We start from the raw sequence: 72,089 nt of genomic DNA on the forward strand, positions 1-72,089 counted from the left end.
CCCTGTAACTCCCACTCAGTGTCCCTGCGCTCACCCTCCCTGTAACTCTCCCTCAGCATCCCTGCCCTCACCCTCCCTGTAACTCCCACTCAGTGTCCCTGCGCTCACCCTCCCTGTAACTTCCACTCAGTGTCCCTTCCCTCACCCTCCCTGTAACTCCCACTCAGTATCCCTGCCCTCACCCTCCCTGTAACTCCCACTCAGTGTCCCTGCGCTCTCCCTCCCTGTAACTCTCCCTCAGCATCCCTGCCCTCCCCCTCCCTGTAACTCCCACTCAGTGTCCCTGCGCTCACCCTCCCAGTAACTTCCACTCAGTGTCCCTGCCCTCACCCTTCCTGTAACTCCCACTCAGTATCCCTGCCTTCACCCTTCCTGTAACTCCCACTCAGTATCGCTGCCCTCACCCTCCCTGTAACTCCCACTCAGTATCCCTGCCCTCACCCTCCCTGTAAATCCCACTCAGTGTCCCTGCGCTCACCCTCCCTGTAACTCCCACTCAGCGTCCCTGCGCTCACCCTCCCTGTAACTCCCACTCAGCGTCCCTGCCCTCACCCTCCCTGTAACTCCCACTCAGTGTCCCTGCGCTCACCCTCCCTGTAACTCTCCCTCAGCATCCCTGCGCTCACCCTCCCTGTAACTCCCACTCAGTGTCCCTGCGCTCATCCTCCCTGTAACTCTCCCTCAGCGTCCCTGCCTTCACCCTCCCTGTAACTCCCACTCAGTATCCCTGCCCTCACCCTCCCTGTAACTACCACTCAGTATCCCTGCCCTCACCCTCCCTGTAACTCCCACTCAGTACACCTGCCCTCACCCTCCCTGTAACTCTCCCTCAGCGTCCCTGCCCTCACCCTCCCTGTAACTCCCACTCAGTATCCCTGCCCTCACCCTCCCTGTAACTCCCACTCAGTATCCCTGCCCTCACCCTCCCTGTAACTCTCCCTCAGCGTCCCTGCCCTCACCCTCCCTGTAACTCCCACTCAGTGTCCCTGCACTCACCCTCCCTGTAACTCCCACTCAGTATCCCTGCCTTCACCCTCCCTGTAACTCCCATTCAGTATCCCTGCCCTCACCCTCCCTGTAACTCCCACTCAGTATCCCTGCGCTCACCCTCCCTGTAACTCCCACTCAGCGTCCCTGCCCTCACCCTCCCTGTAACTCCCACTCAGTATCCCTGCCCTCACCCTCCCTGTAACTCTCCCTCAGCGTCCCTGCCCTCACCCTCCCTGTAACTCCCACTTAGTGTCCCTGCCTTCACCCTCCCTGTAACTCCCATTCAGTATCCCTGCGCTCACCCTCCCTGTAACTCCCACTCAGTATACCTGCCCTCACCCTCCCTGTAACTCTCCCTCAGCATCCCTGCCCTCACCCTCCCTGTAACTCCCACTCAGTATCCCTGCCCTCACCCTCCCTGTAACTCCCACTCAGTGTCCCTGTGCTCACCCTCCCTGTAACTCCCACTCAGTGTCCCTGCCCTCACCCTCCCTGTAACTCCCACTCAGTATCCCTGCCCTCATCCTCTCTGTTACTCCCACTCAGTGTCCCTGCGCTCACCCTCCCTGTAACTCTCCCTCAGCGTCCCTGCCCTCACCCTCCCTGTAACTCCAACTCAGCGTCCCTGCGCTCACTCTCCCTGTAACTCCCACTCAGTGTCCCTGCGCTCACACTACCTGTAACTCCCACTCAGTATCCCTGCCTTCACCCTCCCTGTAACTCCCACTCAGCATCCCTGCCCTCACCCTCCCTGTAACTCCCACTCAGTGTCCCTGCGCTCACCCTCCCTGTAACTCTCCCTCAGCATCCCTGCCCTCACCCTCCCTGTAACTCCCACTCAGTGTCCCTGCGCTCACCCTCCCTGTAACTCTCCCTCAGCGTCCCTGCCCTCACCCTCCCTGTAACTCCAACTCAGCGTCCCTGCGCTCACTCTCCCTGTAACTCCCACTCAGTGTCCCTGCGGTCACCCTCCCTGTAACTCCCACTCAGTGTCCCTGCGCTCACCCTCCCTGTAACTCTCCCTCAGCATCCCTGCCCTCGCCCTCCCTGTAACTCCCACTCAGTGTCCCTGCGCTCACCCTCCCTGTAACTTCCACTCAGTGTCCCTTCCCTCACCCTCCCTGTAACTCCCACTCAGTATCCCTGCCTTCACCCTCCCTGTAACTCCCACTCAGTATCCCTGCCCTCACCCTCCCTGTAACTCCCATGCAGTATCCCTGCGCTCACCCTCCCTGTAACTCTCCCTCAGCATCCCTGCCCTCGCCCTCCCTGTAACTCCCACTCAGTATCCCTGCGCTCACCCTCCCTGTAACTCCCACTCAGCGTCCCTGCCCTCACCCTCCCTGTAACTCCCACTCAGTATCCCTGCCCTCACCCTCCCTGTAACTCTCCCTCAGCGTCCCTGCCCTCACCCTCCCTGTAACTCCCACTTAGTGTCCCTGCCTTCACCCTCCCTGTAACTCCCATTCAGTATCCCTGCGCTCACCCTCCCTGTAACTCCCACTCAGTATCCCTGCCTTCACCCTCCCTGTAACTCCCATTCAGTATCCCTGCGCTCACCCTCCCTGTAACTCCCACTCAGTATACCTGCCCTCACCCTCCCTGTAACTCTCCCTCAGCATCCCTGCCCTCACCCTCCCTGTAACTCCCACTCAGTATCCCTGCGCTCACCCTCCCTGTAACTCTCCCTCAGCATCCCTGCCCTCACCCTCCCTGTAACTCCCACTCAGTGTCCCTGCGCTCACCCTCCCTGTAACTCTCCCTCAGCGTCCCTGCCCTCACCCTCCCTGTAACTCCAACTCAGCGTCCCTGCGCTCACTCTCCCTGTAACTCCCACTCAGTGTCCCTGCGCTCACACTCCCTGTAACTCCCACTCAGTATCCCTGCCTTCACCCTCCCTGTAACTCCCACTCAGCATCCCTGCCCTCACCCTCCCTGTAACTCCCACTTAGTGTCCCTGCGCTCACCCTCCCTGTAACTCTCCCTCAGCATCCCTGCCCTCACCCTCCCTGTAACTCCCACTCAGTGTCCCTGCGCTCACCCTCCCTGTAACTCTCCCTCAGCGTCCCTGCCCTCACCCTCCCTGTAACTCCAACTCAGCGTCCCTGCGCTCACTCTCCCTGTAACTCCCACTCAGTGTCCCTGCGCTCACCCTCCCTGTAACTCCCACTCAGTGTCCCTGCGCTCACCCTCCCTGTAACTCTCCCTCAGCATCCCTGCCCTCGCCCTCCCTGTAACTCCCACTCAGTGTCCCTGCGCTCACCCTCCCTGTAACTTCCACTCAGTGTCCCTTCCCTCACCCTCCCTGTAACTCCCACTCAGTATCCCTGCCTTCACCCTCCCTGTAACTCCCACTCAGTATCCCTGCCCTCACCCTCCCTGTAACTCCCACTCAGTATCCCTGCCCTCACCCTCCCTGTAACTCCCACTCAGTATCCCTGCCCTCACCCTCCCTGTAACTCTCCCTCAGCGTCCCTGCCCTCACCCTCCCTGTAACTCCCACTCAGTATCCCTGCCCTCACCCTCCCTGTAACTCTCCCTCAGCGTCCCTGCCCTCACCCTCCCTGTAACTCCCACTCAGTGTCCCTGCACTCACCCTCCCTGTAACTCCCACTCAGTATCCCTGCCTTCACCCTCCCTGTAACTCCCATTCAGTATCCCTGCCCTCACCCTCCCTGTAACTCCCACTCAGTGTCCCTGCCCTCACCCTCCCTGTAACTCCCACTCAGTATCCCTGCCCTCACCCTCCCTGTAACTCTCCCTCAGCGTCCCTGCCCTCACCCTCCCTGTAACTCCCACTCAGTGTCCCTGTGCTCACCCTCCCTGTAACACCCACTCAGTGTCCCTGCACTCACCCTCCCTGTAACTCCCACTCAGTGTCCCTGCCCTCACCCTCCCTGTAACTCCCACTCAGTGTCCCTGCCCTCACCCTCGTTGTAACTTCCCTCTCAGTATCCATGCCCTCAACCCCCCTGTGACCACCCTCAGTGTCCCTGCCCTCACCTTCCCTATAATTCCCCCTTGGTGTCACATCCCCCTCAGTGTCCCTGCATACACCCTCTCCTTTAACTACCCCTCAGGTTCCCTACTCTCACCCTCCGTGCTACTCCCCCTCACTGTTCCCACCATCACCCTCCCTATAACTCCCCCTCAGTGTCCCTGCCCTCACCCACTCCTGTGACTCCCCCTCTGTGTCCCAAGGGGGGTGGGCACCGGTCCCTTACTTTGCCAGGGGCGCTCAGGCCCCTAGATACACCCCTGGTCCCAAGTAGGGTATCATTAGTAGATTCACAATATGGGAAATGTATAGGGATACAAATTTCAAGAGATAAAACGACATATTACAAGCGAAGTGCAACATTGCAATAAACATAATATAGCAAACAGTGCTAAAAATTAGTCATATCCACTAAAATGGGGTGTACCCTTATAAGTACCTCTATATTATACCAAGTAGATTGTACAGCATTCTGTACAGACTCCTTGGTGAAAGACGGTAAAGTGAGCAAGTATGGTAACCATATATCAAATAATTTTTGCGCTTTAGATTCCACATCAAAGGAACATTCAGTCCAATCCATCTGATATAGGTACATGAAACGTGGAATCATAAGCGAGAAATAAGTTCTGACTCAATCCATTGAGATAAGATTGTCTTTTTTGATACAACAGCTACTCTAGCCAGTAAGAGACGGTTACTTTTAGATATTGGGGAAGGAGTAGTAAAAGGATATTGGCTCCATAAAGCCATATGTATTGTGAAAGGAATATGTAGTTTGTCGGTGTGTCCACATACAGTGGATTATATCCACGTCAGGAGTAGAAAGCAGTTGGAATTGTCTGATATACCAGTCAAACAGCGAAGTCTAGGGGTATAATATGCCATAGGCAGAAATTTGAAGTGCATTTCTGCACAAGAAGCAGAAACTAGTTGTTTATTCAGTACAGTGCTGGACATAATAATAGTTTTCAAGGGGAGATCTGGAAAAGTGTCTTTCCATTTAGCCATGCCAATAGTAAGGGTGGAAAGATCTAATGTCCTTCTGGTATGGTTATATATTAAAGAAGTAGGGTACAGAGAGCCATGCCTATGTCTCACTATGGAGTCTAGTATATTAGACTTATCAACAGTATTAAGATGAGGTAATAACTGATATAACTACGGATCTGAAAAAAATATAAATAACGGAAAATGTTTATGTGAAAAACATTCTTTAAGTTGGGATTAAGTCAAGACAGGAGAGCAATCATCACCAACAAATTGGTATATTATACTCAATCCCTGGAGATGCCATTACTGAATCACCCCATCCGAATCACCATGTTGAAAGTCAGGATTACGAAGTAGTGGTAGAAATAAGGATCCTCAATATACGCCATGCCAGTCTTGGTGTGGTAAGTGGGGGATTATTCCTAAACGCAGGAGAGATATGAGTGGGAGACTTATGTAATAAGGCAACTAAGTTACTATTGGGGTTGAATTCTCGATCAAAGGCCATATTAACAAAAGTATTGCCGTCTCCTATCCAATCCAGAGTGTATTGATAGTTTGCCGCTAAGGCATAGTCTTGCATACAAGGTAAGTTAATTCCACTGAGAGATAATAGCTGTTGTAAATTGAACAACGGGATTCTTGGGTGCTTTCCTGCTGAAATAAATTTAGATAGAGCAGTATCAATAATTTTGATATCTCTCTTCAGTAAGGAAACATCTGTAGGATATCGCAAGCGAGGGAAGGAGATCATTTTATATAAATGACATCGTCCTAAGTATGAAAGTGGAAGTGTTTACATTTTTCAAAGTCTGTCAACATTTGTTGAATAAAATATGGTAAATTAGCAGAGTATAAATCATCAGTTGAATATAGAATTCGTAGACCTAAATAAGTAATACAATTTTGAGCCCAGCAAAAGGGAAACCTATATCTATAGATTGTAAGCTTGCGAGCAGGGCCTTCCTACCTCTGTCTGTCTGTTTTTACCTAGTTTTGTTCTATTACTGTTGTTCTAATTGTAAAGTGCAACGGAATATGCTGCGCTATATAAGAAACTGTTAATAAATAAATAAACAAATATATCTCTACCCCATTCTAGCCTCCGCATGTAATGCCAGAGCTTCAGTTTTTACAAAATTTATTAAAAAACCAGAAATGTCATTGCAATTTTTAAATATGTGCAATAGTGAAGGAAAATCTGCCCGCGGATCGCCAAATACAGAAGGAGATCATCTGCAAAAGCTGACACCTTACTCTCGAGTCCAAACATTAATTCTCTTCCATGAAACATCCTTAATAAAAGTTTGTATCAAAGGATCTAGAGCAAAATTAAACAGCAGCAGGGATAAAGGGCAGCCCTGTCGAGTGCCTCCTTGTAATGCAAAAGAAGGAGAATTAAATCCATTAATTGTTAAATAAGCAATGAGGAGAGTAAAGAGCATTCGAAATATACCGGTAAATTTTGTGCCAAATTGCTGAATATTTAACAAACGTAAAATATGTGACCAGGAAACGCGGTCAAACGCCTTATCACAGCTGACTATACTAGCCTCTTTGTTACCGACCTGCCAATTACTAACCATAGTGGCAATCAGTGTACGTACACTGGGGGTCATTCAGACCCGATTGCTGCTGTGCGTTTTCGCTCAGCAGCGATCATGTATGAACTGCACATGGACAGCATGAGGATGGCCGAAGAAAGTGATCGCACCAGCGATCGCAAGAAGATTGACAGGTAGAGGCCATTTGTGGGTGTCAACTGACCGTTTCCTAGGAGTGTCTGTCCGGAGAAACGCAGGCGTGTCCAGCTGTCAGCTCTGGTCCGAATCATCGCACTGGAAGAGTAAGTCCTGAGCTGTGCAGAGACTACAAAAACTTTTGTTTGTGCAGCTCTCTACACATGCATTCGCACCCCTGCACAGCAATTACCTCCTCCCCTTGTAGGCAGCGACTACCTGGTCGCAGCAGTGCAAAAGACACCTGCTTGCGACCAGGTCTGAATTAGGCCCATTGTGCACAGATGTACGGATATGTACAAACCCAGTTTTGGCAGGATGAAGTAGCCTAGGTAGTATACTTTGGAGACGGTGTGCTATCAATTTAGTAAATAGTTTCAGGTCCAGGTTCAAAGTGAAATGGGTCTATAGGATTGAACTAACGTGGGATCTTTACCTGGCTTCAGGAAAACTACTATCCTGGCTTCATTAAAACCACATGGAGGTGAATGGCCTGTTAGTAAAGAGTTAAACAATGTCATTAAATGGGGCATAAGATGAGATGAAAGACGTTTATAATATTCTGCTCCAAAACCATCAGGGCCAGGAGATTTACTTTTCGGAAGTGATTTTATTAGGGACTGAAGTTCAAGCTCCATTACTGGTTCTACTAAAGAAACTCTCTCAGATCACAGGTGAGGATGGTTACCTTTAGTAGCCATTCAAACCCGTTTGTGTTAACTTGTGTGCATGTTATCAGGCCAAAATCTCCAGGGTATGTAAACTTTTGATCAGGGTCATTTGGGTAGTTTCTGTTGTCATTAGGATTTAAAAAGAGTAAACACAGTTGTTTGACAATAAATGGCTTCACCCAACCACTAACCATGAGTGAAAGAAAAGTTTGTGAGTTATCATTCATATTCTCTGACAAATGGCCAGAAAATCACAAATTCTACTAGGGTATGTAAACTTATGAGCACAACTGTACATGACGATTCAGTAAGGAGTGTAGAGGAGCTTGAATTTAGCTGTAAAACATAAGGTGGGGAATATGTACATACTAGGTTGGTCAGTAGCCTACAGGGTTTATTATAGCCATGAAAATATTATGAGAGTATTGGGCACACTTCGTGCACAACGCATCATACGCATGTTTTGCAACAAGATAAGCCTGGCAGGTGTCTGGGATCTCATTCAGTATAAGTGAATTGCAAGCCCCATCCAAAGCATGGCTGAGGTCATCCAATTTAGAGGTCAATAATTTGCGTTTCCTGTTCACATATTCCATGACCGTGAATCACTGGTTTGGACGCTGTCGAAAACGAATGAATATCATGTAAATGCTCTATATTGTCATCCACATAATTACCGAAGACAAAAAAATGTACAGATGGCGCTTCAAATCAAAGGTGCTGCAGTCCTCCAACCGGGATGGTCACCACTATCCCAAGAAAGTTCAATAAAAGTTCTAAAGGTTTGTTGGGGTGCGCTCCCTGGGTCACTAAGGGCAAAATCCTCCGTCCAGACAGAAAATTGAAGAGCTCTCTATTCAGCAACACTTCCCCGCTCCAATTTCAACGGTGTTCCCAAAATAGAAAGAGAGCAATATATAGTGAAGTACAGTAGGATTAAAATCCCTTCACATAAGGTGATGAATCCACTCACACAGGGTTAATAGGTGAAGAGGGAAAGGGGTTCAAGAACTGGAATCCACCATACAGATGCGAGCCTACGTACCGGAATTTGTGGGGTGTCTATAGCGCCCACCCGTATACACTTGTTTTATCACTTTCTTTCATCTACGATGGTACCCGGCTCGTCACCTTCCAATTGCTCCACCACTTCACCACTCCACTTGGGAGTATAATACCCCAAAAATTAGGAGGAAATGACGATATATAGTGAAGTATTGTTTTTCAATGTGCAAGATTAATTTATTTAAAGTGCAGCACAAGACATATACATTTTAAAAGCACAACCTGGATGTGCAAGTTCATTGAATAAAATTCATAATCAAACACTAAAATCCACCACAATCTGGTGAGCCCACGTACCAGAAATGTTGGGGTGTCAAACAAATGTCCACCCAAAAGCGCTATAAATGCTGTTCCCCGGGATTCTGCAGTCACAGTCAAACGCTTCCTTCTCGCTCCTGTGGGTCCCTCCAACTAATCACCCATAATCCACATAATTAGCAAATGCACTCTCTACATGATTATGGAAATCGGTTGATTTATATAAGTAATCATGTAATCTCCAATTGTAGGAGGTTGGCAGAGTGGTATCTAACAACAGAGTGAACCAGACAGGGGCATGACCAGATATATCTATAAGTGCGAATCCTGTGTCTACTACTCGTTGATACAATGAAAGAGATAACAACCAAAAATCAATCCATGAGGATGTATGGTGAGGATGGGAGTAGACAGTATACTCTTGTGAAATCGGTTGTTGGTATCTCCAGGGATAACAAAGTTGTAGGGAATCAAGTAACAAAAGCAAAGAAGATGGAGGTGCTCCCCTGCCTCCACCCATGGCTGAGGACCTGTCCATCACTTGGGAAAGTACATTATTAAAATCTCCTCCCAATATAAGTTCTCCCTCCACCCAACTCTGTAGCTTTACATATAAATCAGATAAAAAGGGTCCATTAGAGTTAGGAGGATCGTAAATAGTATACAAGGCAGCATACATTGGTATTTGTATTGCAGGTGCTTACGAAACAGGATCAGCTCTCCGCTATGTTTAGCCGTGAAGGATGAGGCTCTATATTCACCTAACCAACTGTCTCTAAGGATGTAAGGATCCCTCAAGTCCCAATGAGTCTCTTGTAAGAATGTCACATCAGCTTTTATCCATTTAAGATGAGTTAATACCTTACGTCTCTTAATCTGGGAATTTAAGCCTTCTACATTCCACAATACAAATTTAAGGGACTTTTGTATCCTAGTAAAGCTAGTGAAGGAAGTAGTCATGTCAGCCTATACCTACCCTATGCCAAGAAAAACAAATAAATGTATACCATAAGTGGCCCTTATCCGCTTCAGTGAGTGGGAATAGGGAAATTGGTAAATGACTAAGGTGCCATGTCATTAATTAAAAGCGTACAACCATAGACACCTGTGAAGAACCAAATATATATAAGAATCAACATTTTCAAAATTTCTAGAACCAAAAGGAGCAATCGGTAGGATTGCCAGCTGAGCAAGAATACATATAGCAGCTAAAAAAAAGGGAATTTTTTAGATGTTTCAATATCATTACTTAATAGCATAGTAAACACTAATTTATATGCCAAGAACACTGATAGGAATAATCTCCTTAAGTTTGACAGTTGCCATCCTGAACCATTGATTCAGTGCTTACCGTACTCACAACTATTAAGAATTAAACGTATAACATCTGATCATATTCTGGCTGGAAGCCAGATGCAGAAAGTGATACAATTATTTGTAGATAGGGGCTATCAACACATGCACCATAAGAATGTTATGCAACAACTAATGCCATTAGATAGAGAATCATTACCTTGCAAACAGAAATTGAAAGAGAAAACCCCATTCATCCTATGGTTAAACAGGTATACACATGTGAGTGATATAAAATAATAAGAGCTCTAAAAAACCTATAGACAATTATTAGATCTAACCCTGATCTCAAATTGAACAACACCAGAATCATGTCCTGTTATACTAGGGGACGTAATTCACATGACATCATTGTTAAAACAGATATTTCTAACATTGGTCCCACTGTAGGGTTGTCTAATCCTGGTAAATTGCGGTGCCATAGATGTACATGTATGAAATGCAGATTATTAATCCCCAGTTGTAGTGGCCATGCTTATATCGGACTGGGCATGATTAAACATTTGTATTATTTGCATTGCCTGATGTATCAATGTATTTTGTAATGAGAAGCATGTCTGTGCATGTCAAATCGTAGAAAGTTAATTGATCTGCTGGAATGTGCTCATATCCACCAGAAGTCCAGGCACAGATGCTAATCAGCACTAAAATCCTGTGTATGGGACAGGAATTTGTGAATAACACACAGCAGCAATCCATATTACAGACCTCTCAGATACACTTGGGCAGCAGAGTGTGGAGCATCCGGTCCTGGCCTGGTGTGTACCAGAACCACAGTTTGTTTACTGAGGAACTAGGTCTCACGCGTCAAACAAAGCTGTAAAGATAAGGCAATCTGCCCCGTCAGAAGGGCTCAGAACCCGGAAAGGGTAAACTGAGACTCAATCCACTCTGGTTTTGGGAGGGTTAAAGGTATCCCAAGAGGAGGGGAGGCTGTGGTGTGGGGGGAGCTGCAGCATGGCTTTTAAATATAAGAAGCTCAGACAAAAAGTTTGTCATTATCTTTGAGGTGGTATCCAGGGAGAAACTGGAGCGTATAATGTCCAGGATAGGAAGAGAGCCCTCACTCTACAGCGTTCTGTACTGCAGGTGACTAGAACGTTGTTTTCTCCCTATTTTATTTCTTGAAATTTTAATTACTTGTGTGACTATTAAAACTATTATATTCTTGTAACCTTTCTTTTTTGTAATGATAAACTTTGAAGTTTTGACTTGGATTAAAAATCTTAATCTTGGTTCTGGATTCTGTGTTTTTATACCTAAACCCTGGGAGGCTCATGTTACCTAATTTCTACGTATTGATAATTGTGTTTGGGCTTGACCCAAAAGGTACTTCTGCTGGTGACAGTTACCATGTTGATTTACCATAGGCACTGAGGTAATCAGTAAGGTGTTATGGGCTGTGTTCTCAGATTGGCGTTTCTGGAGAATGGCCATGCCTGGAGTCGTGACACCAGTGATACCTTCTACCACCTGCTGTCTCGCAGGAAATACCATATTTGCTTTAAATTCACTTGTAATTCACGGTATGTTTGTATACCAAATTATTTGCCCTTGTAGACTTACTTACATAGGTAAGACAGAAACTGCATTTAAGACATGCATGACGGCACACAGATCTGCCATCAGAGCCTCACTTGACTCTGGCACCAGTGAGTAGCTGAAGGCAAGGCATTTTGCAACAATGTCACACCCAGTTTCAACATTGAAATAACATATGAAAGACCATATACCTGAGTCTACCTGGGGTGGTAATAGGCCACTTAACTACTTGTCTGGAATGGTCCCATTAGATGCAACCACACCATGCTGGGCTTTCCCTAACATGGTTGCATCTGATGCGACCAGTCAGAAACTCCCCCTCAGAGGGACCTGCCAGCCCTCCTGCAACTGCCACACCTCTGCCCCCAGTGCATCCAGATCACTACTAGCTACAGTGATCGGGCAGTCCTGGGGCACCCCACACACACACATGACAGAAACCCTCCCTCCTTCCCTCCCTCTGTCCCAATCACTGTGTGCATTCATCGGGCATCAGTGGCAGCCAGCAGTGATCGGGCAGGCAGCCCAGAGTCACCCCTCCTGCCGGCATAAATAAACAAAAAACACAGCTGTGGCTCTGCACCCCCTTCCCTGTCCCAATCACTGTGGCCAGCTGTGACAGGGCAGCCCAGCATCAACCCCCCTCTCACCCCATATCTCTCTGCCCCTTAATGGCATCAGGAGCGATGGTCGCGATATTGAAAAAAAATAGGATTTTAATTACCTACCGGTAAATCTTTTTCTCGTCGTCCGTAGAGGATACTGGGGTCCACATTAGTACCATGGGGTATGAGCTGGGGTAGTGTGACTAACCATCGCACCTGGGGAAAATACAGATACACCAAGATCTCCAACAAATTCAGAGGTGGGGAGTGATACTGAAAAGGCTGCATTCTCTTAACAGGTGATAATACACCTTTCAGTCTCTGTTCGCCTTCAAGTGGTCAAGTCAATTAAAGATGAAGTGCCCTTGCAACACAACCTTCACTTCACCTAAATCATAAATTCTAGTTTGCAGCGCCATATAGTGCATATAAAAATGTGATTTAAGAAGTACCATACATGAAGCTGATGTGCGCCCTGCATTGTAGGCATCGCCCTTAATACTGTGATCCTTTAGGTACTAATTAAGTAATGTCTACTATATTAAAGGGGAAAATAGGATTTTTCTCGTAGTCCGTAGAGGATACTGGGGTCCATTTAGTACCATGGGGTATAGACGAGTCCACTAGGAGCCACTGCCACTTTAAGAATTTGATAGTGTGGGCTGGCTACTCCCTCTATGCCCCTCCTACCAGACTCAGTCTGGGAAACTGTGCCAGAGGAGATGGACATACTTTGAGAGAAGGATATAAATGGATAGTGGTGAGATTCCGAACCAGCACACACAAACTAGAGGAAAGCCAAGCTAACCAAGCTTTAAACCAAGAAAATCAACCACTGAACCAACAATACTTAACCAAGTAACAGTGCAGGGAGAAACAAAGCACTGGGCGGGCGCCCAATATCCTCTACGGACTACGAGAAAAGGATTTACTGGTAGGTAATTAAAATCTTATTTTCTCTTACGTCCTAGAGGATACTGGGGTCCACATTAGTACCATGGGGATGAACCAAAGCTCCCAAACTGGGTGGGAGAGTGCTGAGGTTCCTGCAGAACTGATTGACCAAACTGAAGGTCCTCAGAGGCCAAAGTATCAAACTTGTAGAACTTAGCAAAGGTGTTCGAACCTGACCACGTAGCTGCTCGGCAGAGCTGTAAAGCCGAGACAACCTGGGCAGTCACCCAGGAAGAATCCACCAACCTAGTAGAGTGGGCCTGTACAGATTTTGGACATGGCAGACCTGCCGTGGAATAAGCATGCTGGATAGTAAGCCTGATCCAGCGTGCAATTGTCTGCTTTGAAGTAGGACACTCAATTTTATTGGGATCATAGAGAACAAACAGCGAGTTTGTGACAAGCTGTCCGCTTCACATAAATGTTCAAAGCCCTCACCATATCCAAGTACTTTGAAGTAGCAGAGGTGTCAGTAACCACTGGAACCACAATAGGTTGGTTGATATGAAACGCAGACACCACCTTTGGAAGAAATTGCTGATGAGTTCTGAGTTCAGCCCTATCTTCATGAAAAATCAAATAGGGGCTTTTGTGAGACAACACCCCCAGCTCCAACACACGCCTCGCAGAAGCCAAGGCCAACAGTGTGATGGCCTTCCACGTAAGAAACTTCCACGTAAGAAACTTGATGTCTACGTCCTGTAAAGGCTCAAACCATTCCAATTGCAGGAACTGCAACACCACATTGAGATCCCAAGGTGCCATAGGAGGCACAAAGGGTGGTTGGATGTGCAAAACCCCCTTTAAAAATGTCTGAACCTCAGGAAAAAATGTCTGTCATCTCTGGAATTTACCAAACTGAAATCTTGGCAGTGTTGGGGCTATTCATATTGTTTTTCCCGGCAGAGTTTACAAATACAAATTAATAGACCATTGGTCAAACACAGCTGTTTAGGTATACAACAGAGTAATTTACCAAACTTTCGTATTTTTAATGTCGTCCGTGTAAGGTCAATTGCGGCCTGAAAAAATGTGAATCGTTAAAAAACACTGGAAAAAATAGACCTGCTTTTGGCTGGCGTGTTTACATGTGTTTCTACTTCAACATTAATCACACCTGAGTTTTAGAGCCTTTAAAAGGGGCCTAAGCACATTATTCACATCCCTTACTCTGAAATGGCTGATGGCCTGTGTAACAGTGAAGTATTGTGTGCTGTGGGATTCCTGAGATTGCTTCATCAGGCTGGAAGAAACCAGGGGCATGAAACTGAACATGGTCAGCAGGTTGTACAGGTGCCGCGGGGGCTGCGCTGGCCTCTTTTTTTTAGGGGGCATTTAAACTTAAATGCATTGGCCGATGACCAGGTCATACAGATGTTCCGGCTATATAGAAACAACATTTTCCGTCTGTATGACCTTGTCAAACTGGACCTAGACCCTGAGACAGCACGCTCTCGCTCTGTCTCAGGCCTGCACAAACTCCTGGCTGTGTTGCACTTTCTGGCTACTGGCAGCTTTCAGGCTGTGTGTGGTGATGTCATTGGGATCAGCCCACCTTTTATAAATGCTTAAATCAGGTGATGTATACCATACATACTCATCTATGCCAAAGTAGTTTAGGCGGAATGTTTCATTACACAGTGTTGTTGTTAGTTGTACTCATCTCACTCTCCTCATTTGATCCAATGTACACACAGGTGTTGGATGCATTGCAACCCCACATAGATGCCTCTATCTGCTTCCATACCCAGGCATATCAGTGGCATGCAGTCAGGGTAGCTTTCTATGGCCTTGCTGGCATGCCCAATGTGCTGGGTGCCATAGATTGCACACATGTTTAGCTGAGACCACCTAGGGGCAGGCAGTATATTTATACTAATCGACATCTGGACCACTCTACTAATGTCCAGGTGGTTTGTGATGCAAAACTAAAAATAATGAGTGTTGTTGCTGGTTACCCTGGCAGCTGCCATGACTCCTCCATCCTCAGTCAGTCATCCCTCTTTGATAAATTTGAGGCCAGACAAATGCCCGATGGATGGCTGCTGGGTATGTTACTAGATATGTGTTTAAATGTATATGCAAAAAAAAAAAGCACAATATTCAGCAATGTGTTGTTGTATACCTACTTTAAACTCTATACTATTTATGTCTTTCAGGTGATGGGGGATATGGCTGTTTCTCTTGGCTTCTGACTCCATTGTTCCATCCTGATTCCCCTGCTGAACACAATTACAATTATGCACATAAGGTCACTCAGAATGTGATAGAAAGATGTTTTGGTGTACTGAAATCTAGATTTCGGTGTCTTGAGAAGTCTGGTGGCCTTTTGTTGTATAGTCCCTTAAAGGTGACTTGGATTGTATTCTGCTGCTGTTTTCTTCATAACATGTGTTTGCAACAACATCTGCCACATGTTGATGAGGAGGAGGATGAAGAAAACAGTCAGCAAGTAGAGGAGTTAAAATCATCTTGCGACACTTGGAGTACAGATGTAGGGAGGCAGGTAAGGCAAGAACTAATCCACTATAATTTTTGCGGTAACTATATGTTTTTGTTTTTCCCTTTTTTATATTATTTTGTGCTCAACCAAATATATTGTCAAACAACTGTGTTTACTCTTTTTAAATCCTAATGACAACAGAAACTACCCAAATGACCCTGATCAAAAGTTTACATGCCCCAGTTCTTAATACCGTGTATTGCCCCCTTTAACATCAATGACAGCTTAAAGTCTTTTGTTGTAGTTGTGGATGAGGCTCTTTATTTTCTCCGATGGTAAAGCTGCCCATTCTTCTTGGCAAAAAGCCTCCAGTTCCTGTAAATTCTTGGTCTGTCTTGCATGAACTGCACATTTAAGATCTCCCCAGAGTGGCTCAATGATATTGAGGTCAGGAGACTGAGATGGCCCTCCAGAACCTTCACTTTATTCTGCTGTAGCCAATGACAGGTCGACATGGCCTTGTGTTTTGGATCATTGTCATGTTGGAACGTCCAAGTACGTCCCATGTGCAGCTTCCGGGCTGATGAGTGCAAATTTTCCTCCAGTATTTTCTGATAACATGCTGCATTCATCTTGCCATAAATTTTGACCAAGTTTCCAGTGCCTTTGTAGCTCACACATCCCCAAAACATCAGCGATCCACCTCCGTGTTTCACAGTAGGAATGGTGTACCTTTCATCATAGGCCTTGTTGACTCCTCTCCAAATGTAACGTTTATGGTTGTGGCCAAAAAGTTCAATTTTGGTCTCATCACTCCAAATGACTTTGTTCCAGAAGTTTTGAGGCTTGTCTCTGTGCTGTTTGGAGTATTGTAAGCGGGATGCTTTGTGGCATTTGCGTAGTAATGGCTTTCTTCTGGCGACTCAACCATGCAGCCCATTTTTCTTCAAATGCCTCCTTATTGTGCATCTTGAAACAACCACACCACTTTTTTTCAGAGAGTCCTGTATTTCAGCTGAAGTTATTTGTGGATTTTTCTGTGCATCCCGAACAATTTTCCTGGCAGTTGTGGCTGAAATTTTTGTTGGTCTACCTGACCGTGATTTGGTTTCCACAGACTCCCTCATTTTCCACTTCTTAATTAGAGTTTGAACACTGCTGATTGGCATTGCTTGGATATCTTTCTATATCCCTTTCCTGTTTTATACAATTCAATTACCTTTTCCCGCAGATCCTTTGACAATTCTTTTGTTTTCCCCATGACTCAGAATCCAGACACGTCAGTGCAGCACTGTATGAAAGATGCAAGGGACTTTCAGGAGTCCAGAAACTCACTGACCTTTTATACACACACACTGATTACAAGCAAACAGATCACAGATGAGGATGGTTACCTTTAGTAGCCATTCAAACCCGTTTGTGTCAACTTGTGTGCATGTTATCAGGCCAAAAGCTCCAGGGTATGTAAACTTTTGATCAGGGTCATTTGGGTAGTTTCTGTTGTCATTATGATATAAAAAGAGTAAACACAGTTGTTTGACAATAAATGGCTTCACCCAACCTCTAACCATGAGTGAAAGAATAGTTTGTGAGTTATCATTCATATTCTCTGACAAATGGCCAGAAAATCACAAATTATGCTAGGGAATGTGAGCACAACTGTGTGTATATATATATATATATATATATATATATATATATACATATACACAATGCATTACTGACATATTAAAGATGCATGTGTTGTAATATATTTGTTGTATCTGTGTGTTTATAATATTATGTGTGGTGCTCATGGGTTGCTCAAGAAGCCAAGCATGTGTTTAGTTGCTCAAAATTTTATTGTGCAGTTTTCCTTGTTTAAGGTCGCATGATTGTGTGGCCAAACCACAGAGTACCAATAAGAGGCATTAACTTAGACATTACTTGTTTTTTGAATGATGAAACTGCATGATCCTTTTTGACAAATACAGAATGTTTACAATTAACATCTTCATAATGTGGATACATGCCATTTTAATTGTTTTTAAACATGGCGTACTCACACCTCAACCAAAATACAAAGTCTAAAATAGGACTAAAGGCTCATTTAACAGAATGGTTCATGACATTGTCATAATGAAAATACATGACAACATAACAATGAGTTTGGTTTTGGTACGAGTTAAAACACATAATGCTCAGATATTACTGATTATGTTTGTTGAGTTAAACAATATTGATACTGACCAAGGACTAGTGATTGTTGATTATGACTGCAAAGAGTCTGGATACTGACCAAGGAATAGTGATTGTGATTATGACTGCAAAATATATTGTTACTGACCAAGAAATAGTGATTGTTGATTATGACTGCAAAATATACTGTTACTGACCAAGGAATAGTGATTGCTGATTATGACTGCAAAATGTACTGTTACTGACGAAGGAATAGTGATTGTTGATTATGACTGCAAAATATACTGTTACTGACCAAGGAATAGTGATTGTTGATTATGACTGCAAAATATACTGTTACTGACCAAGGAATAGTGATTGCTGATTATGACTGCAAAATATACTGTTACTGACCAAGGAATAGTGATTGTTGATTATGACTGCAAAATATACTGTTACTGACCAAGGAATAGTGATTGCTGATTATGACTGCAAAATATATTGTTACTGACCAAGGAATAGTGATTGCTGATTATTACTGCCAAGAATCTGGATACTGGACTAGGCATACTGATTTCTGATTATGGACTGCAAAGAATATGGTTACTGACCAAGGACTACTTTTTCATTATATTATTGGTAAGAAGTGTATTAATGGTCATGTAAGACTGGCAGTGATTCTGCCTACCAAAACAGCACATGATGGGTGAGCTTAATAATGACAAATGTACAATTTCAGTGTCCTTCATACACTAAAACTGACACAGTTTCGCCTCCAAAACAGAATGAACACCAACACCTGATGGCTATTTTTTGGGTGGAACTTTCGATGCTGAGGTGCCTTTCCCAGTGACGTTTGTCCGTGTCCGGCTGGATCACCTTGGTGGGGAGGTAACTGGGAAAATGATAGGAGTGGTGGTTCCTGAGCTGGTGCTTGGTTGTATCGCTTGTTGGGAAGTGAGGTTTTGGCTCAGGTTAGTGAGAGTAGCAATGAGTTCTCTGGTAGCTGCAGTGTGACTTTCCATAATTCGGCTGATGCTTTCTATTAGCATTTGGTTGGTTTCCAAAATGTTGATGTAGTCTTGGTGCTGTCTGTGTTGTTCATCCATTATACTCTGGAATGTGGTCATCATATGTTTGTTGTCGGCACGCATTAATTCCATTGTGTTTGCGATTCTAGTGACTTGCACATTTAGCCGACTACTATTCCGACTAATTCGGGGAAGATGATGGGGCAAACTAGCTAAAAATTGCGTTTGATTCCACAGACATTCCAGATTATTGGCCTGCTGGGTTTACCAAGTATTCCAAAAAGCCTGATCCTGTGTTGTCATTTGTGGTGATGGAGGACTGGTTTGTGTTGGAGGCATACTCACAGGTGGTGTTGTTGGTATTGTTGGCTGGAGATGTAGTACAAAGGTTTCCTCCATTTGTGTCATGCTGGGTGTCCGGGGGAATGTTGCCATCATCAGCATGGCCTGTAATGGGACATTTTAGTTACTGTAGACATATATGGTTGTAATATTTTTAGAATATTTTTTGTTGCCAAAACATGATAAAGATGAGTCCAAATGGTGTTGTTGTCAAAAACATCAATACTCCACTTACATTAAGGCCAGGCCTCTCTACTATATTATATGTGTATTTTTTGAATTTAAGATTATTCTCAATCCGAATCACAAATACATAACATACTGTGCAAACAGTGTTTATGGCTTGTTTCTACGTGTGTAAAATTTGCCTTGGTTGCTATAAATTTATGAAGGGTATGCAAGATCTCCACACTATATCCAAATACATCACCGCACACCATTTTTTAAGGATGTTCACCTTGTGAAGCTTGCCCTTCTGCTTTTGGTGCAGCATCTTCATCTTAATATGCTACTCTATGGCTGAAGTATACACACATATATTTAGTGTTGAGGTGTAAACTCCTAACATTTGTTGGGGTTCATCCGTATGTAGGTTATTGTGTGGTCTTCAACCACGCGAATTATGTGTAAAGTGCCCTGTGTAAGTATGTGTCCTAATGTTAGGTTTTTTCTACTCACCAGGCAGCTGAGGGGATTCTGGTTCCCATGTTGGCGGACTCTCCAAAAGTTGTAATGGTGGCCTTGAGGACACATTTGATAAGCGTCGTTGAGGTGGTGACTCGTGTTGTCTGGTGTGCACATCCGGCCGGTGTCTCTTGTGGGCCATATGTTTTTGAATGGCCGATTCTTCTGGACGCTTGCTTCTGAGATTCTGGTGTTGTGTGGATGGTCTTATAGAAAAAAAACATTACTATTTGGCCCAAAACATTTGCCCTCATAATATGTCCATAATTTGTTACATTACCTGCTTCACCATCATCATCATCTTGGGCCTGAGTGGTGGGAGGCCGGCCTGTTGTTGTTTTTTTGGACACTATGAAGATATGACAATTGAGTTTATTTTTATTATACCGTGTTAATAAAATTTACACCACATTTTCTTTTATTTATTTATTAAGTCAATAAAGATATTTAAAAAAAACAACTCAGCACCATTTGTGAAAGTGTATATTGTGTGTACATAGGGCAGAAAACAAAACCAACATAATTGGGCCATGTGCTTATTTCACATTGCCACCCACCATAATGTTTGAGCATGTAATAGTATCAAACCAAAAACACAAACATTAATACACAACACTACAAATGACAATTAAGAATTTAATTGATGTCTTCAAGTACCCAAGCACTATTACACCATACCAAAACAATTAAAAAACAAATAATTTCCGACCAAATATAGAACCAAATGCTAAACACATTGGGGTATATTTACTAAGGTCCCGATTTTGACCGAGATGACGTTTTTTCTTCAAAGTGTCATGTCGGGAATTTACTAAGCAAAAATCTCGGCAGTGATGAGGGCATTCGTAATATTTTGGAAGTCCTAGGAAAAAATTACGAATCAATACACCATCGGTCAAATACGCCTGCAATTTGGTAGAAATCGGTAATTTACTAAAAAGTTGTTAGGATCTCCTGTTCTGTACTGCCACGTCGCCATGGCAACCGGGAGGCAAGTGTTAGCGAAGTAACCTGAGCGCAGCTGATACTCCGGTCCGGGTTTTTACTGTGTAGTGGTTACAGGCTCTGTGCACGGCAGGGAATCCGGCGCTGGTTTTGTGCTCACAGTCTGTGAGGTCTGAGTGGGGCGTGGACAGCACCTGCTATATAAACCATCCTCTCAGGCTAGGCAAATGCTGCTGAATCTTTGTTTGTTAGTCAGTTCCAGAGAGTTAGCTAGTACTGTGTGACTTTGTATTTACTTGTTGCTTACTGCGAATAGGCCTTGGGATTCGGTACTTCATTCTGCCAATCCGGACCTAGCAGTAAGACAGGAGTCAGTTGTTTAACCTGCTGGGGTTCTTTTGCTATTCTGTGAACCCAGCAGGTTTGCGGCTGTACTCTCAGACCTGCTTGCTTAATCCTCCCTCACTGTGCAGGGCGTCCAGGTGTCAGTTTAGTGGCAGTAAGCTGAACCTGTGCCCTGCAAGTGGGGGTTAGGATTGTGGATACTCTCCTTGTGTCTATATTTCTATCTCTGACCAAGGAGTTTATTCCCACACCCGTTGGTAACCCTTTGGGGTTTTTCCTGTTGCTCTTAGCAACATCATTTTGGGTGCTCCACATTTTAAATCACTACATCTCGCTTCATTGTCCGCTCTATTCCATCTGAGCATTCCTGACACTAGGGAGACACCCAATTCCTGAGCCTTTGGGCTTCCCCGTTCATTTTGTGTTTATTAGTTATTCCATCACCTCCTGTGTATGTTGTGTTATACTGTCTGTGAGTTCGTTTTGCCTCGCATCCCTCTCTGTTCATACACCGGTATACTCCTGTTAGCACTGGTGTGCGTAACATATTCAGCAGCCCTACTCCTGTTGAAATTTTGTGGGAATATGGAGCATAACCCTCAAAATACTTTGCAACAGGTGGTCGATCAGGTGCAGATCCTGACTCGACAATTTAATGAGATGTCCATTAAAATAAACACCCCGCAGGCCGCTAGCGGAGCTCCCGCAGCAGCAGCGGCAAGTTTAGGGGTTAAGGAGCCGAAAGTAAATCTCCCGGATCGTTTTTCTGGAGATCGCTCACAGTTCTTTTGTTTCAAGGAGAGCTGTAAGCTATATTTCAGGCTTAGGCCCCAGTCTTCTGGGTCGGAGATTCAGCGGGTGGGCATGCTGATTTCCTTGCTACAAGGAGACCCACAGGTCTGGGCATATGGGTTGCAGCCTGACTGTCTGTCGCTTAAAAGTGTTGATGCTTTTTTTACGGCACTGGGCATTTTTGTATGATGACCCTGACAAGATGGCTTCAGCCGAGGCTCAGATTACGGTCCTAAAGCAAGGGCGACGGCCAGCTGAGGTTTATAGTACGGAGTTTCGGAGGTTGGCTCATGATACCCAGTGGAATGACCCAGCCCTGAGAAACCAGTACCGAAGGGGCCTTTCTGACCAGATTAAGGACCAACTGGTACAATATCCCTCGCTTGATAGCTTAGATCAGCTCATGCAGTTATCCATCCGGGTGGATAGACGGCTGAGAGAGCGTAGGCTTGAAAGGGAGACCGCAGTTTCCTTTTTTCCCAAGGGAACCTCAGACTCTGAGGAATATTCCGAGGAGCCTATGCAAATTGGGGCTACCCGCCTCTCCTCGCGTGAGAAGACGCGGAGGAGACAGCAGGGTTTGTGTTTGTACTGTGGGAATAAAGGTCATGTCGTAGTATCATGCCCATAAAAGCCGGAAAACTTCAGGGCCTGAGGGTGATGGGAAATATCCTGTCAGGCCAGAAGTCAGATTTTCCCAAAAAGACTTTTCTCATTCCGGTGACTTTGGAGATCCTCGGTCAAACTGTCAAGACTGAGGCCTTTGTTGACAGTGGGGCCGATGGGGTTTTCATGGACCGTCAATTCGCCCTGGAACACTCTGTTCCCTCAGTACCTTTGGCATCAGAGATTGAGATCTGTGGGTTAAACGGGGAACCATTGTCCCAGGGTAAAATTACCTCCTGCACCAGCCAAATTCCTTTGTTTATTGGAGCCACACACTCTGAAAAATTGTCTTTCTATGTGACTGTCTGTTCTTTTGCCCCATTGGTTTTGGGGTTACCCTGGTTAAGGGCCCATAACCCTCAATTTAACTGGGTCTCTGGGGAGATTCTTAGTTGGGGTAGTGATTGTTTCAGGAGTTGCTTCAGCCTTCCAGTCAGGCTCTCGCAGCTAAGTTTGCCAGGATTGCCAGGATGTTATGCAGATTTTGCGGATGTGTTCTCCAAAAAAGTTGCGGAGGTACTACCTCCCCATCGCCCCTATGACTGTGCCATTGATTTGTTGCCGGATGCTAAGCTTCCCAAGAGCAGGTTGTACTCCCTGTCACATCCTGAGACTCAGGCTATGGCAGAGTACATTCAGGAGAACTTGGCTAAGGGATTTATCAGACCCTCACAGTCCCCAGTTGGGTCGGGGTTCTTCTTTGTGGGTAAAAAGGACGGTTCGTTGCGACCCTGCATCGACTTCAGGGAATTGAACCGTATCACGATTAAAAACTCGTACCCACTGCCTCTCATTTCGGTTTTGTTTGACCAGCTTCGTACTGCCACCATTTTTTCTAAGATTGACCTACGCGGTGCTTACAATCTAATCCGAATAAGAGAGGGGGATGAATGGAAGACTGCCTTTAATACCCACTCAGGGCATTATGAATATTTGGTGATGCCTTTTGGGCTCTCTAATGCCCCGGCAGTCTTCCAGGAATTCATGAACGATGTGCTCAGGGAATATTTGGATAGATTTTTAGTTGTTTATCTAGATGACATCCTAATCTTCTCCCATTCCCTGGAGGAACATCGGAAGCATGTACGCTTAGTCCTCCAGAAACTCAGAGACCACCAGCTTGGGGCGAAGCTGTAGAAGTGCGAATTTGAAGTCCAGCAAATCGCATTTCTAGGGTATATTATCTCCTCAGAAGGTTTCCAAATGGAGGGTTCTAAGGTACAGGCAGTCCTGGATTGGATGCAGCCCACTAGTTTGAAGGCGCTTCAGCGTTTTCTGGGCTTTGCGAATTTTTATAGACGGTTCATCGCTGGATTTTCGTCTATAGTGGCCCCCTTGGTGGCACTCACTAAGAAAGGGGCGGATGTTGCTCACTGGTCTTGTGAGGCCAAAGCGGCCTTTGCCCGTCTCAAAATGGCATTTGTCTCGGCCAAGGTGCTGCGACACCCAGATCCAGAGCGTCCTTTTGTGGTAGAAGTGGATGCCTCTGAGATAGGTATTGGGGCAGTGCTCTCTCAGATGGGGGTGTCTGATAATCGCCTTCATCCCTGTGCTTACTTTTCCCGTAAATTTCCGTCTGCCGAGATGAATTATGATGTGGGTAACCGGGAATTGTTGGCTATAAAGGATGCACTCGGGGAGTGGAGACACTGGCTTGAGGGGGCTAAGTTTGTGGTCTCAATTCTCACCGACCATAAGAATCTGGCATATTTAGAGTCAGCGAAGCGGCTCAATGCCAGGCAAGCACGATGGGCTTTGTTTTTTGCTCGCTTTAATTTTTTGATAACATATCGCCCTGCGTCAAAAAACATCAAGGCTGATGCGCTCTCGCAGAGTTTTGCTCCAGTCCAAGAGAACACAGAGGAGCCATTGCCCATTGTGTCCCCATCATGTATTAAAGTGGGCATTACCCAGGACCTCTTGTCATTAGTCCTTAGAGCACAGGAGCAGGCTCCTCCAGACCTTCCGGTAGGTCTCTTGTTTGTGCCTCCCAGGTTAAGACAGCGAGTGTTCCTGGAATTCCATGCCAAGAGGTCGGCAGGGCATCCGGGTATTGCCAGAACTCGGGAGTTGCTGTCTAGGGCGGTGTGGTGGCCCTCGGTGGCTAGGGATGTGGATCAGTGGGTTCGGGCATGTGACGTTTGTGCCCGAAATAAAACTCCTAGAGGGGTTCCTGTCGGCCCATTACATCCACTCTCTATTCCATCTAAGCCATGGACCCACATTTCCATGGATTTTGTGGTGGACTTGCCCAAATCCTCGGGGATGACAGCCATTTGGGTTGTCGTTGACAGGTTTTCGAAGATGGCGCATTTCGTTCCACTGGTTGGGTTGCCATCGGCCAGACGCCTGTCTGAGTTATTTATGCAGCATGTTGTGCGCCTCCATGGGTTGCCACTTGATGTGGTCTCTGACCGCGGATCCCAGTTTGTGGCCAAATTCTGGAGGGCATTTTGTTCTGATCTCCAGATTTCTGTGAGCTTGTCGTCAGGCTACCATCCACAGTCTAATGGGCAGACTGAGAGGGTGAACCAGTCCTTGGAGCAGTTCCTCAGGTGTTATGTCTCCAAGTGTCATACTGACTGGGTTGCTCATCGGTCCATGGCGGAGTTTGCCTATAACAACGCGGCTCACTCTGCTACAGGGATCTCTCCCTTCCTTTGTGTGTATGGGCATCATCCTAAGGCCAATTCTTTTGACCCCCTGGATTCCACGCCTGGTGGTTCCTCTGTGGTTTCGGCCCTTAGGGGTATTTGGAGGAAAGTTAAGAAAGCCCTTGTGTCTGTGTCATTAGTGAACAAAAGGGTTTTTGATAAGCGGAGAAGACCCTGCAGCTTTAAATTAGGAGACTTCGTCTGGTTGTCCACCAAGAATTTGAAGTTGAGACAGCCATCTCATAAGTTAGGCCCCCGGTTCATCGGCCCTTATAAGATCACCAGGGTTATCAATCCGGTGGCATTTCAGTTAGATCTGCCCCGTTCATTGGGTATCAATAAAACATTTCATTGTTCCCTTTTAAAACTGGCGGTTAGTAATCCTTCTTCCAGTGGAAGACCTTCTCCTCTTCTGATACGGGGTCAGAGGGAGTTTGTGGTTGAAAGGGTTCGGGGTCGGCTGTCATTTTTGGTGCACTGGAAGGGGTATGGCCCGGAGGAGCGGTCGTGGGTGCGCAGTTGTGATCTTCATGCCCCCAGACTGATACGCTCTTTCTTCTCGCAGTTCCCCGATAAACCCGGTGGTAGCGGTTCTTTGACCCCTCGTCAGAGGGGGGGTACTGTTAGGATCTCCTGTTCTGTACTGCCACGTCGCCATGGCAACCGGGAGGCAAGTGTTAGCGAAGTAACCTGAGCGCAGCTGATACTCCGGTCCGGGTTTTTACTGTGTAGTGGTTACAGGCTCTGTGCACGGCAGGGAATCCGGCGCTGGTTTTGTGCTCACAGTCTGTGAGGTCTGAGTGGGGCGTGGACAGCACCTGCTATATAAACCATCCTCTCAGGCTAGGCAAATGCTGCTGAATCTTTGTTTGTTAGTCAGTTCTTTGTATTTACTTGTTGCTTACTGCGAATAGGCCTTGGGATTCGGTACTTCATTCTGCCAATCCGGACCTAGCAGTAAGACTGGAGTCAGTTGTTTAACCTGCTGGGGTTCTTTTGCTATTCTGTGAACCCAGCAGGTTTGCGGCTGTACTCTCAGACCTGCTTGCTTAATCCTCCCTCACTGTGCAGGGCGTCCAGGTGTCAGTTTAGTGGCAGTAAGCTGAACCTGTGCCCTGCAAGTGGGGGTTAGGATTGTGGATACTCTCCTTGTGTCTATATTTCTATCTCTGACCAAGGAGTTTATTCCCACACCCGTTGGTAACCCTTTGGGGTTTTTCCTGTTGCTCTTAGCAACATCATTTTGGGTGCTCCACATGTTAAATCACTACATCTCGCTTGATTGTCCGCTCTATTCCATCTGAGCATTCCTGACACTAGGGAGACACCCAATTCCTGAGCCTTTGGGCTTCCCCGTTCATTTTGTGTTTATTAGTTATTCCATCACCTCCTGTGTATGTTGTGTTATACTGTCTGTGAGTTCGTTTTGCCTCGCATCCCTCTCTGTTCATACACCGGTATACTCCTGTTAGCACTGGTGTGTGTAACAAAAGTGCAAATCACAAACACTGCCGACAATAGCCAAACACTGCCGTGCTGAAATACAATTTGTGAAAAAGTGCTAAAAAAAAACAGACCTGCTTTTTTATCCCGTGTTTGGATAGGCATGCACGGATCCATGAGATCCATGCATGTTTATCAGTGGGAAGGGGATGGGAAAGTGTTATTATTTTGAAAAAAAAAAAATGTGTGGGGTCCCCCCTCCTAAGCCAAACCAGCCTCGGGCTCTTTGAGCCGGTCCTGGTTGAAAAAATATGGGGAAAAAAATGTCAGAGGTTCCCCCATATTTAAGCAACCAGCACCGGGCTCTGCGCCTGGTCCTGGTTCCAAAAATACGGGGGACAAAAAGCGTAGGGGTCCCCCGTATTTCTGAAACCAGCACCGGGCTCCACTAGCCAGATACATAATGCCACAGCCGGGGGACACTTTTATCTAGGTCCCTGCGGCGCTGGCATTACATAACCAACTAGTCACCCCTGGCCGGGGTACCCTGGAGGAGTGGGGACCCCTTCAATCAAGGGGTCCCCCCCCTCCAGCCACCCAAGGACCAGGGGTGAAGCCTGAGGCTGTCCCCCCCATCCAAGGGCTGCGGATGGGAGGCTGATAGCCTTGTTGACAAAAAATGAATATTGTTTTTAGTAGCAGTACTACAAGTCCCAGCAAGCCTCCCCCGCAAGCTGGTACTTGGAGAACCACAAGTACCAGCATGCGGAGGAAAACCGGGCCCGCTGGTACCTGTAGTACTACTACTAAAAAAATACCCCAATAAAAACATAAGACACATACCTTGAAAGTAAAACTTTAATGCATACATCCACATCTCCATATACACATACTTACCTATGTTCACACGAGGGTCGGTCCTCTTCTCCATGTAGAATCCATGGTGTACCTGTTGAAAAAATTATACTCACAAAATCCAGTGTTGCTGGCTCCTCTTGTAATCCATTTGCAATCCAGGTACTTTGCAAAAAAACAAAACGGATACCCGACCTCGCACTGAAAGGGGCCCCATGTTTTCACATGGGACCCCTTTCCCCGAATGCCAGAAACCCCCTCTGACTTATGTCTACGAGGGTTCCATCAGCCAATCAGGGAGCGCCACATTGCGGCACCCTCCTGATTGGCTGTGTGCTCCTGTACTGTATGACAGGCAGCACACGGCAGTGTTACAATGTAGCGCCTATGCGCTCCATTGTAACCAATGGTGGGAACTTTGTGGTCAGCGGTTGACCGAAAGTAACCTCACCGCTGACCCCTACGCTTTTTGTCCCCCGTATTTTTGGAACCAGGACCAGGCCCAGAGCCCGGTGCTGGTTGCTTAAATATGGGGGAACCTCTGACATTTTTTCCCCCATATTTTTTCAACCAGGACCGGCTCAAAGAGCCAGAGGCTGGTTTGGCTTAGGAAGGGGGACCCCACGCAATTTTGTGGGGGATTTTAACACTGATTTTAATTTTTAAAAAGGTGCACAATGAAGCCCAGCACGGATCTCTCAGATCCGGCCGAGATTCATTGTATTAAAGTCGGCAGTGTTTTACAAGTCACTCACGTAAAACTCTGCCAAAAAAAACGAATGACATCGACATCGGTAAATCCGAAAATGCAGAATACGGCAGCTTAGTAAATTAGTTGTACTAAATTCAAAAAGTTGCAACTTTACACTTTCGATGTCATTCGTGATTGAACTTTGACCTCAAACGGGAAATTACGAATTTTAGTAAATATACCCCATTGTCCTGAAACAAAAAAACCCCCCAAAATCTTTGAACACATGGCAAACAAAGTGACCATCAACACCAAATATTGCAAAACAACATAAGAAGACCAAAAACACACTAAAGCCCCAAGAAAACACAGTTAGATTTGCAGTAATGCTAGACATACATTTCACATTACCAAACACATTTACAATGCAAAGAGTAAGTGGCTGTGTATCATGAGCCACACACACAAAAAAAAAAAAAAAACATTTGGAAAAACTAGGCATTCAACATAAACAAGCAACTGCAGTAATGTTAGTCTGAATTTAAACACACACATTCAATATGCACACTCCAATCTCACAGTCCAAACCCAAAAACTAACCAGAAATGCATAAAGAAACTTACACAAACCAAAACAGAAAATACAAGATGTGATGTATTTTAAGGATACAAACGCACTTAGAAACGCACAAATATACTTTTAAAAATAATTCACCATCCTGCCTGTGCCGATCCGAATCCCGGACATAAGTCGCCCCGACCACTTCAGGAGCAATTAGGCTCCTCATGGACTCCTCGTACTCTAGATAGTTGGCGATAAAGGGATGTCCCCCACCTGCCTGTCGAGCAGACTTCGCCTCCTTGGCCATTTTCGCCTTCACGTGCCACTTTATATCATAGAAACATTTGCGGCACGTGTCCTCGGTACGCTTGACCACACCCTCGCTGTTTACTGTCACAACCACTTTGCCCCACAAGACACTCTTCTTGCATGATGTGACCTTTGCAGACTCACACCCAAACAGTTGGCAATGATACAGTATCTCATCAGCTCACGCACCAAAGCCACATTCTCTGCATAACTAAATTTCACATTGTGGCCAGTCTTAGTAGTGGTGCGTGGCTGCGAAGCTGCATCACTGTCACTGTCACTAGAGGCTGCAGCAGCAACCTCACCCACCTCCTCAATAAAAACAATTGAAAAAGACTAAGAAAATTTATCTAGAGCGCATTGGTGTTGTTCAAACAAGATCCACATATATTATATGGCATAATCCAATTGACGCTTTAAATAAACAATCAGTTTAATTAAATAGTCAGAACTATTTTTATCTCTACACACTCTGATTATTAAGACCACGTCTAATTAATACTAGATGTTAATAAAGCAAGCAGCTGGTGGTTAGTGATAAAAGTCCGCATATGCAGAAGATAAAGAGTTAGACAGGTGAGTAGTTAATCCAGCAAGCAGCAGATGGTTAATTGTATAGTCCGCATATGCCAGTGGTTAGGCAAACGAGTAATTTGTGAGCAGAGATGATTGCTTAGAAATGAATCCATCCATACTATAGGCAGTTTTTTAGTATGTTTTGTAAGTTGTTAGTATATTGGCAATCTCAGTTTAGATGATCACAAAACAATTGCATAAATGGCAGGTTGAACACTATAGTCCCAAATCCACCTTAGAGTACAGTTAGCTGTGTACCCAAATTTATACCTCTCCTAAATATAGTGTGGGCGTTGCAGCCTCATCCCAGGAGTATAGTGGATAGTGGAGACTCTATGCAGCGTGTTCTTTTCAGATGTCTCTCCTCCGTATTACCAGCAATTGCCTCTCCTCCGTATTACCAGCAGTAAGACCTTCAATACTGCAGCGGGTAATATATGGTTTTTAGCCAGATATGAGTTTCCAAACGCGTTTCTCCGCCTACCCTCCGGTCTCAGCGGCTTCCTCAGGAGGGTAGGCGGAGAAACGCGTTTGGAAACTCATATCTGGCTAAAAACCATATATTACCCGCTGCAGTATTGAAGGTCTTACTGCTGGTAATACGGAGGAGAGGCAATTGCTGGTAATACGGAGGAGAGACATCTGAAAAGAACACGCTGCATAGAGTCTCCACTATCCACTATACTCCTGGGATGAGGCTACAACGCCCACACTATATTTAGGAGAGGTATACATTTGGGTACACAGCTAACTGTACTCTAAGGTGGATTTGGGACTATAGTGTTCAACCTGCCATTTATGCAATTGTTTTGTGATCATCTAAACTGAGATTGCCAATATACTAACAACTTACAAAACATACTAAAAAACTGCCTATAGTATGGATGGATTCTAAGCAATCATCTCTGCTCACAAATTACTCGTTTGCCTAACCACTGGCATATGCGGACTATACAATTAACCATCTGCTGCTTGCTGGATTAACTACTCACCTGTCTAACTCTTTATCTTCTGCATATGCGGACTTTTATCACTAACCACCAGCTGCTTGCTTTATTAACATCTAGTATTAATTAGACGTGGTCTTAATAATCAGAGTGTGTAGAGATAAAAATAGTTCTGACTATTTAAACTGATTGTTTATTTAAAGCGTCAATTGGATTATGCCATATAATATATGTGGATCTTGTTTGAACAACACCAATGCGCTCTAGATAAATTTTCTTAGTCTTTTTCAATTGTTTTTATTGTGTATTTTTTAAATTGAATGTGTATATTAATACTGGCCGGTATTTTACTGTATTAATTGTGTATACTTAAAAGTAAAAGGAATCTAATTCATACAAAGTGAGAAGCGCTGTCTTATTCTGCTTTTTGGTTTTCTACATTTCTGGGGAAATTGGGATCAGTTCCCTAAGTTTTAGCTGCTCTCACTCTGTAGTGACAGCGCCAGGTGTATATATAGGTATCACCCACCTCCTCCACCTCACTCACCTCCTCCCTCTCACTCACCTCCTCCCTCTCACTCACCCCCTCCACCTCACTCACCCCCTCCACCTCACTCACCCCCTCCACCTCACTCACCTCCTCCACCTCTGACTCAGACATCCTAAAGACAAACCACAATTAACACTGAGAAATATAAACACAAATAACACACTCCTCCACTACCACTACACACCACATATACACACACACACACACACACACACACACACTGTCAAAGTCAGAAAAATATCTCTATGCACACTACCATATTTGCACCACACACAGGTCCGTGCTGCGCATGCGTACGCTCTCCCGTACGTGCGCATACTCACAGTCGCGGGCACCCGCAGGCGCACGGTATGCGTATTTACGGTAGAGTTTATGTGATCGTAGCGTGCGACTCAATCGTTACATATTTTCACTATATAAGGTATTTTGTAGATCATGGTCCCTTTGATAGATTCTGAAAGTTTGGTTAATGTAGAATGTTCATGAACAGAGAAATCCCTCTTTGTTTGATACGAAGGGACAGACAGGAGTAATACAGTGGTGTTTAGTACCCATCGGAAGAGTATTTAATTAGCAATATTCCGGTGTTGGTTTGAAGCAGATTAATCGCTCGTGCGAATAGTTATGGACATAAGAAGTTTATGAACATTTACTGTATTTGCACTTACTTATCCATGCGGCGGGAAACCCAGTTTCCCTCCCACCTGAGCTGTTGGAAATAGTCACGGCCCACCTGTATGAATCAACCTATGGCCTTTTGTTATAATGCGAGGAGGAATTCCTGTGTCCAATGAACAATGAGATTGTAGGGACCATTGAATTGTATTGTGTGTGGGGCATAAATAGACAAGCCGATCACATCCAGCTCTCACTCTTCAACGGTTATCATTGCTGAAAATCGGGAGCTGGATGTCCAGAGGCGCATGCGATCGTTTCCCCTTGTGCGTAAGTGTTTCTCCGCAACCATATTGTTCTTACTGTTATTGTGGGCCATTTCTCTCTCTCACTCTCTTCTCCTCTTTCTCTCTTATTTTTCCCTTAAAACGTAATTGTATTGTATTGTATTTCCTGTGTAGTTATCTGGTTAGGTAGTCTATGTTATATTGTAGTGTATGACTTGTATTGTGTTAATTCTTTTGCAAGTATATCATTCATAATATATATTTATTAGGCGTTGGACCCTAAGCCCAGGTATCTGTGTATTTCTTATAGTGTTTAGTATTTTCAGAGCGTCGGTGACGCTCAAACAGCTTTTGAGTTAATAAGGTTATACTGTGTTGCATTTACACTCTATCATTACACTAAGGTTTTACTGCACAATACACTGTTTATGGTTTAGATACAAAGGTTTAATATTGTTAGCGTCAGCGCCGCTGGTGATCTCCTCGTGGTCCCGAGCGTCCGCTACGCTATAGCGAATCATTACGTTAGTCAGCAGCCAATAGCGTGCCTGCCCGTGATCTCTTGGCCGTGAGCGAACGTGACGCTTGAGCGTCTCGACTACGGCTAAGCGATTGCTACGCAACGTGCGTACCCTTACGGTACTCCATACGTAAATAGCGTACAGTGTTCTCAGACCTCATAAAGGGTTTTATATAAGATAAATATTCAGCTTTATCAATTGGCGGCTCGCCCGTCCTTCACATATCTGCACTAGGTAATTTCAGCAGACATTATCCAGCAGCAAAGGGCGGGAGGTCACATTCCTCGTAGTGCTGTTTGGATAAGCGTCTGCTTCGCTTAGTAAAGGGTGCTGAAGGAATCCGGGACCGGAGGTAAGAACAAAACGATAGTGTCCTTTTAAAACTGTTTATTTCTGTCTTGCGTACACACGCACGCATATCTGCATTTCTTTTCATTCGTGTATTTTCATATATCACTCTCCTGTTTGCCATTGTATAATTGATAAACGTACTAAGAGAGATTTGCCGCTATTTCATAGTTAAAGAGTAAAGGTAATACAGTTAAGGTATAGAAATACACACAGCTCTACCTAAAGGTAAAAGGAGAGATTGGTGTGGTGTGCGGTAGATGATCAAGGATCATCTACATTGATAAAACGTGTTAGTTGTGTTACGGTGGACAAAGACTGGTGTACACGTGTCTCTAACAAAGAGAGAGACTCGCGTACGCAAAGGCCGACGCACGCAGCGTAAATTACGCAACGGAGCGTCTGGGTACGCCCACGTAACTCAAGTCACACGATAGTGTTGATTTTTAAATAACGCAACAAGCGATAAATAACGCAACAGGCGATAAGTAGCGCAAATCTATTTTAAATTCGAAATTTAAATTAACAGATCCTTCTCCTAATTTGTAACACATCTGGTCTAAAGAGAAATTTCTGCGCAGAAATAGAAATAGAAACAAAAGTGTACATGTGGTGAGTGTTTTTACATACATTTATACAATTTTGAGGTTGAACCAAAAGAAATCATCGAGTTCTCGTGAGGTACATACGTGTAAGTGACATGCACGGTGGCTAGGGAGGCATCCTTGGTTAAACATAAAAAAAATTGAGCATTAGAGTATAGCAGACCAGGAGGTCATACTGTAACAGACCAGGAGGTCATAGCAGACCAGCAGGTTCAGGTACAGCAGACAAGGAAGTCCGCTATACAGTCCACAGGCACAACACCAAAAAAGGGTTGGTGCAACACCCATATAGGCCATACAAGCTCTTGCTGAAGGAATTCGCAGCCGCAATTTTCGATTCCGCTGGTCGCTCCGTACATAAGATTAGTTGCTTATGTGCTGAACGATTGTACCGCACGTAATTGTGTGCATTAGTAAACCTGACCGGTACTATTTGTGTACGAAGGTCATAAACGCTATTTGTACATGCTGACGTGATTTGTGTAATTTTTTATTTTTACAAAGGGAAGTTCGCTGGTCACTCAGGAATTATCCAACAACCTCACCTTTACTGGAAAGAGTAAGTGTTCTGCGGATATCCCTCGCATGTTCCAGTAAACAAAGGTTAAATAGGTGCCCTGGGTCGAGTACGCCAGCACCATATCGGTGTGATCAGGTCGTATTGGTCGGCGTGGGCAGAGTGAGTAAGGTGCTCGGTAAACCTTACCGTCAACCTATCGTGAATATCTTGGTTTTTTGTAAGGGTCCGTAACACCTGCAAATTATGGGGGCCAGTTGTTCAGGAAGGGGGCGATCAACCTCGGTTCGGGTTGATTCCATAAACCGACCAGTCGGGTCGGCAAGGTACGTAATGTGTGAAAAGTACGGAAGTCACACAGAAGCTTTATGTGATGAATGGGAGAGAATGACAGTACATGACGGGGAGAAATTCCCAAGAGTAGGTAGCTTCAGCTCAGAAGTGTTAACGAATTTAAGGAGAAGGATATGTCTCATTAAATCAGCAAAGAGACGAATCAAGCATTATGATTATTTGCAGTTGTGGCAACAGGAGGGTGACATACAGAGAGGATTGGCTCAGGCGGCGGGATCTGGCTCGATCAGGAAACTGATCGCCACGGCCCCACCGCCACCATACATATCAGGAGAGAAATTGGTTGCGGAGAATGACGCACTAAGGTGTAACAAACAAACACTTAGCAACTGTGTAAATGTTAAAGATAATGTTAACCAATTAACCAATGCAAGTATTAACCCGTGCAAGTTGTACCCTGTTTTGAACTTTCCTCAGGAGTGTGATCAAGAGGACGAATCGGCAACAATTTCAGCGCTCTCTCTAGCAGCCACCATAGCAGAGACCACAGTAGGCACAGCTCCACCCCCGAGATTAGTAACAAAGGCCCCTAGCGGAGGGATAGGTGAGGTCGTATCAACAGGTTGCCTTATTGACAGATGGGAAGGACCATACCAGGTCTTATTGACTAGCACTACAGCATTGAAGGTTGCTGAGAGAGAGACTTGGGTTCATTCGTCCCACTGTAAGAAGGTTGCTGATCCAGAGAGGTCCCGTGATAAGGAACAGACGGTAGAGGTTGTATCACTGGAGTGTCTGTTCCAGGAAGATTGAGGCGGCACCTGAGCATTGAAAATCACAAGACCAAAAGCAGTTGTCGATCCCCTGTTCCCTTTTATTGTTTTTCTCCAACTTCCCATCCCCTCTCCCTCAAATTATTTTTTCCCCCTTCTCATTCTTCTCCGTTTCCTCCTACAAGATGGACTTGCCCCAAGAGACTGTGATCCGGATTTTCCTGTTGACCATGATGTTGACCAGAGCAGTCTGTTCCGGCGAGAGTACCATGGAGGTCGAGAGAGGTTCTGGAATGGGTTCTGATGATAAAGATGGAGGCGTAGTTTTCCAAGAACAACTTAACCAACAAGTAAAGGCGAGTATCAGAAAACGATCCGATAGCATTGACCATAGAAGGAATTGTGAAGGATTGTTAGCTGAAGAAAACTGTATCTGTCGGCTCTGTAACAATGTCATTGAGGATGGGTGCATAAAGAAATGCCAATCCAGTTTTAATATCCATATGGACCGGCATCCATTGAGTGACTATCACTCCTTAGTGGGTAGTGTGTTAAATAAAACAGATTGTTGGGTATGCTCTCAAGTACCTCAAGGTCATAGCAAATCAGGGCTAGTACCATTTCCTTTAACGTTAGGGGAGGTACTTGAGTTAAGTGGTGGGAGACCGGTGGACAGGAGGTTTAATATCTCCAGCCCTCCTAGTTTGAAGCTCCACCAATACCATGTGGATAGGTCCCTATTATGTTTTAACATCTCCAATCCCCGAAAGGCGGGAAATTGGGAAGTGTCATGGAGTAATCAAACCATGACCTTTTCGCATAGAGCAGATAGAATGCCTACAGATACAGAGCTTATACGCCACATAGCCAGTAGAGGAAAATCTTTCCGATATAGGTATACCTTAGGAGATAGGATTACGAGAGTTGGAGAGGTATCACCAGGATACTGTGCACATATCGTACAACCTGATACGTGTACTAAGCAGATGGAAGAATTAGGGTTAGGAGATTTCACATGGAAGGTGTGTAATATGGTTATGTCCTACTCCGTCCCATATGTTCTCCCCGATGATGCATATTTCATATGCGGGAGAAAGGCGTATAAGTGGCTTGCCCCAAACTCTGAAGGATTGTGTTATATTGGAAAAGTACTGCCTGAAGTAATGACTGTATCACATGATAAAATGAAAGACATACACCGTGTTGCCCAAACTCCTTATACTCACACCCATTACGAGCACGTAGTTAAACGGCACCTGATAGAAAGAACAGAGCATCCGGCCTCTGACATGATCCATGAATCCACCGGGATTCAGTTTCTAATCGCGTTAGACATCACTCGCACCACCAGAGGAGTGCTGAATTATAAATACATATCTGCGCTTGCAAATTTGTTAGATAATATCACTGAAATGTATGATGACACGTTTAGGTATACTGGAAGAGAACTTCAAGCTTATAAAACAGAACTGGTACAGCATAGAATGGTTCTTAATTACCTCACAGCAGTGACAGGCGGATATTGTGTCACACTGGCAACACAATACGGCGTGAAATGTAGAGATGAGCGCCTGAAATTTTTCGGGTTTTGTGTTTTGGTTTTGGGTTCGGTTCCGCGGCCGTGTTTTGGGTTCGAACGCGTTTTGGCAAAACCTCACCGAATTATTTTTGTCGGATTCGGGTGTGTTTTGGATTCGGGTGTTTTTTTCCAAAAACACTAAAAAACAGCTTAAATCATAGAATTTGGGGGTCATTTTGATCCCAAAGTATTATTAACCTCAAAAACCATAATTTACACTCATTTTCAGTCTATTCTGAATACCTCACACCTCACAATATTATTTTTAGTCCTAAAATTTGCACCGAGGTCGCTGTGTGAGTAAGATAAGCGACCCTAGTGGCCGACACAAACACCGGGCCCATCTAGGAGTGGCACTGCAGTGTCACGCAGGATGTCCCTTCCAAAAAACCCTCCCCAAACAGCACATGACGCAAAGAAAAAAAGAGGCGCAATGAGGTAGCTGTGTGAGTAAGATTAGCGACCCTAGTGGCCGACACAAACACCGGGCCCATCTAGGAGTGGCACTGCAGTGTCACGCAGGATGGCCCTTCCAAAAAACCCTCCCCAAACAGCACATGACGCAAAGAAAAAAAGAGGCGCAATGAGGTAGCTGACTGTGTGAGTAAGATTAGCGACCCTAGTGGCCGACACAAACACCGGGCACATCTAGGAGTGGCACTGCAGTGTCACGCAGGATGTCCCTTCCAAAAAACCCTCCCCAAACAGCACATGACGCAAAGAAAAAAAGAGGCGCAATGAGGTAGCTGTGTGAGTAAGATTAGCGACCCTAGTGGCCGACACAAACACCGGGCACATCTAGGAGTGGCACTGCAGTGTCACGCAGGATGTCCCTTCCAAAAAACCCTCCCCAAACAGCACATGACGCAAAGAAAAAAAGAGGCGCAATGAGGTAGCTGTGTGAGTAAGATTAGCGACCCTAGTGGCCGACACAAACACCGGGCCCATCTAGGAGTGGCACTGCAGTGTCACGCAGGATGTCCCTTCCAAAAAACCCTCCCCAATCAGCACATGATGCAAAGAAAAAGAAAAGAAAAAAGAGGTGCAAGATGGAATTATCCTTGGGCCCTCCCACCCACCCTTATGTTGTATAAACAAAACAGGACATGCACACTTTAACCAACCCATCATTTCAGTGACAGGGTCTGCCACACGACTGTGACTGATATGACGGGTTGGTTTGGACCCCCCCCCCAAAAAAGAAGCAATTAATCTCTCCTTGCACAAACTGGCTCTACAGAGGCAAGATGTCCACCTCATCTTCACCCTCCGATATATCACCGTGTACATCCCCCTCCTCACAGATTATCAATTCGTCCCCACTGGAATCCACCATCTCAGCTCCCTGTGTACTTTGTGGAGGCAATTGCTGCTGGTCAATGTCTCCGCGGAGGAATTGATTATAATTCATTTTAATGAACATCATCTTCTCCACATTTTCTGGATGTAACCTCGTACGCCGATTGCTGACAAGGTGAGCGGCGGCACTAAACACTCTTTCGGAGTACACACTTGTGGGAGGGCAACTTAGGTAGAATAAAGCCAGTTTGTGCAAGGGCCTCCAAATTGCCTCTTTTTCCTGCCAGTATAAGTACGGACTGTGTGACGTGCCTACTTGGATGCGGTCACTCATATAATCCTCCACCATTCTATCAATGTTGAGAGAATCATATGCAGTGACAGTAGACGACATGTCCGTAATCGTTGTCAGGTCCTTCAGTCCGGACCAGATGTCAGCATCAGCAGTCGCTCCAGACTGCCCTGCATCACCGCCAGCGGGTGGGCTCGGAATTCTGAGCCTTTTCCTCGCACCCCCAGTTGCGGGAGAATGTGAAGGAGGAGATGTTGACAGGTCGCGTTCCGCTTGACTTGACAATTTTGTCACCAGCAGGTCTTTCAACCCCAGCAGACCTGTGTCTGCCGGAAAGAGAGATCCAAGGTAGGCTTTAAATCTAGGATCGAGCACGGTGGCCAAAATGTAGTGCTCTGATTTCAACAGATTGACCACCCGTGAATCCTTGTTAAGCGAATTAAGGGCTGCATCCACAAGTCCCACATGCCTAGCGGAATCGCTCCGTGTTAGCTCCTTCTTCAATGCCTCCAGCTTCTTCTGCAAAAGCCTGATGAGGGGAATGACCTGACTCAGGCTGGCAGTGTCTGAACTGACTTCACGTGTGGCAAGTTCAAAGGGCATCAGAACCTTGCACAACGTTGAAATCATTCTCCACTGCACTTGAGACAGGTGCATTCCATCTCCTATATCGTGCTCAATTGTATAGGCTTGAATGGCCTTTTGCTGCTCCTCCAACCTCTGAAGCATATAGAGGGTTGAATTCCACCTCGTTACCACTTCTTGCTTCAGATGATGGCAGGGCAGGTTCAGTAGTTTTTGGTGGTGCTCCAGTCTTCTGTACGTGGTGCCTGTACGCCGAAAGTGTCCCGCAATTTTTCTGGCCACCGACAGCATCTCTTGCACGCCCCTGTCGTTTTTTAAAAAATTCTGCACCACCAAATTCAAGGTATGTGCAAAACATGGGACGTGCTGGAATTTGCCCATATTTAATGCACACACAATATTGCTGGCGTTGTCCGATGCCACAAATCCACAGGAGAGTCCAATTGGGGTAAGCCATTCCGCGATGATCTTCCTCAGTTGCCGTAAGAGGTTTTCAGCTGTGTGCGTATTCTGGAAAGCGGTGATACAAAGCGTAGCCTGCCTAGGAAAGAGTTGGCGTTTGCGAGATGCTGCTACTGGTGCCGCCGCTGCTGTTCTTGCGGCGGGAGTCCATACATCTACCCAGTGGGCTGTCACAGTCATATAGTCCTGACCCTGCCCTGCTCCACTTGTCCACATGTCCGTGGTTAAGTGGACATTGGGTACAACTGCATTTTTTAGGACACTGGTGAGTCTTTTTCTGACGTCCGTGTACATTCTCGGTATCGCCTGCCTAGAGAAGTGGAACCTAGATGGTATTTGGTAACGGGGGCACACTGCCTCAATAAATTGTCTAGTTCCCTGTGAACTAACGGCGGATACCGGACGCACGTCTAACACCAACATAGTTGTCAAGGACTCAGTTATCCGCTTTGCAGTAGGATGACTGCTGTGATATTTCATCTTCCTCGCAAAGGACTGTTGAACAGTCAATTGCTTACTGGAAGTAGTACAAGTGGGCTTACGACTTCCCCTCTGGGATGACCATCGACTCCCAGCGGCAACAACAGCAGCGCCAGCAGCAGTAGGCGTTACACGCAAGGATGCATCGGAGGAATCCCAGGCAGGAGAGGACTCGTCAGACTTGCCAGTGACATGGCCTGCAGGACTATTGGCATTCCTGGGGAAGGAGGAAATTGACACTGAGGGAGTTGGTGGGGTGGTTTGCGTGAGCTTGGTTACAAGAGGAAGGGATTTACTGGTCAGTGGACTGCTTCCGCTGTCACCCAAAGTTTTTGAACTTGTCACTGACTTATTATGAATGCGCTGCAGGTGACGTATAAGGGAGGATGTTCCGAGGTGGTTAACGTCCTTACCCCTACTTATTACAGCTTGACAAAGGGAACACACGGCTTGACACCTGTTGTCCGCATTTCTGGTGAAATACCTCCACACCGAAGAGCTGATTTTTTTGGTATTTTCACCTGGCATGTCAACGGCCATATTCCTCCCACGGACAACAGGTGTCTCCCCGGGTGCCTGACTTAAACAAACCACCTCACCATCAGAATCCTCCTGGTCAATTTCCTCCCCAGCGCCAGCAACACCCATATCCTCCTCATCCTGGTGTACTTCAACACTGACATCTTCAATCTGACTATCAGGAACTGGACTGCGGGTGCTCCTTCCAGCACTTGCAGGGGGCGTGCAAATGGTGGAAGGCGCATGCTCTTCACGTCCAGTGTTGGGAAGGTCAGGCATCGCAACCGACACAATTGGACTCTCCTTGTGGATTTGGGATTTCAAAGAACGCACAGTTCTTTGCGGTGCTTTTGCCAGCTTGAGTCTTTTCAGTTTTCTAGCGAGAGGCTGAGTGCTTCCATCCTCATGTGAAGCTGAACCACTAGCCATGAACATAGGCCAGGGCCTCAGCCGTTCCTTGCCACTCCGTGTGGTAAATGGCATATTGGCAAGTTTACGCTTCTCCTCCGACAATTTTATTTTAGGTTTTGGAGTCCTTTTTTTTCTGATATTTGGTGTTTTGGATTTGACATGCTCTGTACTATGACATTGGGCATCGGCCTTGGCAGACGACGTTGCTGGCATTTCATCGTCTCGGCCATGACTAGTGGCAGCAGCTTCAGCACGAGGTGGAAGTGGATCTTGATCTTTCCCTAATTTTGGAACCTCAACTTTTTTGTTCTCCATATTTTATAGGCAGAACTAAAAGGCACCTCAGGTAAACAATGGAGATGGATGGATTGGATACTAGTATACAATTATGGACGGACTGCCACGGTTAGGTGGTATAAAAAAACCACGGTTAGGTGGTATATAATACAATTATGGATGGACGGACTGCCTGCCGAGTGCCGACACAGAGGTAGCCACAGCCGTGAACTACCGCACTGTACACTGGTTGATAAAGAGATAGTAGTATACTCGTAACAACTAGTATGACGACGGTATAAAGAATGAAAAAAAAACCACGGTTAGGTGGTATATATTATAATACAATTATGGTTGGACGGACTGCCTGCCGAGTGCCGACACAGAGGTAGCCACAGCCGTGAACTACCGCACTGTACACTGGTTGATAAAGAGATAGTAGTATACTCGTAACAACTAGTATGACGACGGTATAAAGAATGAAAAAAAAACCACGGTTAGGTGGTATATATTATAATACAATTATGGTTGGACGGACTGCCTGCCGAGTGCCGACACAGAGGTAGCCACAGCCGTGAACTACCGCACTGTACACTGGTTGATAAAGAGATAGTAGTATACTCGTAACAACTAGTATGACGACGGTATAAAGAATGAAAAAAAAACCACGGTTAGGTGGTATATATTATAATACAATTATGGATGGACGGACTGCCTGCCGAGTGCCGACACAGAGGTAGCCACAGCCGTGAACTACCGCACTGTACACTGGTTGATAAAGAGATAGTAGTATACTCGTAACAACTAGTATGACGACGGTATAAAGAATGAAAAAAAAACCACGGTTAGGTGGTATATATTATAATACAATTATGGTTGGACGGACTGCCTGCCGAGTGCCGACACAGAGGTAGCCACAGCCGTGAACTACCGCACTGTACACTGGTTGATAAAGAGATAGTAGTATACTCGTAACAACTAGTATGACGACGGTATAAAGAATGAAAAAAAAACCACGGTTAGGTGGTATATAATACAATTATGGTTGGACGGACTGCCTGCCGAGTGCCGACACAGAGGTAGCCACAGCCGTGAACTACCGCACTGTACACTGGTTGATAAAGAGATAGTAGTATACTCGTAACAACTAGTATGACGACGGTATAAAGAATGAAAAAAAAACCACGGTTAGGTGGTATATATTATAATACAATTATGGTTGGACGGACTGCCTGCCGAGTGCCGACACAGAGGTAGCCACAGCCGTGAACTACCGCACTGTACACTGGTTGATAAAGAGATAGTAGTATACTCGTAACAACTAGTATGACGACGGTATAAAGAATGAAAAAAAAAACCACGGTTAGGTGGTATATATTATAATACAATTATGGATGGACGGACTGCCTGCCGAGTGCCGACACAGAGGTAGCCACAGCCGTGAACTACCGCACTGTACACTGGTTGATAAAGAGATAGTAGTATACTCGTAACAACTAGTATGACGACGGTATAAAGAATGAAAAAAAAACCACGGTTAGGTGGTATATAATACAATTATGGTTGGACGGACTGCCTGCCGAGTGCCGACACAGAGGTAGCCACAGCCGTGAACTACCGCACTGTACACTGGTTGATAAAGAGATAGTAGTATACTCGTAACAACTAGTATGACGACGGTATAAAGAATGAAAAAAAAACCACGGTTAGGTGGTATATATTATAATACAATTATGGATGGACGGACTGCCTGCCGAGTGCCGACACAGAGGTAGCCACAGCCGTGAACTACCGCACTGTACTGTGTCTGCTGCTAATATAGACTGGTTGATAAAGAGATAGTATACAATACTACTAATATACTGGTGGTCAGGCACTGGTCACCACTAGTCACACTGGCAGTGGCACTCCTGCAGCAAAAGTGTGCACTGTTTAATTTTAATATAATATTATTTATCATGTACTCCTGGCTCCTGCTATAACAACCTGCAGTGCTCCCCAGTCTCCCCCACAATTATAAGCTTTATATACAATACATTGATGTGCAGCACACTGGGCTGAGCAGTGCACACAGACTGAGTCACTGTGTGACTGTGTATCGTTTTTTTCAGGCAGAGAACGGATATATTAAATAAAACAAACAACTGCACTGTCTCTGGTGGTCACTGGTCACTGTGGTCGTCAGTCACTAAACTCTGTCTGCACTCTCTTCTAATCTACAGTATCACAGCAATCTCTCTCTCTCTCTCTCTTCTAAATCTAATCTAAATGGAGAGGACGCCAGCCACGTCCTCTCCCTATCAATCTCAATGCACGTGTGAAAATGGCGGCGACGCGCGGCTCCTTATATAGAATCCGAGTCTCGCGAGAATCCGACAGCGTCATGATGACGTTCGGGCGCGCTCGGGTTAACCGAGCAAGGCGGGAAGATCCGAGTCGCTCGGACCCGTGAAAAAAAAAGTGAAGTTCGTGCGGGTTCGGATTCAAAGAAACCGAACCCGCTCATCTCTAGTGAAATGTTGCACATATATTACGAATAGCACCGAGGACCCGGTCGAGGTCATAGACCAAAAGATGGACGATATTCTCCAACTGAAGTGGGAATTTCGCAGGAGACACAATCTCACTCTTGCTGCTGTAGGTAATGAGCTGACTGGTTGGGTGTCATGGTTGAACCCGCGAAATTGGTTCTCTGGTTTAGGAGACTGGGCTCAAGGAGTCATAATGGATGTTGGGAAGTTTCTCCTATGTATCTTAGGTGTTATCATAACGATTGGTTTGATATTTAGATGCGGTCAGGCTTTAATGAAGTGCAATCGTCGTACTAGGGTAATGAGTTTAAGGAGTGAGGAAACTGTAATTCCCATGGATCTGATTTATGACCCAAATGTAGAAACAATGATGTGATGAAAATGCGATTTCTACGGTCCGTTTCTTTCACCTGTTTTTCCGTTTCCTCCAAGGTAAAAAGACCCACTTGGACGAGGAATTTGATGAGCCGATATTCAGACAACAGAGGGATTAAAGAAGAAGTTTTGACAACCTGATGCACAGATTTTTGATGAACTTTGCCATAGATCCCCAGTTTCCCTAGAAATTTTAAAATTACGCTAGCCCAACACTTTTGTAAATCTATGGACATTGACAGCTTTTGCTCGCACCTTATGGGCAAAAGCACAAAGAAGACTGCAACCAACAGACACCAAACAAGACCTCAATCGACGAATGTACATTCACCTGACATAGAATACCACCGCATTTACCGTAATTATGTCTTTTCTTCATTTCTACAACCCTCAGGTAATGACACACATAGTCGATAGGGAATACAGGCACAGATATCAGCAATCACATATCTCCCCCATTCATGTATCATCAACTAAAATGTGCTCCCCCATTTTGTTACAACCAAAGCCGAAAAGAGCTCGGTAAAGTTTGACAGCCCATCCACAGACCCGTACCACGGGATAAGAAGGAATTCAAATGTATACTTCGCAATACCTCGAAGCTTGATTTAAAACACGTACGGCACGATGATACATGACCCCCAAGCACGGATTCATACACACATGCTTCTGCTATCTCACTAGGTCATACCCTTTTTTCCTACCTTCTCCTCTCCTCCCCTACCCAACCATGTAAATGTATTAACCCCTGACATATATATTTTTCTCTTTTTGAAATGTTTTAGAAGGTGGCAGTTATTGTTGACTGCCAAAGGGTGGACTGTCAAAGTCAGAAAAATATCTCTATGCACACTACCATATTTGCACCTCACACAGGTCCGTGCTGCGCATGCGTACGCTCTCCCGTACGTGCGCATACTCACAGTCGCGGGCACCCGCAGGCGCACGGTATGCGTATTTACGGTAGAGTTTATGTGATCGTAGCGTGCGACTCAATCGTTACATATTTTCACTATATAAGGTATTTTGTAGATCATGGTCCCTTTGATAGATTCTGAAAGTTTGGTTAATGTAGAATGTTCATGAACAGAGAAATCCCTCTTTGTTTGATACGAAGGGACAGACAGGAGTAATACAGTGGTGTTTAGTACCCATCGGAAGAGTATTTAATTAGCAATATTCCGGTGTTGGTTTGAAGCAGATTAATCGCTCGTGCAAATAGTTATGGACATAAGAAGTTTATGAACATTTACTGTATTTGCACTTACTTATCCATGCGGCGGGAAACCCAGTTTCCCTCCCACCTGAGCTGTTGGAAATAGTCACGGCCCACCTGTATGAATCAACCTATGACCTTTTGTTATAATGCGAGGAGGAATTCCTGTGTCCAAAGAACAATGAGATTGTAGGGACCATTGAATTGTATTGTGTGTGGGGCATAAATAGACAAGCCGATCACATCCAGCTCTCACTCTTCAACGGTTATCATTGCTGAAAATCGGGAGCTGGATGTCCAGAGGCGCATGCGATCGTTTCCCCTTGTGCGTAAGTGTTTCTCCGCAACCATATTGTTCTTACTGTTATTGTGGGCCATTTCTCTCTCTCACTCTCTTCTCCTCTTTCTCTCTTATTTTTCCCTTAAAACGTAATTGTATTGTATTGTATTTCCTGTGTAGTTATCTGGTTAGGTAGTCTATGTTATATTGTAGTGTATGACTTGTATTGTGTTAATTCTTTTGCAAGTATATCATTCATAATATATATTTATTAGGCGTTGGACCCTAAGCCCAGGTATCTGTGTATTTCTTATAGTGTTTAGTATTTTCAGAGCGTCGGTGACGCTCAAACAGCTTTTGAGTTAATAAGGTTATACTGTGTTGCATTTACACTCTATCATTACACTAAGGTTTTACTGCACAATACACTGTTTATGGTTTAGATACAAAGGTTTAATATTGTTAGCGTCAGCGCCGCTGGTGATCTCCTCGTGGTCCCGAGCGTCCGCTACGCTATAGCGAATCATTACGTTAGTCAGCAGCCAATAGCGTGCCTGCCCGTGATCTCTTGGCCGTGAGCGAACGTGACGCTTGAGCGTCTCGACTACGGCTAAGCGATTGCTACGCAACGTGCGTACCCTTACGGTACTCCATACGTAAATAGCGTACAGTGTTCTCAGACCTCATAAAGGGTTTTATATAAGATAAATATTCAGCTTTATCAACACACACACACACACACACACACACACACACACACACACCATGACAATAGACTTTAAACAAAAATGACAAAGACAAAAAATTAATCAAACTACACAACAAGAATGACAAGACTACTTACAAACACTATACAGCACTCAGAACTCGCAAAACCACAAGCCAACTCTCCAACTCCACAAAACAACCTCTCACCTCTCCACTAACTAAACCCACGAGGTTCGGACGGTTTAGGGCATATTTATACGGTGCCGCACAGACACTCCTACATGTGAAACACTACCAATCACGTTCGAGTGACAAAAACTAAAGTGGAAATGCGGCTGCAAAATACTAAAACACTGCCGCGAATGATAACTACGAATCCGTAAAAAAAAAAAACATCTTCGACCGAAAAACACTAATCCGGCCGAAAATTTATTGAAAAAAACATGAATAACATCGACATCGAAAAATACGAAAAACTTAAATTCGACAGCTCAATAAATTCCAGAAAATGATTTTAAAAAGTTACATAAAAATACGACCGATAAAAATCTAGTTCAAACTCCCACCAATTCGCCACAAACACGAATCTTAGTAAATAGACCACCAAAAGATGTATTTTTCCAAATACGGTGGTAATGTTTAGACGTTACCCCCTTTCTGGCTTGTATCAGGGTTGGAATAACCCTATCCGAGATCCCTTTCCGGGCTAGAATTCGACGCTCAACCTCCATGCCATCAAACGTAGCTGTGGTAAGTCTTGATAGATGAACGGCCCCTGTTGGAGAAGGTCCTCACGAAGAGGTAGAGGCCACGGGGCCTCTAGGAGCATCTCCAGGAGATCTGCATGCCAGGCCCTTTTTGGCCAGTCCAGGGCAATGAGAATTGCTTGAACCTTTTCCCTTTTTATTCTTTTGAGAATCTTTGGGATCAATAGGAGTGGTGGAAACACGTACACCATCTGGTCGACCCATGGAGCCACCAGAGCGTCCACTGCCACTGCTTGTGGGTCTCTCGGCCTGGAACAATACCAATTGAGCATCTTGTTGAGACGAGAGGCCATCATGTCGATTTGTGGAATTCCCCACCGATGTGTCAAGCACCCGAACACCTCCGGGTGAAGGCCCCACTCTCCTGGGTGGAGGTTGTGTCTGCTGAGGAAGTCTGCTTCCCAGTTGTCTACTCCCGGAATGAAGATCACGGACAACGCCACAGCATGCCTTTCTGCCCAGAATCCTTGTTACCTCTGACATTGCTGCTCTGATCTTTTTTTCACCCTGTCGGTTTATGTACGTTACTGCCGTCACATTGTCCGACTGAACCTGAATGGCTTGATCTTGAAGAAGATGCGATGCCTATAGAAGGGCATTGTATATGGCCCTTAGATCCAGAATGTTGATCGGAAGAATGGCTTCCTGACTAGACCATCTTCCTTGGAACTGGTCCCCCTGGGTGACTGCTCCCCAACCTCTGAGGCTTGCATCTGTGGTTAGCAGAATCCAATTCTGAATCCCGAACCTCCGGCCTTCGGTCAGGTGAGAAGTCTGAAGCCACCACAGAAGAGAAATCCTGGCTTTTGGCGACAGACGGATCCTCTGGTGCATGTGAAGATGCGATCCGGACCATTTGTCCAACAGATCCAGCTGGAAGGGCCTTGCGTGAAACATTCCGTACTGCAGCACCTCGTAAGCTGTCACCATCTTCCCCAGAAGGCGAATGCATAGATGCACCAATATCCGGGTTTGTCTTATAACATCCCGCACTATCGACTGGATCACCAATGCCTTTTCCAATAGAAGCAACACCTTCTGTGCCTCCATATCAAGTATCATCCCCAGGAACGGAAGCCTCCGTGTTGGTTCCAGATGAGATTTTGGTAGGTTGAGAGGGCAATGTTGTCTAACAACCTCTCCCTGGATGGTGCTTTTATCAGCAGATCGTCCAGGTATGGTATTATGTTCACTCCCTGTTTGCGGAGGAGAAACATCATCTCTGCCATTACCTTGGTGAACACCCTCGGTGCCATAGGGAGGCCACATGGCAGGGCCTGGAACTGGTAGTGACAGTCCTGTAAGGCAAACCTTAGATAAACTTGAGGAGGCGGCCAAATCGGAATATGAAGGTACGCATCCTTGATATCCAGAGACACCAAGAATTCTCCTTCCTCTAGACCTGAAATCACCGCTCTCAGAGACTCCATCTTGAACACCTGCAAGTACGGGTTCAGCGACTTAAGATTTAAAATGGGCCTTATCGGAACTACAAACAGGTTAGAATAATAACCCCGACCTTGTAGCTGAAGTGCAACCGGAACAATGACCTGAGTCTGTACCAGTTTCAGAATTGCTTCCTGTAAAGTTATACTTGCTTCTTGAGAAGCTGGTAAGCCTAATTTGAAGAATCTGTGAGGTGGGAGTTCCTGAAACTCCAGTCTGTAGCCCTGGGCTACAAGATCTTTGACCCAGGGATTCTGGTATGATGTTGCCCATATGTGACTGAAGAGTCTCAAACGGGCTCCCACCTGCCTGTCTTCCAGGCAGTGCGGTCCACCATTATGCTGAAGGCTTAGAGGAAGCAGAACCGGGGTTCTGTTCCTGTGAACCTGCAGTTGCTGGTTTCCTGGGTTTACATCTATTGCCTTTAAAGACCGTAGAACCTTTGGTTTGGTTTTAAACTTTGCTGTCCAAAAGTACTGCAGAGTTTGAGCAGTGTAGGATTTTCTAGCCAGGGGAGCTGTGGAAGGAAGGTATGTAGACTTACCCGCCGTAGCCTTGGATATCCACATATCCAATTTATCTCCAAAAAGGGCTTCACCTGTGAAAGGTAGGTTTTCCACACCTTTCCTGGAATCCGCGCCCGCAGTCCACTGGCGTAGCCACAAGCCCCTGTGTGCTGACACTGCCATGGCAATGGTGCGTGCATTGAGTAAACCAATTTCCTTTATGGCCTCCACCATAAAGTTAGCAGAATCCTGTATATGTTGTAGGAGTAAAATTATTTCCCCCCTGGATAAGGAATCTAATCCGTCAATTAGATTACCTGACCATTTTGCAATGGCCCTAGAGATCCATGCACAAGCTATAGTGGGTCTCTGGGTCCACTATAAAAATAATAATACATTTTTTGGGGGAAAAAATTCAGTTAAGTGGTTAAACTCTAGTAATGGCTCTGCCGGCTAAACACACTCCTCCCTAAGGGTCTCAAAGAGCAGCTTATCTTTATTATATTTTAATAAAATGCACTATGGGGGTCATTCCAAGTTGATCGCACGGTAGCAGTTTTTTGCAGCCGTGCAATCAGATAGTCGCCGCCTATGGGAGAGTGTATTTTAGCACAGCAAGTGTGCGATCGCTTGTGCAGGGGAGCTGTGCAAAAAGTTTTTGTGCAGTTTCTGAGTAGTTCTGAACTTACTCAGCCACTGCGATCACTTCAGCCTGTCAGGTCCCGGAATTGACGTCAGACATCCGCCCTGCAAATGCTTGGATACGCCTGCGTTTTCCACGGCACTCCCAGAAAACGATCAGTTGCCACCCAAAAACACCTTCATGCTGTCAATCACCTTGCGATCGCTGTAAGTTCCCACGCTGCCCGGCGTTTCCCATCGCCAGGCAGCGACGTGCCTGCGCATTGCGGTCGTGGCTCATGCGCAGTTCAGACCCGATCGCACCACTGCTAAAATCTGCAGCGTGCGATCAGGTTGAAATGGCCCCCTATGTGTGCTAATTGTTACATATAGCTAATACGTTAGTTATTTATAGCATAATGTATCTTCTGATTGTCAGACGTACTATTGATACTATGTATTATATGTGATGCATTTGTTACCATGGTGATGTGTCCCTATGTTGAGCCAGCGCCGGCACGTGACTGACATGATATAAAAAATGTATATATATACACTTTTTTTGTTTGTTTATAGGCGCATGCACCCATAGCCCCAGCAGCTCCCACTGCCGAGTCTGCACAAACTAGTCAGATTACCACCCTGAACCCTTTACTTATGTGTGTGCATGTGCATATATATGGTATATATCAGTATTATTATTTATTATTATCCTTTATTTATATAGCGCCACAAGGGTTCTGCAGTGCCCAATTACAGAGTACATAAATAATCAAACAGGAAAACAGCAACTTACAGTTGATGACAGTATAGGACAAGTACAGGGTAAATAAACAGTTACATCAGCAGATGACACTGGAATAAGTATCAGGTGGCAGAAGACTGCTGGATGTGGTACAGCTGAAGATTATTAAAGTAAGACAAAGGATAAGCACATGAGGGAAGAGGGCCCTGCTCGTGAGAGCTTACAATCTAAAGGGGAGGGGTAGACAGACAGGGGTGACACAGATGGGGTACATAGAGAATGTGGAACAGAGGGTTAGGATGAGATTTGGTTGGGTTTGGTGAAGAAGTGGGTCTTGAGAGCCCGTATGAAGTTTTGTAGAGAGGTGGAGAGTCTGAGGGGGAGAGGTAGGGAATTCCAGAGAAGTGGTGCAGCATGTGAAAAATCTTGGAGGTAGGAGTGGGAGGAAGTAATCCGTAGGCAGGAGAGTCGTCGTGCATTAGCAGAGCGAAGAGGACGGGTGGGAGTGTAAAGGGAGATAAGATCAGAGATGTAGAGGGGAGAGGAGTGGGTGAGGACTTTGTAAGCAAGTGTGAAAAGCTTGAAATGGATTCTGAAAGGGAAGGGGAGCCAGTGAAGGTCTAGTAGGAGAGGAGAGGTAGACGTAGTGCATTTGGTGAGGAAAATGAGCCGGGCAGCAGCATTGAGGATAGATTGGAGTGGAGAGAGGCATTTGCCAGGAATGCCAGTCAGGAGGAGATTACAGTAGTCCAGTCTGGAAATGACCAGTGAGTGGATAAGAGTCTTAGTAGTATCCTGGGTCAGATAGGGTCTGATCCTGGAAATATTTTTTAGATGAAAACGGCAGGTTTGTGAGAGGTGCTGAATGTGTGGTTTGAAGGAGAGGGAGGAGTCAAGGATTACTCCAAGACAGCACACTTGGGGGCTAGAGGAGATAGTAGTGCCATCAATAGATAATGAGATTGTAGGAGGTGAAGTTATGCAGGAGGGAGGGAAGATGATCAGCTCGGTCTTAGACATGTTAAGTTTAAGAAAGCGCAGTAGAATGCCACTCTGGAGACTCCAACAGAATAAAGCTCAGGAGAACTGATATAATTTATCAATGTTTCAGGGATATTGTTTTATTCAGTACAAGGAAACTTGTAACTTTCAGTGCGCAAATCAATGCAGCCTATACACATTGTTGCAAGGAGCTTCACCACAGCTGCAAAATGGACAATATATCAAAGAAAAAATAACAGGTAAAATTACACTTCAAACATATTACTCCCCTGTTAATAGAGCAGTTCTCCTTCCAGGAAGAGTTCAAATGTCACATAAAAAGAGAAAAGTACACAACCAGTCGTTTAATCCTGTTACATATCAGATATAACTAAAGTACAGATAGGAAAAAGTTCAGTCTCCATCGTTAGTGTATTCCTTATCACATGCACCCAGATAAAATAATGTAAAATGATTGGGGTCCCCCCCCACACACACGTAACTCACAGCTTAATGCTGGTATATATGCATATCAAGGGAGTCTTTAACATCAGAAAGTAGATCATCACCACAAGGTACAAATGAGATTCAGAGTTGCCCCCCCATCATATCACTCACAGATTCCTGCTGATAAGAGTGCACGTCACATGGCATCTTCACAGAGATGAAAACACTTTCTTAATCACTTTCAAGGGTTCAATCCAGTATTTATTGTGGTATCCTAAGTGAAACAAAAAAGGTCATAGTATAAAACCTTTTTTTTTCTGAAAAAACAACTAAAACAAGCAGGTGAGCTGCCTTCCTGAGATGGGAAGTATTTAATAATTTAATTATTACTATTATTCTTATTAAGTTTCTTATATAGCGCAGCATATTCCGTTGCGCTTTACAATTAGAACAACAGTAATAGAACAAAACTGGGCAAAAACAGACAGACAGAGGTAGGAAGTCCCTGCTCGCAAGCTTACAATCTACAGAAGTATTATTTATTGGTTCACTCCAGATGAACGGGATCAGCTGTTTAGAAGTCCATCCTTCACAACCAGGTAGGTCATCAGAAAACCTCCAGTAGTCCCACCAATGCGTTTCAACCCTAACTGGGTCTGTATGGTGTATGGTGCAATTGGAGAGATCACCTATAAATACCCTCTTCAATTACAAGTCACTGACCCAGGTATGGCCCCCTAAAAAATCTTTACAGTGAACATTATCTAATCCTCTACAACTGCTGAGTCAGGGCTTTGTCAATTGGGAAAATGCCTTCTCTTTTCTACATCAATAAAGTGCCAGCATTGCCTAACACACAGGTTCTCAAACTCGGTCCTCAGGACCCCCACAGTGCATGTTTTGCAGGTCTCCTCACAGAATCGCAAGGTAAATAATTAGCTCCACCTGCGGACCTTTTAAAATGTGTTAGTGAGCAATTAATACACCTGTGCACCTGCTGGGTTACCTGCAAAACATGCACTGTGTGGGGTCCTGAGGACCGAGTTTGAGAACCCCTGGCCTAACAGAACCAACCAAATAGCAAATGTCTGACTGGCACATGTTTGAATCCCCTGCTGAATGAGCTCTATATTTTAATACAGAAAATGATGTACACTTTTATGTTGTTCTAATATTAATTATATTTGTAATAGCTTAGACTAAGAAGTAGGAGGAGTCCATGCCAGGAGCCAGATACTGACACCAGGGTGGGCCTGTGTGCTTTAAATTACATGGCCTATTTTTAGTCCAAGTCTGGTCCTGATACCAACATACATTTTCAGTTGTCTCATAACTCATCCAAGGTCTGCATATGTCTTCCATAAGCATTACCTACTCCTGTTCTTGGAAAGTCTACCCTTCAACAGCAATGCTACCCCCCCCCCAGCCTAACCGTAACCCTTGTACTTACCTCTGGGATATGTTCTGGACGTGGAGATCTTGCTGTTGGTCTTCTGACCCCTCCCTATTCTACTCAATTAACACCCTCACAGAAATCAAACTTACATGTGTTCTCTTTCCATGCTTGAAGTTCCTAGCTCAGGAAGAATTGCTGTATAGAGATAAAGGATACTGCCTTCAGAAAGTGGTTGAATACATCTGCAAGTAGTGACTTGATGATCTACAGTATAGAAACTGGCTTCCATTAGATTCTATTTAGTTACCCGATATCTTGCCCATGTATCAACTTACAAACTAGCAGATAGACATATTTTCATTTGAATTTGATAGGAGGCTACCTGTAGTCAGATCCTTTTATGCAATATGCTTTTGCATCACATTTTTGTCTGATCTTGTCTGATTTTTTCAATAATAAATATTAAAAGATAAATGCCTCAATTTCACCCTTTTTGGGCACTTTCTGTGGTAGCCCTAAATTCCTGCATATACTGTAGAGACAAATCGAAACCAGGTTTTCTCTGCAGCATACAAGAATTAAGTTACAGTGGCTTGCAAAAGTGTTCATTAAAATGTAACAGAGGTGTCTGTATTACAATTGGCTCAGTGACCACCAGGCATTCTTTCCCCACACTATAGAAATAGAATACTTTTTCTATATACATGGCAGAGCATCCCCATAATGACAGCAGCAACCGAATGGTAACTCATATTTCAAAGTAAGGAAAGGGGCTTGATGATGTGATAATTGACCTGCCCCCCAGCACTATTAATACTTCTCGTGAATAGCACTGTTGCCTATTCTCGAGAAGTATTAAGCAAAGTCAGCAATTATGCAAAATAAGTCATATATGCTCATGAGTGTTTAAGACATTGCTAGATACTGCACATGCATGATAAATGACAAATGGCTCATTTTTAATGGTTCTGTATGCAGTAATATTGTCAATGGTTACAATGTTGACATTCATAATGTTACCACAAGAGGGCGACAGTGTTTCACAGAACAATCAAACATCAGCACAAGTAGATTTTTTTTTTTTTAAGAAATTGCCACATTCATGAAAATTCAGTTTCAACAAGAGCTTTTTCTGTACACATTGATATTTATGGATCTTATGAGCTGTATTTAAACTTGCCAATTATCTAACATCTGCTCACATTCATTCGTCTATTCTGACTCAATTGTTTTCATTAGTATACAATTCTCATGTATAGCTTTAGGTGTTGGTTATCAGTTTTAATATTGTGACAGACTTGCAGCTTTATTTTTATCCAACACACTTTGGCTAAGAGAGCTAACGTAATTGGTAAATGGCTTGAATAAAAATTTACAAGTGAAAGCAAAACCAGCCTCAGAACCTTATTCCTTCTCCCCAAATCTTGGAGTTGGTGTTATGCATTTATCCAGAAAGCATTCTCCTGACTGGTGGAATTCATGTGACTGGCAGTCAGGAGACCGACGGTACATGACCTCCACCAACATCCCGCCCCCTCACTATCCCGACGGTCGGCATGCCGACCAACAGGGACTATTTCCACTCGTGGTTATCCACGACACCCATAGAGTGGAAATTGTCGCCACTGAGCCCGCAAGGGGCTTGCTGCACTCGCCCCTTCCCGCTAGGATCCCGGCGTCGGTATGCTGACCGCCAGTCACCCATACCACACCCCTCCTGACAACTGCAAACCGTTCCAGCTGAAGTTTGGCATTGCATTTGATGAACATAGGCTTGTGTGTGCTCTACAATGCAACCCAATCTATAAGGTCTCATCTCTTACCGATTTCCATCAAAATCCTGTGTCTGACCTCGTATATGGAAAATGGTGCAGACCAGTGCCGTAACTAGGCATTTTAGCGTTGTGTGCAAGAAACGGCTTTGGTGCCCCCACCCACCCCCATGAAAGACAGAGGCAGTGCGCGCGAAAAATATATAGGGGCGTGGCCACAAAATAATACCAATTCATACTACGGTGCACAGTCGTCTCCATTATTCAAATGACACTGCACAGTAGCGCCACTACACTAGGTAGAGTCCCTTTTACACATTACGGCAGACAGTCCCCCTTTTTACACATTATGGCAGACAGCATCCCCTTTTACACATTACGGCAGACAGCATCCCCTTTTTACACATTACGGCAGACAGTGTCCCCTTTTACACATTACGGCATACAGTGTCCCCTTTTTACACATTACGGCAGACAGCGTCCCCCTTTTTACACATTACGGCAGACAGCGTCCCCTTTTTACACATAACGGCAGCAGAGTCCTCTTTTTTACACATTAAGCAGGCAGAGACCCCCTTTCTTTACACATTAGGCATTTAGGGTGTGTGTGTGTGTGTGTGTGTTACTCGCCTGGGGGGGAGAGCATGATCCACCATCGAGAGGGCACAGATAATCTCTTTGGGTCCGGGAGGTGTATGTGTGAAACTCGGCTTGGGATGGGGGAACGATCCAGAGAGGGCGCAGACACTCTCCTCGAGTCCGGCAGGTGTGTGTGTTACTCGGCTGGGTAGCACCATCCATCCAGAGGGCGCAGACACTCTCCTCCGGTCTGGGATCTGCAAGCTGCGGCAAAACTCTGCGCTCCTTCACAGAGGAGACATCTGGCGGCGCCAGCGAGACTCTCACACGGAGTGGAGTTGATGACTGCTGTCAGATGGTGGCAGAGCTCCCAGTCCCTTGCACACACAGCGGGAGTCAGGGACGGCAGCAGTGGGACTTCATGACGGCGCTGGCAGGACTCCGGGATGGCGGTGACGGGACACGCAGAAGGTGTGTGCTGCCTGATGGTGAATACAGCAGCGCTGCCACTCCCTTGCAGAGGCGGGAGACCAGCGGTGGCACTTTCAGTACTGACTGACTGCCGACAACGGCCGTACGGGAGATGTGCTGCTGATTGTGCGCCTTCAGTGCATTTGCGCTGTGGGCAAGGCACCATCGGCACACACCTAGTTACGGCCCTGGTGTAGACGTCAGTGGGGGATGTGTGTGTGAGTGGAGTCGGGGAGATTATAGCCTCCCCGTATGAAGAGGGGATAGGGTAAAAACTGGAATGTTGTGGACCATAAGGGGAGGCTGTCATATTTCCCTCCCCAACAGCTGTCACAGACATGGTTCCGATTTGAGACAATCACCACACTGTAAACAGGTGCATTGCAGCTCACTCTACTCCTTCCCGTATAAATCCCTGCTTGGTACCCGTGGAAGCAGGGCCAGTGCTAGGGTGTTCGGTGCCTCCCTACAAACTATAAATTTGAAAATCTAAATCTCTCTGGATGTTATATCTGCCCCACCTGCAGTGCAGCATGGTTTTGCCCAGTTGTGTGCTTTTTTGCTTTGCTAACAAACCTGAATAAGGCCCCATGTTCCAATACACACACACACACACACACACACACACACACACACACACACACACACACACACACACACACAGCTGGACTCACTCTCCATACATTAGAGCTGACACTTCCTCGTCATGTGACTGCTCAGCACTATTCTACTGCTAATGTTTAATGATGGAGATTGTATGGCTTTAGGTTTTATTTTATTCATCTGTTAGCAGTGAGTGTGGCTAAATGGCCTCACACACTACTTAGAACCTGTATATACAGTACATTATTTTGACCATGTAGTGTACATTAAATCTTTCTCTCTAATTCATAAGAGGACATAGGATAAAGAGTTTACATCAGACACTGGACTATGGGTTTTTCCCAAAGGTTCCCCTTCAGGGGGGGTGAACTCACAAGCAGGGCCGCCATCAGGGGGGTGCTGGGGGCACATCTGTCCCGAGCCCATCCTCTCTGACAGAGAGAGGAGGGCCCGGGATGCTCATGCAGCCACCTGCCTGCCCGCCTGCCGCGCTGTTCTGCCGCTGTCCTCCGACCCTCCAGCAGCTCTGTATTGAAAAACTTCCCTCCCAAAATGGCCACCGTCACAGAGGAGACAGTTATCTAAGATACTAGAGGAGCCCTCTAGCCCTCAAACCAGTCCATCTAGCATTAACAATCATTTCATGGTCACAGCAAATCACATTTCTTCACCATTCTGATTTTTGGTAAATAGCTGATCCTCTTGGACATGGCTGCAAGTCTTTATGCATTGAGTTTTTTTAGTACCAAAATGTTTTCATCAAAGCTGGGAGCGGGACACGAGCTTGGGAAGGTAGCCAGGTTGAGTTCGAAGAAAAGGCCCTGGGGCTAATTCAGACCTGATCGCTGCTGTGGTCCTGGCATGTGTGTGCACGCGCGGCATACAGGGGTGCACAGGCACTAAAGCCGGGGGTGTGCCGCAAGTAAGGGTGAGTGGACTCGCAGCATGTTCCCGTTTCCATGGAGATGGGCGGGGGGTAGTGCGACCAGCACACAGCGGCATACCACGAGTCATGGGGGCGTGAACTCGTCGCGGCATGCCTCCATTTCTATGGGGACGGGAGGGGAGACGGGGGAGCGGCCAGAGCAGAGAGCCAGAGGCTGTGCTGTGTGCAGCCTTCCCGGCTCTCTGCCCGACAGGACCGGCCCACACACCCATCGTCCCTTCTGGCATTTGCCAGAAGTGCCAGGTGGGCAGTCCGGCCCTGGTGGTAAGGGGATTTCACCATGTAACATCTGTTAGCAGTAGAGGTAATAGCTAAACTCTGTACTATTGTAGAGAGCACATTCACCCAGGGAGCAGGCATAGTTGTGACTGGTATAGCAGGGTGTACCTGCTGTGGGAAACCCATAGGGTAGAACAACTGCAGGGGCTGACAAGCAGTCCGCAATATCTGCCCACACACCTGTGAAAAGAAAGCTATGGGGGGACTCCAAACAGGAGCTGGAGGGGCTGGCTGATTAGGTGGGATATAGCAAGATGCACACAAACCATCCTGTACAATGTACTGAGGGGATAATCCTGCTGAACAGGACTTCCATGAGACCAGCATAGGAGCAGCAGCTTCTTTGTGACCCTCTTTGCTAGACATACCTGCAGGAACAGTATAACACAATATGGCACACAATGTGGCTGCGCTTGCCATGCTACGGGCTCGGTGGCAAGCTACACGCGCCACAGTCTCTATTCCCACTCTATGAGTGTCGTGGACACCCATGAGTGGCAAATACTGTAGTCCTTGTTAGTTGGTATGCCAACTGTTGGGATTTTGAGGGGTCGGGATGCAGGCGTCTATATTGTGACCGGCGGTCTCATGCCATCAGTCACATAACTACATCCTATATATATATATATATATATATATATATATATATATATATATATATATATATAGTCTTGTATAGAGTGCACTCACCAGACTGTTATTAGAGCCAGCAGGGTTTTTATTCAGACATCAGGTACAACATCACACACCGACGTTTCGGTCCTATCTGGACCTTCTTCAAGGCTTAACTGACACCAACATGACCTATCTATATATAGCCATCACCTTAATTATGCTCTAATAAAAACAGACATGGAACACAGATGACATGGACATATACATACAAACATATTATAATAGTCTTACCTAATCAGATCCCTTCATGTCCCCACACGGCTAGTGTGTTATCCGTCCCGTATATTCAAGTGCTTGAATGAATATTCACTTATTCCCGCTTCGTCCGCCAATCCATCTGAACCGCACGCCGGCGGAAGCGGAAGCAACTACATCTTGCTTGGAACGCAACCACATGATCTCGACATGTGGTGCCCACAAGCAGCCAGTCACTACGATACTCAGCGTTACGTGTATTACGCACGTCATCACGCGCGACGTCCGTAATCTCATTAGACATCAGCATCATCACACATTATTTCAGTGTATACCAAGGGCGCTGCCTGGCAACATAGTTACCTAGGCAACCCTCAAATGTGTCTATACCCGTCATTTTTACACATGTAGTGGGAGCATTATATACATATGGGGTAATCCTTATGTGTCCCCATATGACAAACAGTGGACACGAAGGAATCTGATGATACATAGATAAAAATGGCTAGAGAATAAAGAACATCGTGCATCACATCGAGACCATCATATTAACAATACATAACACATATACATATATAATACCAAATATAGAATTTAACAATATTATGGACCCTGTACAGACAAGACTAGTACAGACCGGAACACATTCAAAATAATATATATATATATATATAAAAAATATATATATATAAAAAATCATAATCATTGTGACGGGACTTAAAAATCTACCAACATGTCAGTCCTGTCTTTTTATAGAAAAATATTGAAATGTACTGATTCATTTAAGCCCTTAGGATAAACAGTCTCTAATTTGTGTATCCAATATGCCTCTCGGCGTAGAAGGATCTTGGCACGATCACCACCCCTCGATAGTGGTGGTATCCTGTCTATAACCATGTAACGTAACGCAGTCAACTGGTGTTGATGTTGTACGAAATGACGTGCGACTGGTTTATCCGACCCACCCGTTTTCAATGCCAATCTGATATTAGATCGATGGTTTGAGATCCGTTCACGGAATGATCTTATTGTTTTGCCCACATATACTAGCGAGCATGGACATATCAAGATATATACCACATAATCATAAGTGCACGTTAGACGGTGTTGTATAGGTATCCGTCGACCATCGTGTGGGTGTGGAAAACTGTTGCCAGTCAGCATGCTTCTGCATGTAGTACAATTAGGGCACTTATAACAACCCAGTTTCTTTGAGGGTAGCCAATTATCTACTTCTTTGCCAACTGATTGGTCAGGACGCATAAGCATGTTTCGCAGATTTGGTCCCCGTCTGTATGCAATCAATGGTTGTTTTGGGAGAACATTTTTGAGTACACCATCCGTGGCCACTATATCCCAATTTCTCTTAATGGCAGATCGCGTAGCAAAGCTACCAGTATCATATGTGGTTAGAAACACAAACGGTTTTTCGGTACTCTCTGCTTGGCTCTTTTTGTTTTTATCAACCCTAAGTCGCTGTTCAGCTGTCTTCAAACAACGTTCAATAATATCAGGGTGATATCCCCGATCAAGGAATCGATGTTGCATATCTCTAAGTTGGTCCTCTAGGATATTTGAGTCCGAATTATTTCTCATAACTCTAATGAACTGGGAAATAGGTAGACTTTCCTTAAGGGGTTTTGGGTGGTAGCTACTATAGTGTAGTAATGTGTTCCGGTCTGTAGCCTTCCTGTACAATTTAAATCCATAACCCCCATCTGTGGCAAACACAGTCACATCCAAGAAATTAATTGACCTATGATTACATTCCATCGTAAACCTAATTGGTGTATCAAGTTGGTTCAAATGCGATACCATATTTTCCAAGGCAGCTTTATCTCCAGACCACAAGATGAATATATCATCTATAAATCGCTTGTAATAACCGATACTACCCCCAAACATCGGCAATATGTATTGTTGTTCATACTCGTCCATATACAAATTTGCATATGACGGGGCTATGTTACTTCCCATCGCGGTCCCCGATGTCTGGAGGTAGTATCGGTCACCAAACTTGAAGTAGTTACACGTAAGTGTCATATCAAGTAATTCCAGCAGGAATTCAACAGGTGGGTGCTGCTGTTGGTTCAGTCTTAGTGCTCTTCTCACAGCAGCCATCCCCTCTTGATGAGGTATGACTGTGTAAAGAGAGGACACATCCATAGTCACAAGTAACCAATTTTCATCATAAACTTTTATCGCTTTTAACCCATTAATGAAATCATTAGTGTCCTTAATATAGCTTTTTATTTTCTTAACACATGGTTGGAGATGGGTATCCAGGTAACGTGCAACAGGTTGAAATAATGATCCCCGGGCAGAAATGATAGGTCTGCCCGGGGGAGCATCAATGCATTTATGTACCTTCGGCAAGGTGTATAGAATGGGACATATAGGGAATTCTGTGCGCATAAAAGATGATACAGTCTCACTAATAACGCCCATACCCAACGCCATATCCACTGTCATATCCAATTTCTTTTTAAATAATGGCATAGGATCACTATCCAATATTCTATAGGTGCATTCATCACCAAGCTGACGTAGGATCTCTTTATTATATGCTATTGTATCCTGAAGCACAACAGCCCCACCCTTGTCTGCTGGACGTATAGTGATAGTGGGATTATCTTTCAGCTGCCTTAGGGCCATCCTCTCTCCTTTGCTAAGATTGGGTCTAGTTTTTACCTTTTTCTTCATATAATCCTTTACCGATTGATCCATCATACGCGAAAAGGTTTTAATATTAGTGTTATTTGATGGTGGATCATAGGTACTTTTCTGTTTGAACTCAATATCAGGTATGTCACGTTTATTTTCCCCAAATTTTTCTTTAAGTCTTAATTTGCGAGATAAGCAATAGTTGTCTATTTTCCATCTCATTGGGCTAAACATAACAGTAGGAATAAAGGACAATCCACGTGACAAAACCCTTTCTTGGTCCAAACTTAATGTCAATGAAGAAATATTGATTATTTTGTCCGAGGGTTCTTCGGAGGTTTTTTTACATTTTTTATAGGACCCCCTCCGCGGGTGGGGCCTCTGGTGTCTACTTGTATTGGATCTAACTGTGAGCGTGTGGCCACTCGAGAAAAAGGCTGTCGTTGACTACTTCTTGAATCAGAGTTCTCTCTATCTGAGCTAGAGGCGGTGGAGTACTGATCAAATTGGTATTGACCCCTTCTGAATCGTGCATCACGCGTTCTACGTGGGGGGAAATCATTCCCCACTAGCCAACCATATACCCTATGTTCACGATAGTCTTTTTCAACTTTCTCCAGTTTATTACGTTTAAAATTAATTAAATCTGTTTTATATTTATCTATCTGTAGATTCAGTTTGGTAAGCCAATCCTCAGTCTTATCATTCTGAAGTATGGTTTCAAGTTGCTCTTTATTCAAACATAGATCACCTCTTACTTTTTTGAGTACCATGCCCACCTCTTCAATCACCAGCAGTACCAGATCTAGTGAACACTTATTTAAGATCCCACACCATCGGCTGCAAAACACAGGGTTATTACGGCCGATGGTGGGGACATTCCGAACCCGGAACCCTCGTGGAATTTGTTTCTTCCGAAAATAGTCGGATAGAAACTGTCCATGTAACAATAAATCAGTTTCACGTTTGTTGAGGTTCAATAGTTTATAATAAACATCAATGGCTTTCTCTCCTGGGATAGACCCAAAATCAGTCAAATTAAAGAGAAGACGTTCAGCATCATCATCTGTATAGGACACCTGTCCAAACTCTGCATTGGACAGAAGTTCAGGATTCACTAAATTCTCCATAGTGTAAAACGTCCTAAACACAGAATAACTCAAAAATATGGCTGTAACTATGCCGCCACAGATATAGGGAAAAAATTCTCAAATACAAAAATGTACCTACCAAAAAAATGTAAAATGAAAAATAGAAACAAAAAACCAAAAAACAGAAAACACAAAACAAAAAAAGTCTCCTATCCTCACAATGGAGAGTATTCACCAGCCATATAATCATGAGATGGTATCAAAAATTATTCAGACAGTCACCATATCCGATACAGTTCGTGTAATTCAAGCTTTACTTTCTGGGTGCACAACAAAAAAACCATATGTCCTCCAATAGGATAGTCACATAGTAATCCACATCAAACCAGGGTTGTCTGCACTCACAGTTGAAATATGAAATGCTGGGGTGTCACTCAAGTTCCATTAGAGCAAGGCATCTACCTTTTTCCATGAACATATGTCTTGTATAGAGTGCACTCACCAGACTGTTATTAGAGCCAGCAGGGTTTTTATTCAGACATCAGGTACAACATCACACACCGACGTTTCGGTCCTATCTGGACCTTCTTCAAGGCTTAACTGACACCAACATGACCTATCTATATATAGCCATCACCTTAATTATGCTCTAATAAAAACAGACATGGAACATAGATGACATGGACATATACATACAAACATATTATAATAGTCTTACCTAATCAGATCCCTTCATGTCCCCACACGGCTAGTGTGTTATCCGTCCCGTATATTCAAGTGCTTGAATGAATATTCACTTATTCCCGCTTCGTCCGCCAATCCATCTGAACCGCACGCCGGCGGAAGCGGAAGCAACTACATCTTGCTTGGAACGCAACCACATGATCTCGACATGTGGTGCCCACAAGCAGCCAGTCACTACGATACTCAGCGTTACGTGTATTACGCACGTCATCACGCGCGACGTCCGTAATCTCATGAGACATCAGCATCATCACACATTATTTCAGTGTATACCAAGGGCGCTGCCTGGCAACATAGTTACCTAGGCAACCCTCAAATGTGTCTATACCCGTCATTTTTACACATGTAGTGGGAGCATTATATACATATGGGGTAATCCTTATGTGTCCCCATATGACAAACAGTGGACACGAAGGAATCTGATGATACATAGATAAAAATGGCTAGAGAATAAAGAACATCGTGCATCACATCGAGACCATCATATTAACAATACATAACACATATACATATATAATACCAAATATAGAATTTAACAATATTATGGACCCTGTACAGACAAGACTAGTACAGACCGGAACACATTCAAAATAATATATATATATATATAAAAAATATATATATATAAAAAATCATAATCATTGTGACGGGACTTAAAAATCTACCAACATGTCAGTCCTTTCTTTTTATAGAAAAATATTGAAATGTACTGATTCATTTAAGCCCTTAGGATAAACAGTCTCTAATTTGTGTATCCAATATGCCTCTCGGCGTAGAAGGATCTTGGCACGATCACCACCCCTCGATAGTGGTGGTATCCTGTCTATAACCATGTAACGTAACGCAGTCAACTGGTGTTGATGTTGTACGAAATGACGTGCGACTGGTTTATCCGACCCACCCGTTTTCAATGCCAATCTGATATTAGATCGATGGTTTGAGATCCGTTCACGGAATGATCTTATTGTTTTGCCCACATATACTAGCGAGCATGGACATATCAAGATATATACCACATAATCATAAGTGCACGTTAGACGGTGTTGTATAGGTATCCGTCGACCATCGTGTGGGTGTGGAAAACTGTTGCCAGTCAGCATGCTTCTGCATGTAGTACAATTAGGGCACTTATAACAACCCAGTTTCTTTGAGGGTAGCCAATTATCTACTTCTTTGCCAAGCTGACGTAGGATCTCTTTATTATATGCTATTGTATCCTGAAGCACAACAGCCCCACCCTTGTCTGCTGGACGTATAGTGATAGTGGGATTATCTTTCAGCTGCCTTAGGGCCATCCTCTCTCCTTTGCTAAGATTGGGTCTAGTTTTTACCTTTTTCTTCATATAATCCTTTACCGATTGATCCATCATACGCGAAAAGGTTTTAATATTAGTGTTATTTGATGGTGGATCATAGGTACTTTTCTGTTTGAACTCAATATCAGGTATGTCACGTTTATTTTCCCCAAATTTTTCTTTAAGTCTTAATTTGCGAGATAAGCAATAGTTGTCTATTTTCCATCTCATTGGGCTAAACATAACAGTAGGAATAAAGGACAATCCACGTGACAAAACCCTTTCTTGGTCCAAACTTAATGTCAATGAAGAAATATTGATTATTTTGTCCACATATGATACTGGTAGCTTTGCTACGCGATCCGCCATTAAGAGAAATTGGGATATAGTGGCCACGGATGGTGTACTCAAAAATGTTCTCCCAAAACAACCATTGATTGCATACAGACGGGGACCAAATCTGCGAAACATGCTTATGCGTCCTGACCAATCAGTTGGCAAAGAAGTAGATATTTGGCTACCCTCAAAGAAACTGGGTTGTTATAAGTGCCCTAATTGTACTACATGCAGAAGCATGCTGACTGGCAACAGTTTTCCACACCCACACGATGGTCGACGGATACCTATACAACACCGTCTAACGTGCACTTCTGATTATGTGGTATATATCTTGATATGTCCATGCTCGCTAGTATATGTGGGCAAAACAATAAGATCATTCCGTGAACGGATCTCAAACCATCGATCTAATATCAGATTGGCATTGAAAACGGGTGGGTCGGATAAACCAGTCGCACGTCATTTCGTACAACATCAACACCAGTTGACTGCGTTACGTTACATGGTTATAGACAGGATACCACCACTATCGAGGGGTGGTGATCGTGCCAAGATCCTTCTACGCCGAGAGGCATATTGGATACACAAATTAGAGACTGTTTATCCTAAGGGCTTAAATGAATCAGTACATTTCAATATTTTTCTATAAAAAGAAAGGACTGACATGTTGGTAGATTTTTAAGTCCCGTCACAATGATTATGATTTTTTATATATATATATATATATATATTATTTTGAATGTGTTCCGGTCTGTACTAGTCTTGTCTGTACAGGGTCCATAATATTGTTAAATTCTATATTTGGTATTATATATGTATATGTGTTATGTATTGTTAATATGATGGTCTCGATGTGATGCACGATGTTCTTTATTCTCTAGCCATTTTTATCTATGTATCATCAGATTCCTTCGTGTCCACTGTTTGTCATATGGGGACACATAAGGATTACCCCATATGTATATAATGCTCCCACTACATGTGTAAAAATGACGGGTATAGACACATTTGAGGGTTGCCTAGGTAACTATGTTGCCAGGCAGCGCCCTTGGTATACACTGAAATAATGTGTGATGATGCTGATGTCTCATGAGATTACGGACGTCGCGCGTGATGACGTGCGTAATACACGTAACGCTGAGTATCGTAGTGACTGGCTGCTTGTGGGCACCACATGTCGAGATCATGTGGTTGCGTTCCAAGCAAGATGTAGTTGCTTCCGCCGGCGTGCGGTTCAGATGGATTGGCGGACGAAGCGGGAATAAGTGAATATTCATTCAAGCACTTGAATATACTGGACGGATAACACACTAGCCGTGTGGGGACATGAAGGGATCTGATTAGGTAAGACTATTATAATATGTTTGTATGTATATGTCCATGTCATCTATGTTCCATGTCTGTTTTTATTAGAGCATAATTAAGGTGATGGCTATATATAGATAGGTCATGTTGGTGTCAGTTAAGCCTTGAAGAAGGTCCAGATAGGACCGAAACGTCGGTGTGTGATGTTGTACCTGATGTCTGAATAAAAACCCTGCTGGCTCTAATAACAGCCTGGTGAGTGCACTCTATACAAGACATATATGTTCATGGAAAAAGGTAGATGCCTTGCTCTAATGGAACTTGAGTGACACCCCAGCATTTCATATTTCAACTGTGAGTGCAGACAACCCTGGTTTGATATATATATATATATATATATATATACACACACACACACACACAGAGAAAAAACCACAGCACTCACCACACTAGAAGCGGGGCACAGACATGCACTTACCACTCACAGGGTGGGGTGCATGTAACACAGCACTCTCCACCACAAAAGCGGGGTACACAGCTGTACTTACCACTCACAGGGCGGGGTGCATGTAGCCCATGACCACATCGCTCTAATAAATACAAACAAAGAACCCAGCACTCACCAAAGTAAACTCACTTATCCTCAACAATTCAATAAATAAATGATGGGGGTTTAGTTGGTGGATTGGCCAATGCACGGAAGCCTGCATACCGATTTTCAAGGTACCCCACCTTCATGCAGGTCCTACACTATCACAGAGTCTTAAAACCTGACTACTTCACTGCTGTTACACAACTCATCTGCCTGCTAGATTTAATGTGTACCTGCCACAGACTTTATGGCTTTTAAAGGCACACAATCCACCAACTAAACCCCCATCATTTATTTATTGAATTGTTGAGGATAAGTGAGTTTACTTTGGTGAGTGCTGGGTTCTTTGTTTGTGTATATATATATATATATATATGGAAAAGAAAAAGAAATGGAGGGCGCAAGGTGAGTATTAGGTCAATAAAACTGTACTGCCAATTCTTACACTCACATACATTTCAGTTTAAAGTCACCGGCGCAATGTAGAGAACCAGTGCAGCTTCCGGATCGCTAGCACTGATAACCGCCACGGCTCCCCGGATGACAGGGACGCTGTAGTTTCCAGCTCCACGGACTCCAGCACGAGAAACACTCTCCGGTACTCCGGTCAGAAGATCTCGCCTCACACGTCCTGCTGGCCACGCCCAACGCGTTTCGTCACGGGACTTCGTCAGGGGGTGAGGCTGGCATCAATGTGTCAACTTATTTATACCAATGCAACAAAATTACACCCATATGTTCTCGTAATTTGCAATGAAATGTCATCAATCACAATTAACCATACAGTTACAGAATTACCTATTACCTAAATACATCATACAAAATACATACAATTGTTTAAAAAGCACCGAGATAACGTCAAAAATCAGTATTAAGGGGGTCATTCCGAGTTGTTCGCTCGCAAGCTGCTTTTAGCAGCTTTGCACACGCTAAGCCGCCGCCTACTGGGAGTGAATCTTAGCTTATCAAAATTGCAAACGAAAGATTCGCAATATTGCGATAAGACATCTCTGTGCAGTTTCTGAGTAACTCGAGACTTACTCGGCATCTGCGATCAGTTCAGTGCTGGTCGTTCCTGGTTTGACGTCACAAACACACCCAGCGTTCGCCCAGACACTCCTCCGTTTCTCCAGCCACTCCCGCGTTTTTCCCAGAAACTGTAGCGTTTTTTCGCACACTCCCATAGAACGGCCAGTTTCCGCGCAGAAACACCCACTTCCTGTCAATCACATTACGTTCACCAGAACGAGGAAAAATCCGTGAGTAAAATTCCTAACTGCATAGCAAATTTACTTGGCGCAGTCGCAGTGCGGACATTGCGCATGCGCACTAAGCGGAAAATCGCTGCGATGCGAAGAAATTTACCGAGCGAACTCGGAATGACCCCCATAGATACAAACCCCATAATACTTTAAGTAACCCAATTAGTATCAATTATTAGATCTTTCTTTATTTAACTACTTACGTAAAGCAATTCCCATTAAATTTAATCCAAAGGTTCTTATAGACACAATATTAAAAGCATTCTTATAGACATAGTATTAAAAATAGCAAACCCAATACATATACATTAAATAATAAATTAGCCATCTATTATATAAATGTCATCTTTATATCAGTGCGTATTTAATTGACACTGCATGAGATACATAAAACCCATTAAAAACTATAAGTGCAAAGCTTTTCAATTCAAACAGAAATAACATATACATATACAATATATACAAGAGAAAAATTTTACTATAATCATTATTACTATACACTGTGCCGATGTTGGTGCAAAGCAGGACGCAGAGGAGCCTATGGCCCAAACTACAGTGCATCCCAGCACCAACAACCGCACCAATGCATCTAATGTAAAAAAGGGGTAATATCATAATTTTCATTTAACCCATACGGGCTTATAGTATTCAACGTATGTATCCAATACATCTCTCTCTTGCCCAATTCTTTTAAAACATCACCACCTCTATCCCCCAACTGCACATGCTCAATGGCTTTAAAGCTAAAGTGACTAAGTGACCCACCATTGCATTTTAAAAAGTGCCTCGGTACTCTATGATCCTGTACTTTATTAGTTATACTTCTAGTGTGCTCAAGTATCCGAATTTTTAACTGTCGCTTGGTTTTACCCACATATCGTGCGCCACAGGAACACTCCAGAAGATAAATTACTAAGGTGGTTTGACAGTTAATCATATTTTTGATCTCCCAAAAACGAGTTCGTTCAATATTCCACACTTTTTTCCTCTCTTTGCTCATATACGTACACACCTTACAATGACTACACGGGTAACACCCGGTTGCCCGAGTTTTATTTAACCAAGTTTCATTTGCTATTAAATTAAGATTACTGGGTGCCAATTAGTTTTTTTAAGGATTTTGCTCTCCTGAAAACTACTTGTGGATTTTTAGGCAAGAACTCATTTAAAATGGGATCTAAAGTTAGTACATCCCAATGATTTTTTTAGGATAGTCCTTATCTCATTACTTTGAGTATTATATCTAGTAATAAATGGTATAAAGTTATTTTGCTGCACTTTATTTTTTTCTTTATAAACCAACAATTGTTTTCTGTCTAATCCCTCCGCTTTCTCTTCACACTTCTCAATCAATTCTGCTGGATACCTTTTTTCCAAAAATCTCTTTTTATATAAATCAGCTTGTTCATTATACTTCTCACCTTCTACACAATTCCTTTTTAACCTAAGAAACTGAGAGTATGGTATATTAGTAACCCAGTTTTTAAGGTGGCAGCTTTTAAAATGGATATAATTATTGCTATCAACCTTCTTCTTGACATACGTATATGTATTAATTTTTCTTCCTGGGCTCCAATCAGATGAATCTAGAACCAAGTCCAAAAATTCTATTCTATTCTTCTGATAATTAGATGTAAATTTAAGATTATAACAAATTATATTAAGATAGGACATAAAATTATTAAAATCATTCTCACTACCTTTCCAAATCATTAATATATCATCTATATACCTATAAAATGTATGAATAAATTCCGAAAAAGGATTATTAGCAAAGATGGTTTCTGTTTCCCATTTACCCAAATATAAATTGGCAAAACTCCGGGAGTATGGGGTTGGGGACACCCACACTGCTGGTTATAAAAAGCCCCCTGAAATTTAAAATAATTATTATTAAGAACATAACTAATGCAATTCAATATAAATTTAGTGAGCAACTAGGAAATCACACAATAAGAACTAATAAAGTGGAGACTGATTGTGATTTAGATGTGATTTGCACCCAGATGGAAAGACTGTTAATTAAAGAGGTAAAAATGAGCTGGGAGATAACGACACTTGAGCAGTATTCAGAAGCAGATCGTATACCTAGAGGGTTACGTATTTTAAAAGCACCGACATTTGGTAATGAAAGGAAATCCTTTATAGATGCTTGGCATGAAATATTGGATAATTGCTCAAAAGATTTGATACGGTTAATTGTTCAGGAAAGAAAACATGAGTTAAAAGAAATTGACATAGAAATAATTGAAATTAATAAGAAAATCGAACCCATTAAGGATATGAGAGAATTTAAGGAATTAAAATAAGAAAGTGATACTAGGATTAAAAAAATGGAGAAAGATGTAATTGATACCAAGGTTAGAAAATTCCAGCGTGACCTTAATGATTATAAAAATGGTAATGTGAGGAAATGGAATGGGAGGATAGAAGGGTTTAAAGATAGTACTGAACCCACTTATAGAAATAGGAATGGAAATAATTATAGGGATAATGGTTGGCAGCAGGTTCCGTATAAGAAGTATAGGAACTACTATCAGAAGGAAACAAAAGGAATTCCATTAACCAATAGATATGCTTCACTGGGTACTCCGAATAGGAGGGATGGTTTTAAAAAGGATTTTTTAAGGAGAGGCCAAAACTGGAGGGATCGTTTAGATCCCACCGAGACAATAGAGGTGTACAGCCCGAGGTCAGGGTTGAAAAGAAAAATTCAAGAAGAAATAAGAGAGGAAAGAGAGGAGGAAAGAACAAACAAACAAACAAACAGAGAAGGCAGAACCATTAATAGGCATTTTTAATTTATCTGATTATGACCTTAAACCTGGGGAAATAAAATTATTACAGAAAGGGTTGACTTTTGCTCCTAATGTTAAACCAAATAACTTTGAATTATTTATAGATGCCAATAAATTTGTTAGAACCTTAACTCTTAAAAGGCACTTTATGTAAAATGATAGAAATGATAAGAAAAAAGTATATGATGAGGATATTAAGAATTACACTGGTTTGAAGAAAGGGTCCAACTTTTATCCATTAGAATCACGAGGATGTTATATTGAGACATTTTCTAAACTTATTTTTAAGGATTTGAATACATTATGTCAAAGTGACAAAAGATGTAAAGATAATTTGAGTATTGATGAAAGAAAGGCTATTTCTGATCTGGAAAAGAATAATGCCATTATAATAAAAATGGCGGATAAAGGAGGTGGTGTGGTTATCCTAAATAGAACAGAATATTTGGAGGAATCATTTAGGTTGCTCAGTGATGAGAAAACATATATTAAATTGACTTCTGATCCCACTGTGAGAATAACGGAAGAGATAAAGTCCTTATTAGAGGAGGGTTTCAAAAAAGGATGTATAAGTAGAGAAGAAATTAATATATAATATATAATATATAATCCTCATCCTAGGTTGGCAATTTTTTATTATCTCCCCAAAATTCATAAGCGGCTAACAAAACCCCCTGGGTGACCGATAATTGCCGGGATAGAGTCTACCACATCTAAATTATCTGAATTTGTTGATATCTACATTAAAAACTAAGTATTGGGTTTAAAATCCTTTATTAAAGATTCTACGCATGTATTAAGAAATATAGATACAATGGTTTGGGATACAGAGTACAGCTGGTGTACGATAGATATTGAATCCTTATATACATGTATTCCGCATAAGGAAGGGTTGGATGCTATTTATGTTTATTTATGTCAGGATGAGACCCTAAATGAAGATCAGAGGAAATTTATATTGGATTGCATTAGTTATGTTCTTAATAATAATTATTTTAAATTTCAGGGGGCTTTTTATAACCAGCAGTGTGGGTGTGCTATGGGGACCCCATATGCCCGGAGTTTTGCCAATTTATATTTGGGTAAATGGGAAACAGAAACCATCTTTGCTAATAATCCTTTTTCGGAATTTATTCATACATTTTATAGGTATATAGAGGATATATTAATGATTTGGAAAGGTAGTGAGAATGATTTTAATAATTTTATGTCCTATCTTAATATGAATTGTTATAATCTTAAATTTACATCTAATTATCAGAAGAATAGAATAGAATTTTTGGACTTAGTTCTAGATTCATCTGATTGGAGCCCAGGAAGGAAAATTAATACATATACGTATGTCAAGAAGGTTGATAGCAATAATTATATCCATTTTAAAAGCTGCCAGCTTAAAAACTGGGTTACTAATATACCATACTCTCAGTTTCTTAGGTTA

This window comes from Pseudophryne corroboree, chromosome 2, assembly GCF_028390025.1.
Source record: "Pseudophryne corroboree isolate aPseCor3 chromosome 2, aPseCor3.hap2, whole genome shotgun sequence".
In the NCBI taxonomy this organism is placed as follows: Eukaryota; Metazoa; Chordata; class Amphibia; order Anura; family Myobatrachidae; genus Pseudophryne; species Pseudophryne corroboree.